The following is a 72,089-nucleotide window of genomic DNA, read 5'->3' as shown; positions in this document are numbered from 1 at the left end:
TAATACAAATACTCTACTCCTAAAATTTCCCCTCCGAGTATACATCTTCTTCCTTCCAATCCAAATCCCCCATCCAAGCACAAATTCCCCCCTCGATCCCCCCCAGCACAAAGCTTCTTTCCCTCATTTCTCCTCCTAACACAAACCCCTCTAAATCCCCACTCTCAGCACACTCCCCCTCCCCAAGTCCCCCCCCCCCCCTTTAGAACAATACTTACACCCTTGCCAGCCCCTAAATTCCCCCTTCCTACACAAATTCCTTCCTCTTCAATCCTCTTGTAGCTCCACCTTACATGATACTACAGTGCCCAGGGCAGCCGCCCCTCCTGCCCACCCCTTGTCCCGGCCCTGGCACCGTCTACATTTACAATAAGCCCGCCTATAGACTCAGTAGGAGAGATTTGTGAAAACTCGTACACATAGAGTTTAGTTCAGCTGTGCATAGTTACCAAACAGCTTCTAGGTTTTAGCCCTGGTTTACACTGATGCTACTTTGAAATCATGCTACTTCACTTGTAGCAGGTCAGTGCGATTTCAGGTGCTACTTGGCTGACATCTGTGCCACTTCATGCACAGATGTATATTGAAGTCACACATTGAAATCATCAAAAGTAGTACAGGAACCACTTTTGCAAATCGGTGAGGCTCCACAATGTCGCCGTCACACCAATTGGAATGGTGCCATTGCCTGAAACATGCTGCAACTTGTCATTCAATGTCTAATCGCATGACAAATTACTCCTATGTGAACGAGGGCTTAGAAGCTGATTGGTTACTATGCAGAGCTGCACCAGGTTTTATGTTCACACTGTAAAAAATATTGCGCTGGGTCTACTCAAAAAAAAGTTTAGGCAACTATTTGCATGAGATTTTTAAGTACTGTCAACTAGATTTATTTTTGTCTGACTTTTCATGTTTTCCACTTTGTTGTTTTAAGTAAAGACAACTCAATTTATTTTAGTTTATAGACCATAGTGTTTTAAGTTAGGAGTACATACCTTAACTTGTCTGGAACTATAGTTTTAAGTAAAACCAACTAAATTTTTCCAGTTTATAGACCATAGGTTTAAGTAAAGCCAACACATTTTTTCCTAGTTTTTAGACCATAGGTTTAAGAAAAGCCAACTCAATTTTTCCAGCTTATAGACAATAGGTTTAAGTAAAGCCAACAGAATTTTTCCAGTTTCTAGAAAATTTAAAGTTAGGAACACCTACATTAACGTATTTATTTCAAGTACTTATACAGAAATGTCAATTTACATATACAGTGGTGTGAAAAAGTGTTTGCCCCCTTCCTCATTTCCTGTTCCTTTGCATGTTTGTCACACTTAAGTGTTTCGGAACATCAAACCAATTTAAACAATAGTCAAGGACAACACAAGTAAACACAAAATGCAATTTGTAAATGAAGGTGTTTATTATTAAAGGTGAAAAAAAATCCAAACCATCATGGCCCTGTGTGAAAAAGTGATTGCCCCCCTTGTTAAAACATACTATAACTGTGGTTGTCCACACCTAAGTTCAATTTCTCTAGCCACACCCAGGCCTGATTATTGCCACACCTGTTCACAATCAAGGCATCACTTAAATAGGAGCTGCTTGACACAGTAAGGTCCACCAGAAGATCCTTAAAAGCTACACATCATGCCGAGACCCAAAGAAATTCAGGAACAATTGAGAAAGAAAGTAATTGAGATCTATCAGTCTGGAAAGGGTTATAAAGCCATTTCCAAAGCTTTGGGAATCCAGCGAACCACAGTGAGAGCCATTATCCACAAATGGCGAAGACATGGAACAGCGGTGAATCTTCCCAGGAGTGGCCGGCCGCCCAAAATTACCCCAAGAGCGCAGCGACAACTCATTCAAGAGGTCACAAAAGACCCCACAACAACGTCCAAGGAACTGCAGGCCTCACTTGCCTCAGTTAAGGTCAGCGTTCATGCCTCCACCATCAGGAAAAGACTGGGCAAAAATGGCCTGCATGGCAGAGTTCCAAGGAGAAAACCACTGCTGAGCAAAAAGAACATCAAAGTACGTCTCAATCCACAACACATCTTGATGATCCCCAAGACTTTTGGGACAACATTCTGTGGACCGATGAGACAAAAGTGGAACTCTTTGGAAGGTGTGTGTCCAAGTATATCTGGCGTAGAAGGAACACTGCATTTCATAAAAAGAACATTATACCAACAGTAAAATATGGTGGTGGTAGTGTGATGGTCTGGGGCTGTGTCAGGAAGATCCTCCTCACGGACGTCCGATCGGCGAAAGTCGCAGAAGATCTCTTGCCCAGTTCCAGGAGCGTTACCGCGATCGGCGGTGCGCGGGTGCGCGTGCACGTGCGCGTGCGGCCGTTTGACACAAATTGGCGCCAATAGCGCTATTTAAACTGGATCCATGCCTCACTGCCTTGCTGCCTGATCAACAGCGTTCCTGTGCGTCCTGGTGATCCGTATCTGAATCTGAACCTGAACCTGTACCTGTATCTGTACCTGTATCCTGATCCGTATCGAACCCGGCTTGTTCCCGACTCTGCTGTTTGCTGCCTGCCCCCCCGACTTTGGCTTGTACCCGACTACTCTTCTGGATTCCGTTTCTGTACCTGATCTGCCCGCCTGTGCCTGACCTGGACTGTTACACCATCCGTCAACTGTAAGTTGCTTGCTGTTGTACTACAGGACACCTCCCAGTCCTCCGCTATATCTGGCTGTACTCCTTCTGCGTTTGTAGCCTTCTACCTCTGGCCGCAGACTACTGGACTCTTCCGCTTCCGCTTATCCATTACACCTGCATCCGTTGTTGGACTACAATACCCCTCCGTTGTTTGTCACTTCCTGCAATCACTTGTATGCCGTTGCTGGACTACAGGAACCCTTCTGCTGTCTGCTGGAACTTATCTCACCTTTGCCTGCATTCAGACACCGGACTACAACACACCTCCTCCTTCAACGGTCTTCTGCCTCTACCACCTGCTATCCAGTCAGGCACTTGTGCCCCTCTGTGCTCCTGAGCCCCTGTCACCACTACCAGGGTCTCTCGAGTCAGAGGTCTACGAGAGGCCACTCCCTGCACTCCGGGCTCTGCTTAAAGGTACGTGACAGTATCAGGCAGCCATGTCTGAGCCCACGCAGGGAGATTCGGCCATGGATGATTTATGCCGTCATCTTGCTGGACTTACCCAGGCTGTTAAATCTCTACAAGAAGGCTATTCTCGATTGGAAGAGGGTGTCCAGGTCTTATCTACCACAGGCCCTACCCTGTCGGGAACTTCTTCTGCGCCATCAGTGGTTATGTTACCCCCTGAACCCAAGGTCCCAACTCCGGAGAGGTTTTCGGGAAATCGCAGCAAGTATAGAGCTTTTCGCAATGCCTGTGAATTGTTTTTTGCACTTCAACCCAGAACTTTCTCTCTAGAATCCACTAAGGTGGGTTTTGTTATCTCCCTTCTACTGGGTGAGCCCCAGGCTTGGGCCCACCGCCTTTTGGAGCAAAAGGAAGCCTGCCTTAATAACCTGAATACATTTTTTCAAGCCATGGGTTTGCTCTATGAGGATCCTCAACAGGCGGCCACAGCGGAAGCAGCTTTATATCCTCTTCAGCAAGGCCGCAGAGCGGCAGAGGACTATGCGTCTGAATTTCGGCGCTGGAGTTCCGATACTACCTGGAACGATGCTGCTCTGCGATACCAGTTTCGCATGGGACTCTCTGAACCTCTAAAGGATGAATTGGCCCGGGTGGGTGTTCCAGCAACTCTTGAAGCCCTTATCAACCTCTCCATCCAGATAGACAGACGCTTGAGAGAACGGAGAACAGAACGCACTGCTGGGCCGTCCCGACCAGTCTGGATGTTACCCCGTGTACCTAATCCCCCTGCACATCCTGCTGCTGACACGCCTGAACCCATGCAACTGGGCTTACTTAGACCAACGCTCACCACCGAGGAACGACAACGCCGGCAGCTCAACAATCTGTGTCTTTACTGTGGAGAACCCGGACATTACGTGAGATCCTGTCCTGCCAAATTCCGTAAGCATTCTTCTGTATCTTCTCCTGTTTTACCTGCTGTGCCTAGTAATGCTTCTCACCTGGCTGTTCCCGTCTCTCTTCAGCTACCCAGAGGGAACATTCAAGTCCCCGCAATAGTTGATTCTGGAGCGTGCAGTGGATTTATGGACTTATCGTTTGCCCAAAAGTTCCAAGTGCCCTTACGGCCCAGGGCGAAAGGGTTGTCTGTACACCTTGCCGATGGGTCAGCTATCAAATCAGGACCAGTGACACAAGAGACATGTCCTTTGACTGCTACTATTTCCGGTAACCATCAGGAACAACTCTGCCTGGACATTATTGAATCTCCCCTTTTCCCTATCATACTGGGTATGCCCTGGCTTCGGGCACACAACCCGCAAATAGACTGGTCCACCGGAAACATTTTCTTTTTCTCCCCCTATTGTCGTCAACACTGCTTTCAAGAATCAACTAAGGTTTCACCCCATTTAATGTGTATGGAGACCTATGTTGAGACTCGCCAGCACGTTCCTGAGACCTACCATGACTTCCTGGACGTGTTCAGCAAGAAAGGGGCAGAAACACTTCCCCCTCATAGACCCTACGATTGCCCAATTGAGATCCTTCCCGGAGCCGAAATCCCTTTCGGGAGAATATTTCCCTTAACAGAAGTGGAATTGGAGACTCTCAGGACTTACATTGATGACAATCTGAAAAAGGGGTTCATACGTCCTTCTACATCCCCAGCTGGGGCAGGAATCTTTTTTGTAGAAAAGAAGGACCATTCTCTCCGCCCTTGTGTTGACTACCGGGACTTAAATAAAGTTACAGTCAAGAACCGGTACCCACTGCCTTTGGTACCCGAATTATTCCAGCGCCTTGGATCAGCTAGTATCTTCACAAAATTGGATCTTCGCGGAGCCTATAATTTGGTCCGTATCCGAAGCGGGGACGAATGGAAGACTGCCTTCCGCACCCGCTTCGGACATTTTGAATATCTCGTAATGCCTTTTGGGCTATGCAACGCTCCTGCGACTTTCCAGCATTTTGTGAATGATATCTTTAGAGATTTTCTCGACCTGTTTGTTTTAGTATATCTGGACGACATCTTAATTTTCTCCCCCTCTCTGCCAGCTCACAGGGAACACGTTAAGAAGGTTCTCACTCGGCTTCGCCAACACGGCTTGTACGCAAAACCTGAGAAGTGCGAGTTTGAACGTCGCAGCATTCAGTTTTTGGGGCTGATTATTTCGGTGGATGGAATCAAGATGGATCCGCAAAAAGTTTCGGCCATCCTGGACTGGCCAGCCCCTACTGATAAAAGAGGAATTCAACGCTTTGTGGGGTTTGCGAATTTTTATCGAAAATTCATCAAGGGATTTTCTACAATCATCGCTCCAATCACCAGATTAACGAGACAAGGTATCAAGTTCCGGTGGACTCCGGAAGCACAGGCCGCATTTTCTTCCCTTAAAGAACAGTTTGTGTCAGCATCTGTCCTGAAGCATCCTAATTCTGCGTTACCCTACATCCTTGAGGTGGATGCATCCGAAGTTGCAGTGGGAGCAGTCCTTTCTCAGAGACAGGGCCCAAAGGCTTTATTACACCCAGTGGCGTTTTTCTCACGTAAATTGTCTGAAGCGGAAAATAATTATGATGTCGGGGACAGGGAGTTACTCGCTATCAAAGCCGCACTTGAGGAATGGCGCTATCTCCTGGAGGGAGCAGCCCATCCCATTCTGATATACACTGACCACAAGAACTTAGAGTATTTAAAGACTGCTAAGAGGCTGAAGCCGCGTCAGGCCAGATGGGCACTGTTCTTTACAAGATTTTCCTTCCACATAACCTATAGGCCCGGATCAAAGAACACCAAACCCGACGCGCTATCCCGGATGTTCAGCGAACCCGAAGTTCTTCAACCCACAGACACCATCCTTGCGCCCGGAAATTTCCTTATGCTCCAGGAAGATCTTCTATCCCAACTTAAGCAGGCTTCATCTTCAGCTCCACATCCCTCAAACACCACCTTACTCTCTAGCAATAACTTGTTATGGCATGAAAATAAGATCTACGTGCCCCAACAACTACGGGTTGCTGTTCTAAAGTCTTGCCACGACCACAAATTGGCCGGTCATTTTGGGGTACACAAGACCGCCGAACTTCTCCAACGCACCTTCTGGTGGCCTCAGCTGCTAAGAGACTGTAAACTTTATGTTGAATCTTGCATTACCTGTACCCAGAACAAGAGTAGCAAGACCAAAGCCTGGGGGTTGCTGAAACCACTCCCCATCCCGGAAAGGCCTTGGAAAATGATTTCCATAGACTTTATTGTAGAATTACCTCCGTCAGAAGGCTTCACTACTATCCTTGTGGTGGTCGACAGATTGTCCAAAATGGCTCACTTTCTGCCCATGAAGGGTACACCTTCTGCCCCTGAGACCGCAAGGATCTTCATTAAGGAGATTGTAAGACTCCACGGTATACCTGCGAACATTGTTTCCGACCGAGGGGTACAATTTACATCAAAATTTTGGAGAGCTTTATGTAAGTCCTTGAAAATTGATCTTTCATTCTCGTCTGCCTATCATCCCCAGACCAACGGCCAGACCGAACGAACTAACCAGACCCTTGAGCAATATTTGCGGTGTTATTCTTCTTTTTCGCAAGACGATTGGGTATCCCTTTTACCACTTGCCGAGTTTTCCTACAATAACTCTGTTCATTCTGCAACTAATCAATCTCCCTTCTTTGCGAACTATGGTTTTCACCCTCAGTTCCTATCAGCCAATATCCCAGAATGCACGGTTCCAGCAGTTCAAGAAACTTTGGACTTTTTCTGCACCAATAACAAGTTGCTTCAAGAAACGATGGCAAGAACTCAAGAACGCAACAAAGCAGTTTTTGACAGAAAGAGGAAAGGGGAGCTCGACCTAAAACCCAGAGATTTGGTTTGGTTATCTACTCTGAATCTAAAATTAACATGCCCATCTAGAAAACTGGGCCCAAAATTTGTGGGTCCTTTCCCAATTTCCAGGAAAATTAACAATGTGGCTTATGAGCTGAAATTACCAGAATCGCTGCGTATTCACCCAGTGTTTCATATGTCCCTCTTAAGACCTTCAATCCAGGATCCCTTCACCGATCGGAACGTGGGCCCTCCTGAACCTGTGCTTATTAATGGTGAAGAGGAGTTTGAAGTAGAAGCAATTTTGGATTGCAGAAAGAGACGCAACCAGGTACAGTATCTGGTGAAGTGGAAGGGGTATGGTCCAGAAGAGAACTCCTGGGAACCAGAGACTGGCATCCACGCCAAGAGGTTGGTTCTGGCATTTAAAAGATCTCACCCAGGTAAGATGTCCCAGTTGGGCATCCGGAGGCTGCCCATTGGGGGGGGCAATGTCAGGAAGATCCTCCTCACGGACGTCCGAGCGGCGAAAGTCGCAGAAGATCTCTTGCCCAGTTCCAGGAGCGTTACCGCGATCGGCGGTGCGCGCACGGCCGTTTGACGCAAATTGGCGCCAATAGCGCTATTTAAACTGGATCCATGCCTCACTGCCTTGCTGCCTGATCAACAGCGTTCCTGTGCGTCCTGGTGATCCGTATCTGAATCTGAACCTGAACCTGTACCTGTATCTGTACCTGTATCCTGATCCGTATCGAACCCGGCTTGTTCCCGACTCTGCTGTTTGCTGCCTGCCCCCCCCGACTTTGGCTTGTACCCGACTACTCTTCTGGATACCGTTTCTGTACCTGATCTGCCCGCCTGTGCCTGACCTGGACTGTTACACCATCCGTCAACTGTAAGTTGCTTGCTGTTGTACTACAGGACACCTCCCAGTCCTCCGCTATATCTGGCTGTACTCCTTCTGCGTTTGTAGCCTTCTACCTCTGGCCGCAGACTACTGGACTCTTCCGCTTCCGCTTATCCATTACACCTGCATCCGTTGTTGGACTACAATACCCCTCCGTTGTTTGTCACTTCCTGCAATCACTTGTATGCCGTTGCTGGACTACAGGAACCCTTCTGCTGTCTGCTGGAACTTATCTCACCTTTGCCTGCATTCAGACACCGGACTACAATACACCTTCTCCTTCAACGGTCTTCTGCCTCTACCACCTGCTATCCAGTCAGGCACTTGTGCCCCTCTGTGCTCCTGAGCCCCTGTCACCACTACCAGGGTCTCTCGAGTCAGAGGTCTACGAGAGGCCACTCCCTGCACTCCGGGCTCTGCTTAAAGGTACGTGACAGGCTGTTTTGCTGCTTCAGGACCTGGAAGACTTGCCGTGATAAAAGGAACTATGAATTCTGCTGTCTACCAAGAGATCCTGAAGGAGAATGTCCGACCATCTGTTCGTGTACTCAAGCTGAAACGAACTTGGGTTCTGCGGCAGGACAATGATCCTAAACACACCAGCAAGTCCACCACCGAATGGCTGAAGAAAAACAAAATGAAGACTTTGGAGTGGCCTAGCAAAAGTCCTGACCTGAATCCTATTGAGATGTTGTGGTATGACCTTAAAAAGGCCGTTCATGCTCGAAAACCCTCTAATGTAACTGAATTAGGACAATTCTGCAAAGATGAGTGGGCCAAAATTCCTCCAGGACGCTGTAAAAGCCTCATTGCACGTTATCGCAAACACTTGGTTGCAGTTGTTGCTGCTAAGGGTGGCCCAACCAGTTATTAGGTTTAGGGGGCAATCACTTTTTCACACAGGGCCATGATGGTTTGGAATTTTTTTCACCTTTAATAATAAACACCTTCATTTACAAATTGCATTTTGTGTTTACTTGTGTTGTCCTTGACTATTGTTTAAATTGGTTTGATGTTCCGAAACACTTAAGTGTGACAAACATGCAAAGGAACAGGAAATGAGGAAGGGGGCAAACACTTTTTCACACCACTGTACATTCAGATCAGTCCCTGTCCTCAATGAGCTTTCAACCTAGGATCCCAAACTCACATGCATGCATACACATACTAGGGCGAATTTACGCAGGAGCCAATTACCCTACCAGCATATCTTTGGAGGGTGGGGGGAAACCTACGTAGGTACAGATAACATGCAAACTCCAGGCAGGTAGTGTTACCAATACACCACTGTGCTGCCCTATTACTCAGTTACTTAGTTTTAAGTGATATACATTTTTAACTTACTCAATTTTTTTAAGTTGGTAAAACTTATTTTCCAAATGTATTTGATATATGTTTGAAGGTTTTTATGTAAAAATAATACAATAATATGGTTTTAAAAAAAGAATAGCCTCATGAAACAAGCTTTCAAAACAAATTAGCATTTATTATTTATAAAGTGTTAAAAATTTAATATTATTAAAGCAGCATCAAATCTAAATATAAACAAACAAAAAAGGGAAAAAATGCTTCTTTCTCAGCTAACAAATCAAACTAAAACACACAAATGTATATACAGTATATCTGTAAAAAAACATAAAATACAGAATGCATTAACTTTTTTTAAAGCATTTTAGGAAAGTAATTTGTACTTCAATTTGCACTATATATATATATATATATATATATATATATATATATATATATATATATATATATATATATATATATATATATATATATAGTGCAGTATCACAAATATAACATGATTTCAAAAAATATTGTAACAATTTATACATGACATAGTGAAATACTTAAATTCATCAATAAAAGTTCATAAAAGTTCAAAAATAAAAATTAAGTAATCAAGAGTATGAAAATAGATTCTAGATTCCCAGAAGAGCAATTTCCATGGGAAAAACAAACAGATAACTGCATGCTTAGGAGAGCCAGCTTCCCCAGATCCTCCCTGTGCAACACCAACAATGTAAAAGTTAGCAGCTTACCAGAATGTTTTGGCTTCCAAATTAATGGAAAAGCCAAATGAGCTGTAGGTAAAAAAACTTTCCCAAATCTATCCATATAGGTACTGGTAATCTTGACTTGCTCCTAGTCAGGGTCTCGTTCCCAATATATGCATATTTAGAACATAAAAAATCATAGCGTGATTCTGTATAAAAAGGTACACTCACATCCATAGTATAAACCGAACATGTAATCGAAAATGCTGCAGCGAAGGCCATAAACAAAGTACAGAGTGGCAAAGGAGAGCGGTTACGTGACATCTGGTCCCACCCACTACATATTCTATGTCTGTCCCTTATCACATTATCATCAATTCTAAACAACAGAAGCGGCCTATAGTGCCCTATGTATAATTCAGCACCAAAGAAACAGCTATAAATGTAAGTCTGGTCATACACAAGTCATTTTATTGAATTGAACCCCATGGTTGACCAAAATAAAATGATTTGACTTCAACACAATCCATGGGGGTGGGGGAATCCCTCCTGCCAAGCCTTTGAATTTTGGGGAGATTTCCCCACCATCAGAATACATTCATCAGCCATTTAAACAATATATATTTTCCTGCATGTGCACATAACAAGTATAGCAGGGGTTCTCAAATCTGACTGCAAAAATTAAAAATACATTTTAGGGGTAGAAAAAACATTGATCTTAAACCCAAACGTAAACCCAAACTTATTCTAGTGTTCTGGCTAGAGGGGCAGTCGTTACATCCTTTTTAAATTATTTTTTATTTCTATCTGCATCCCTGTTGAACAGAGTTCCCTTCACTTAATGCCAGCACTGAAAGTTATGTACACAGACAATGCCAAATACAAACTAAGTAGCGTGGGGAAGGGTTTAAAGTGGTTGTAAACCCCTGGAAAAAAAAAAAATGAACAAAGCATATCTTTCTAAGGCCGCGTACACACGCGCGGACTGTTCGCCCAACTTTGTCCGCTGAACAGTGTTTGGGCGGACAGTCCGCTCGTGTGTGGGCTTTCAGCGGACAGTTTCAGCGGACAGTTTGACGAACAAGGTTTTTCGGAATTTCCGTAAAACTGTCCGCTGAAACCTTGTTTCAGCGAACAGTCCGCCCGTGTGTAGGCTTGTTCGTCAAACTAAGTTCCGCGCATGCTCAGAAAGGATTTACACGCCGAAAGTTATAATGCAGTGTATAGGACGTCGTATTTTTCGTCCCGTCGTACGTGCCGTTCACGTCATCGCGCACGGTTTCAGCAAACTGTTCGTTCGTCGTGTGTGGCCATGTCCGTCCATGCTAATTTTGAGCGGACTGTTTGCCGAAACTGTTGGACGGACAAAGTTGGGCGAACAGTCCGCCCGTGTGTACGCGGCCTAAGGTGTGCACTTGCCTCTATCCAAACCATTTAGTGTGATTTCTGTCTGCTCTCTCATTCCTCTATCATCTGCATGAGTCACTGACCGTCTATGTTTGCACCAAGCAATCTCTGGTGATTGCCCCACCCCCTCCAGCACAAAGTAGATGATTGACAGCCTCCGCTATATTTGTTTCCCTATGAGTGTAGAGGGGGTGTGTCCATTCACTCCCCTCAGGTCTCAGTTTACACTCAGCCCTCTGCTCTATGCTGAGGATGTTTATCAATGAACAAAATGGAAAGTAAATCAACAGAAGAGAAATCCAAATGGAATCAATATTTGTTGTGACCACGTCTTACCTTTCTTGTCCTCTTGTCACAGGGACAGGAAGTGAGAGGAATCTCCTTCCTGTTTCTGTGACACCACAGACAGGTCATCTGAAAAATGTTGAACTCCAGGCACAGAGATACGTCCTGCTCTTTAACCAATTGCCCGCTGGGCACTTAAACCCCCGTATTATCCAGACAAATTTTCAGCTTTCAGTGCTCTCACATTTTGAATGACAGTCATGCAACACTGTACCCATATGACATTTTTGTCCTTTTTTCACACAAATAGAGCTTTCTTTTGGTGGTATTTAATCATCACTGTTTTTAAAAATGTTTGCGCTATAAATTAAAAAAGACTGAAAATTTCGTAAAAAAAATTATTTTTTCTTTGTTTCTGTTATTAAATTTTGCAAAGTAATTTTTCTTCATACATTTTGGCCAAAATATATACTGCTACATATCTATGGTAAAAATAACCAAAATAAGTGCGTATTATTTGGTCTTTGTGAAAGTTATAGCGTCTACAAGCTATGGTGCCAATTATTGAAAATTGATCACACCTGATCACACCTAATGTTCTGACGGCCTATCTCATTTCCTGAGACCCTAACAAGCCAGGACAGTACAAATACCCTCCAAATTACCCCTTTTTTTAAAATAGACAGTCCAAGGTATTTAGTAAGAGGCATGGTGAGTTTTTTAAGTTGTAATTTCTTCCCACAATTCTTTGCAAAAAGACTTTTTTTTCTTTTTAATTTTTTTCATAAAATTGTCATATTAACAGGTTATTTCTCATACACAGCATATGCATACTTGCAACTACACCCGAAAACACATTCTGCTACTCCTCCTGAATATGGTGATACTACATGTGTGAGACTTTTACACAGCCTGGCCACATACAGAGGCCCAACATGCAATGAGCACCATCAGGTGTTCTAGGAGCATAAATTACAGATATCATTTCTAGACTACCTCTTACACTTTTGAAGGTCCTGGAGCACCAGGACAATGGAAAACCCCAAAAAATACCTCATTTTGGAAAGTAAACATCCCAATGTGTATTCTATGAGGCATAATGCATTTTTGTACATGTACATTTTTTCCTCATGTTTTTGGAAAATGTGTAAAGAAAATGAAAATGCATTTTTTTTACACAAAGTTGTCTGTTTTCAAAATATTTCTAACACATAGCATGTATAGCAAAAATTACATCCCAAAATATATTCTTCTCCTCCTTCTGAGTATAGCAATACCACATGTGTGAGACTTTTACACAGTCTGGTCACATACAGAGGCCCAAGTGCCCCATCAAGTGTTCTAGGGACATACATTTCAAATCTAATTTGAATACCTATTACACTTTTCTGAGGCACTGATGGGCACTGTAGTGGCTTGGATGTGGCACTGATGAGAACTGATGTGTCATGGGTGAGAACTGATGTGGCATGGATGTGGCACGGATGAGCACTTATGTGGTATGGATGAGAACTGACATTGCATGGATGTGGCACAGATGAGCATTGATGTGGTATGGATGTGGCACAGATGAGTACTGATGTGGCATTGATGTGGCATGCATGAGCACTGATGTGGCATCGATGAGCACTGATATGGCATGAATTTGACACGGATGATCACTCATGTGGCACGGTTGAGAACTAATTTGGCACAGATGAGCACTGATATGGCATGGATGTGGCACAGATGATCACTGATGTGGCATGGATGAGCACTGATGTGGCATGGATGAGCACTGATGTGGCATTGATGTGGCATAAATGATGTCAGGGAATACCAGCCAACCATTTGGATAATAGAAATGTGCATGTAAGAATACGTTTGGTTAATAGAAATGTGCATGTCAGAAGCTGTTTGGCTAATAGAAATGTGCATGTCAGAATGAATGTTCACAGAACGGCCAACAGAAATGTGCATGCGAATGGGCAGGCGCACAATGTTTCTTGGTGCCAGACGGGCTATTTAAAGATGCCTCTGCCTGTGCTCTATGCTTACCGGTCTTCAGCTTTCCCTGTGTCCTGTGCACCTCCAGTGTGTTCCTTCAGTTGCTGACCCCGGCTTACTCCTGACCTGATATCGGGTTCCGCTTTTGTCTTGTCATTTGTTTATGACCCGTCTTGTTTCTGACTTTGGCTCTACTCCTGATTTAGTACCTCATTGCCCTGTTGTTGACCCTGGCTATCCGATGACCATGTTTCTGTCTCTGATGCTGACTTACTGCCCTGCTCGAGTGTCTGCCCGGTTGTCTTCTGCTGCAGTTCTGCACTATGCTGAACGTTCCTGCTGCAAGTCTGCTGAGAGCTCTGACCAGCCACACACCCTGGCCCTGCAGCACAAGTGGAGTGCTTCCTTAACGTCCGCTAAACTGCTTTGCACGGCTACAGTTCCAGATCCAATGATTTTCCTACTGCCTTGGAATTGGATTGCTGCAAGTTCCCTGACCTACATCTGCAAGCACTCGTGTTCTTCCTGTCCTTTGGCGCCCTCTGTTTCACTTCCAGTGGGGCCTGGGATGGAGATGCAAGAGAGGCCAACCTCATCATTTCAGTCTCTGCTCAGGTACGTGACAGTTGATCACTGATGTGGCATGAATATGGCACGGATGATCACTGATATGGCATGGACATGGCACAGATGATCACTGATGTGGCATGGATGTGGCACAGATGATCACTGAATTGGCACAGATGATCACTGATGTGGCACGGATGAGACATTGATGAGCATGGATGAGCCATGGATGGGGATGGATGAGCATGGATGAGCCAGGATTGGAGCAGGGATGAGCATAAATGAGGAAGGATGAGCCAGGAATGGAGCATGGATGAGCTGAATGTGAATTGATGTGCCAGGGATGAGGCATGGATGAGCATGAATGTGGATGTTCCCCATTGACAACGTCATTTGTGACAAAACGCATCTGGGAAGGCACGCAGTGACGCCATCACGTTGTAGAAGGGGAGGACGGGCTCCCGAATGCCGGCCGGCTTTCTATGTTTTATTTTTCATGCTGTATCTGAATGGATGCCCATGTAAGTGCAATATTTATGTTTTAAAATAAATTTACCAAACGGTCCTATACTATATGGGTTTCCTCTTCGTTTTGGAGCCATTGATAGCATTTTTTGGGATCGCTGAACGAGATATATATTTATGTGAATGCTGCCTTTCACTGTGGTTAGCTGATCTATGAACACAAGTTGTAAGGAGGAGGATACTAAGGATTTGCATACAAGGCTTTGATTAAGCTTCCATCCGGTAAGTGTACTCACTTCTTGGTGACGGGCACTTGTGTGCAATTTTTTTGAGTGGAATCACTGTGGTGTTCTGATAAGGATCGCAACTGAGGATTTCTTATGGACTTTTGATGAACTTTGTTCGTTCCTTCCTCTTTAGTTGGGAAATCACAATATTCGTTATTCCTTTTCATTGAATGTATAGTGAATGTGATATTTATTTATAACTTTCACAATTTTTTATATTTCATTAGGGTAGCTAATATAAACTGTTTCTTTGTTAGCGCAGCTTTTGAAATGTTTCTATGAATGGGGATGGATGAACCCAGGATGGAGCATGAATAAATATGGATGATCCAGGAATGGAGCATGAATGAGGAGGAATGAGCCAGGGATGGAGCATGGATGAGCTAGGGATGGAGCATGAATGTGGATGGATGAGCCAGGGATGGAGCATGAATGAGTATGGATGATCCAGGGATGGAGCATGAATGAGGAGGAATGAGCCAGGGATGGAGCATGGATGAGCTAGGGATGGAGCATGAATGGGGACAGATGAGCCAGGGATGGAGCATGGATGTGAATGGATGAGCCAGGGATGGAGCATGGCTGAGCATGAATGTGGATGAATGAGCCAGGGATGGATGGATGAGCTAGGGATGGAGCATGGATGAGCATGAATGAGGATAGATGAGCCAGGGATGGAGCATGCATGAGAATGAATGAGGGTGGATGAGCCAGGGATGAAGCATGGCTGAGCATGAATGTGGATGTATGAGCCAGGGATGGATGGATGTTGGATGGATGAGCCAGGGGTGGGGGCAGATCAGCACCGCAGGCAGATATTCAGCCCACATCGCTTCTGCACTGTCTCCCTCCTCTCCTCACACAATGTACCGATCGGTGTGAGGAGAGGGGAGGAGCCAAACTGGACATGCTCTGGTTTATTTACAAGTGATCACTCGGTCCTTGGCTGGAATGATCACGTGTTAAAGGGCCACTGTCATTGGCCCCTTCCCCCGATCCGTGACACGGACATTCCCGGGTGTGTGCCTCAGGGGGCGCACAGGAGCGTGATACTGGAAGGTGATTGCAGTACGCCCTCTCAAAATTATCAGACTGTGCTGTAGCTGTTATTCGCCCATGGCCCGGTCAGCAAGAGGTTAATAAATGATTGATTGCATTATAGTACTAAATCAATATTTTCCTTACTGTTGGGTAGCTCCCACAGTACTTCTGGCCCACTCCGGATATGAGAGCTGTCAGTCTCATACACTGCTGCTCTAGAGTAATTTTTATTCCCCCTCTCCCTTTGGCCTCTTATAGAATGCTCTGTGTTCTACAGACTTAGTTACCTGTGCCTTTGTGGGTTTCTTCCGGGACCCCAGTTTTCTCCAAGACATGCTGGTTAGTTAAATGGCTCCTGTTTGGATTGCCCCTACTATATGTATGTTTTAAGGTGAATAAGGGACCTTAGATTGTAAACTCATTGAGAGCAGCAATACAGAACCAAAGAAATCCCCAGCTCAACTTACCAACCAGTCTGCATCCAACCATATTATGCTCTCTAAGATTATGTATTAAAAACAGGGGTTTAGTTTGAACACAATGCAAATACATGCGTAAGCTAAAGAGCCCCATCAACACACCCCAATATTTTCTGTAGTCCTAACTCTAAATTTTGAGCGCCTCCACAGTGGAAGCACATGCATTTGTTTGTACTCCTTGAGGGCAGGTACTAATGAATCTACAACATAAATGTAAAGCATTGTGTAAATTATTGGTGCTACATACTGTAAGTACCTGTAATTAATAAATAAATAAATAATAAAAAAGAAGTTTAAAAAATCTTTATACATGGAGTTAATTCTTCTCCGCTCTATCCAAAATCTCTGTAGCGAGGGGAAGGGTGAGGAGGACAAAGGGGTCACACATCTGGCATCAGTTTATTTGCATGGTAACAGTTGTGATCAGGCCAGATGTTCTAACCTGACCAATTCATCATATTCCCAAAAGACTGGTCACCCAGGGCTATCTAATGGTAAAACATTACAATCACTTTGGATGCTTTGTTTGACTGTAAGGTGAAAACCCAAATTATTTGGACAAGGTGCTGATTGGACTGTTTATTTGTATTTTAAACCTGGCAAACTGAAAGTTTTATTTTTGACCAAAAAAATATTTTTGAAGAGGTATTTAAGCTTACAATAGAGAAAGTACTGAAAAGGCTGAAGTGTATGATTGCAGGCGATTGATTTTTTTTAGTATACACAGACAACATTGCAAATCTCAGGGAACAAAAGTACATTCAGAAAGCATCGGCCTCTGCCAAATTATGCCAATCAATTTGGAATTATAAATTCAATGTTCTACAGCAACTCAACAACAAATACCACTTGACAGAAGTCAATGCCTTGACCTAATTGCAAAGTTCAACACTCCAATTGTACATAAAGAAAAGCAAATAGTCAAAATTGCCTTTAATGCAAGAGGTATGGGAAAATTATCCAGCTGAAAAAAAAAGTATCTCTATCCTCAAATGATTTTGCTCACATTATTATTTCTACTTTCCATTTTTGTTAACTGAGATGTATGAAGATCAATCTGTTAGACACACACAATTATAGTGGTTGTCTGCATGTCAGGCATTCTTTTCGGAAACCCCTGCAGAACATCTAGAAAACAATAAAACCAATACCAAAAGCAAAACTTTTTTGTTAGTTTTGTATTGAATGAAGAAGGATTACGGCACCTCTCAGTCTTTTTCTTTTTTATAATTGTATATTGTTGGACATTGTGAGTTAACAAAACAAAATAAAAACAGTAGAAAAATAAACGGGGGTGGGGGGGGGGGGGCTGTACATCATGGCTTTCAAAATTGCATGTAAATATTAATGGGAATAACATTAGGCCATTTGAATGGGGAAGAACTGGCTATTTGTATGGTCAATGATCAGAGGCATGGGAAGTTGCCTCTAGATTGAATTGAAAGTTATCCCTGGGATCCCATAATTTTGAGAATTGAGGTAGCATATGATATGCTGTCATATGTTCCAATCTACGTATCTGTGCTATGGTCAGTATCAATTGAGGGTGTTACTCTCTTGGCAGCCAATAGGATATAGGACATCAATTTCCTAGCGTGTTTAGGTATGCCAGGAACTAGGAGGCCCAGTAAATAATGGTTTTAATGGGAAATCCATCCCTATCACTGTCTGGAGTAGAGACTGGACCGAGATCCAAAAAGGTAGGATTAATGGTCATTCCCAGAAGATATGATAATGTGTTCCTACATCTTGTAGGCATCTCCGACAATTCTGGGATACAGAGGGGTCATATTTATGAAAAGCTTCTGGGGTTCTATACCAGAACCTGAGGACCTTGTAAGCTGTCTCTCTCTGCTCCACGCATCTTGAGGCTTTTGATATGGAGTCTCAGACCTTTTTGCCATTGAGGGAGAGAAATAGGAGTCTGAATTATTTTGGCCCATTTCCGCATATAGACATGAGAGTTTATCTTAGGCAGATTTTGATTCATGGAGGATTTTGTATATAGAAGATATGAGGCGGCCAGGTTGGTAAGGGCCTTGGGCACACAGTATTTCTAAGGCATTTGGCTTTTATAAGGATAAAGAAGGTGATATAGAGTGAAAATAATATTTAAACTGAAGGTAAGAAAAAAATAGCTTTTTGGGGATTTCCAATTTGTTTTGGAGCTCCTGAAACGAGAGCAGTTTACAAGGATGTCACAGGATGTCTGAGGTGATAAAGCTGGAAAATGCCCGCCTGTGACCATGGATACATGTTGCTGTAGGATAGGCTATCCGGAATATCCGGGTTGAAAAGTATGTTTAGGAGAGATGGGTATAGAGAAGAGAGAGAGAGAACCTTTTGTAGCATTTTTTCCAAACGGAGTAAATAACATCGGCCCCAAACATATATTTCTCAACTGTGACAAATAGGTAATTAGATCGGACCAGAGCACAGATGCACAGGGCTGGTTATTCTCAACTCCAATTCTGACCATCCGTTTGTTGCAAATCGTGTTGACCAGGAGATGGTTACTGTAAGATGGGTAGCATAGTAGTGTTTACTAATGTCAGGGGCTCCCAGCCCTCCATGAGAGTGAGGGGCAAATACCACAGTGCTAACAATCCGATGTGCTTTATTTCCCCAAATAAATTTAGTAAAGACCCTTTGAATAATTTGAAGTTGCGACATAGGAACTGCAATTGGCAAGGTTTCAAAAAGGTATAAAAATTTGGGGAGTATAGACATCTTGAGGACATTTATCCTACCTAGAAGAGACAAAGGATACTCCTCCCATTGACTTAACAGCCGATGCGTTTCCAAAATTAAAGGGGGGTAGTTAGTGTGGTATAGAGTGGAGTAAGATGTAGTTAAATATATTACCAGATATTTAAAGGAGGAGGGACACCAATGGTAAGGAAAGTTGTTTTGTAATGTAGTGAGGAATGTAGGGGGAATATGTATAGGTAGAGCTTTTGTCTTGGCCATGTTAACTTTAGAATCGGAGAGTTTGCCAAAGATATTTAATAATGTATGGAGATTGGGAAGAGAAATATAGGGTTTTGTTAAAGTTAAAAGTATGTTGTCTGCAAAGAGAGACAATTTGTATTGCCTTTGCCGTAAGGAGACTCCACTTATGTCAGGGTGTTTGCATTTGGCTTCAGCTAGGGGTTGAAGGCACAGAATGAACAGTAAGGGGGATATGGGGCACCCTTGTCTAGTACCATTACTATGGGAAAAGGGTGGAGACAAAATTGTATTTGGGAGGTAGGGCGGGAGTATAAGGCCTAGAGGGCTGACATGAATGGACCTGTAAATCCGAAACATGTGAGAGTGGCAAACATATATGGCCAGCTAAGCCTGTCAAATGCCTTCTGAGCGTCTAAACTCAGAATAAGGTCTGGGCGGGAAGTCTTATTGAGTAGGTCTATCAGGTCAATAGTGCATCTGGTATTATATCCAGCATCTCTACCTGAGACAAAACCTACCTGGTCATTATAGATAATAGGGATGAGCTTCGAGTTTGAGTCGAACTCATGTTCGACTCGAACATTGCCTGTTCGCCGAACAGTGAACAATTTGGGGTGTTTGCGGCAAATTCGGAAAGCCGCGGAACACCCTGTACGAGTCTATGGGAGAAATCTAAAGTGCTAATTTTAAAGGCCAATATTAAAGTTACTGTCCTAAAAAGTGTTTGGGGATCTGGGTCCTGCCCCAGGGGACATGTATCTATGCAAAAAAGTTTTAAAAATGGCCGTTTTTTCGGGAGCAGTGATTTTAATAATTATTACAGTGAAACAATAAAAGTGTAATAGTTCTTTAAATTTCATACCTGGGGGGTGTGAAGGGGCGCATGTTTCCCGTGCTTAGAACTGTCCCTGCACAAAGTGTAATTTCTGCAGGAAAAAAAGTTATTTAAAATCACTCGCGGCTATAATGAATTGTCGGCTCTCGTAATACAGAGAACACTCATTGAAAGTCATTGATAAAACATTTTTTTTTAAAGCGTGGGGTTCCCCCAAATTAAATTACCAGGCCCTTTAGGTCTGGTATGGATATTAAGGGGAACCCCGCATCAAATAAAAAAAATTGACGTGGGGTTCCCCCTAAAAATCCATACCAGACCCTTTATCCGAGCACGCAACCTGGCAGGCCGCAGGAAAAGAGGGGGGGGGGCGAGAAAGCGCCCCCTCCCTCCTGAACCGTACCAGGCCACATGCCCTCAACATTGGGAGGATGCTTTGGGGTCCCCCCAAAGCACCAAGTCCCCATGTTGATGGGGACAAGGGCCTCGTCCCCACAATCCTAGCCTGTGGTTGTGGGGGTCTGCAGGCAGGGGGCTTATCAGAATCTGGAAGCCCCCTTTAACAAGGGGAACCCCAGATCCCGCCCCCCTGTTTGAAATGGTAAGGGGTACAAAAGTACCCCTACCATTTTTACAAAGAAAGTGTAAAAAATTGTTAAATAAGACAAAGACACTTTTGAAAAAGTACTTTATTAAAAAAATAAAAAAAGATTCCAGCGGTGGTAATCCACTCTTGCTATCCAGCGACGGATGATCTCTGCGGGGGCCAGTGATGGCTGATCTGATCCAGCGAAGGGTGATCTCTCCCTCCAGCGCAGCGCAGTCCATGTATGGATATTTAGGGGGAACCCCACGTCATTTTTTTTTAATTTGACACGGGGTTCCCCTTAATATCCATACCAGACCTGAAGGGCCTGGTAATTGAATGTGGGGAAACCCCACGCTTTTTTTTTTTTTTTATCAATGACTTTCAATGAGTGTTCTCTGTATTACGGGAGCCTACAATTCATTATAGCCGCGAGTAATTTTAAATGACTTGTTTTACTGCAGAAATGACACTTTGTGCAGGGACAGTTCTAAGCATGGGAAACATGTGCCCCTTCACAGGCATACTATAGACACCCCCCAGGTATGAAATTTAAAGGAATATTACACTTTTATGTTTCACTTTAATCATCATTAAAATCACTGCTGCTGAAAAAACGTCAGCTTTTGAAACTTTTTATTTTGCATTGATACATGACCCCTGGGGCAGGACCCAGGTCCCCAAACACTTTTTAGGACAGTAACTTGCATAATAGCCTTTAAAAATAGCACTTTAGGTTTTGAATGTTCGAGTCTCATAGACTTTAATATGGTTCTAAAGTTCACACAAAGTTTAGGTCTGCTCGCAGGTTCTGGTGCAAACCGAACCGGGGGATGTTCGGCTCATCCTTAATAGATACGTTTAGGGATTTTAGAGGTGAGCCTATTGGCTAGAGTTTTTGTAAAGATTTTGTAATCTGAGTTGAGTAGGGTTATGGGTCTATAGTTGTCTGGTAGCGACGGGGGCTTCCCGGGTTTTGGAAGAACTGTAACAAGGGCATGCAGGAATTGAGGATGAGGGATGGTACTTTTCTGTGAGGAGGCAAAAAGGTCTATCAAATAGGGAATCAGAGTTGGGAGGAAGGTCTTATAATAAACATAATGTAAACCATCTGGACCTGGTGATTTGTGTAGTGGTAGGTCTTTAACTACTCCATCTAATTCTTCTGACATAATAGCAGGATTAAGCGTGGATATTTGTGAGGAAGACAAATTGGGTAATTTTAAAGGGTCAAAGAAGGAATTGAATTTGTCTTGGGAAAAGAGGTGTTTAGGGTCTGTGTTTAAGCAATCATATAACTTTTTATAGAATTCCCCAAATACGTTAGACATTGTTTGCGGACAATGAGTTGGGGTTCCATCATCTTATGTAAGAAACTCCCAATTTGTCTTGGGAAAAGAGGTGTTTAGGGTCTGTGTTCAAGCAATCATATAACTTTTTATAGAATTCCCCAATTACGTTAGACATTGTTTGTGGACGATGAGTTGGGGTTGCATCATCTTATGTAAGAAACTCAGGGTATGAATGGAATGGATGGGGTTTAGGCTTTGTTTATTAGCATTCTATGAGGTTTATTAGCATACTCATAGAATTTCTGTTTGGCAAGAAAGAAGGGATTTTGAGCATCTGTTCATATCAATGGATTTCGAAAGTTCGTGTAGGGAGGTGACCGTATGCAGACGTGTCACCGTAGGGGAGGTAATTAGCAATCTTTCTGCTTTGCTTAGCTGAGAAAGGATATCAAGTCTCTGTGCAGCAGAATCTCTTAGGCGGGAACCTGCTGAAATACACTGGCCTCTGAAGTAGGCCTTATGTGCTTCCTATAGGTTAGAAACATCCGCCACAGTGTGTTCATTTAATTGGAAGAAACATCTGCCACAGTGTGTTAATTTAAATGGAAGAATTCTTGAGACAGTTAAGTTTTAATAATAGGATTGTGGAGAAGGGAGTCGTTAAGTCGCCAGTGACAGGTTTTAGTAGATGAAGTGAGTGTGAGATCAGGCTGAACAGAGGAGTGGTCTGACCAGGTTATGGGGTTTAATTCTGAAGCAACTGTGGATGTCAATAGCGGGGACGTTACAAAGAGATAGATCTAATCTAGAATACATCGTGTGGGGAGGGGAGTAAAATGTAAATTGTTTATGTGTGGGGTGTTTTATCAGCCACATATCCAATAAGTTGCGGGATCTGATAAGTCTACGGAAAAAGAGGTGGATTGGTGTTCCACTTTAGCCAAAGGATTTGATGAAAATAATGTGTGTCTGTCTAGGGGAGATAATCATATTGAAATCCCCCCCCCCCCCCCAAGAATAATAAAGGGTTGAGTGTATTTTCCCAGGCGCACCCATTGATTGGTTACAAAGCCACCAGCAGCACTGAAGGTGCGTTCCAAAAGAATGTTGGACGCAGGACAGGCCAGTAGCTCAATTGCATACTGTTCAAGCTCTGGCCAGTGATCCATCCTCAAGACCCAGTAAGCCAGAGGATTTTTGGTGGGAAAGGTGTCCAAGTCTGACCTTGCCCTCTAGGTATTCCTGCACCATGTAAATCAGACACTGGCCATGGTTGCTGGAACCGATCATACCTTGGGGCTGCGGACTAAAAAATTGTCTGAACGCATCGGTCAGACGGCTACCTTCTCCACCGCTCCTTCTGGGACTGACCGAAGCCTCAGCAACACGTTATCCAGGACCAGGAGTTTGTAACCTCCCAGTCTCTGGGAACACATTGCACAGACCTTTCTGCAAGGCCTCCCGGAGATGTCTCATCCTCTGCTCCCTCTGAGACGGCAAGATAAGGTCCGCAACCTTACCCTTGTACCGTGAATCAAGGAGAGTGGCCAGCCAGTAATGGTCCCTCTCCTTGATCCGAAGAATATGAGGATCCTTCCGCAGGCTTTGCAGGATCAGGGAGGCCATGCAGCATAGGTTAGCTGAGGCATTCGGTCCGGAGTCCTCTGGGTCACTAAGGACAACATGATCCACAGCCACCTCCTTCCAGCCACATAGAAGTCCACGGGTTTCTTGGGACTGTAAATCATCCCTAAAAAACTGCTGCTGCTGATGATAGTGAGCGTTAGGCTCCATCTCCATGCTGACACAATCCTCCTCCTCCTCTTCCTGTGTGATGGGTGGGACAGCAGGAACACTGTCTGGATAAAGGGGGCCTTGAGAGGCAAGGAAGTCCTCCTCTTCCTGCCTCTGTTCTACCTCAAGTGCCCTGTCCATTATTCCATGCAGCGTATGCTCCAATAGGTGGACAAGAGGTACAGTGCCACTGTCACTACTCACCATCCTTATGGCCTCCTCAAACGGTGACAGGACAGTGCATGAATCCCTGATCATGCCCCACTGGCATGGTGAGAAAAAAAACGAGCTCCCCTGACCCTGTCCTGGTGCCGTAGTCGCACAGGTACTCATTGATGGCCCTCTGCTGTATGTGCAGCCGCTGCAGCATGGCCAACGTTGAGTTCCACCTGGTGGGCATGTCACATATAAGGCGGTTCTTGGGCAGGTTCAATTCCTTTTGGAGCATTAAATGAGCACTGGCATTAAATGATCGGCGGAAATGCACACAGACTTTCCTGGCCTGCCTCAGGACATCCTGTAAGCCTGGGTACCTGCCCAAGAACCGCTGCACCACCAGGTTAAGGATGTGAGCCACACAGGGCACATGGGTCAGTTGTCCCTGCCGGAGGGCGGAGAGAAGGTTGGTGCCATTGTCGCAAACCACCATTCCTGGCTTAAGCTGGCGTGACCTCAACCACCTCTCGACCTGCCCCTGCAGAGCTGACAAAATATCTGCCCCCAGTGTGGCTCCTGTCTCCCAAACAAACAGTGCAAGCATGGCATGGCATCTTTTTGCCTGCGTACTTGCGTAGCCCCTTGAATGCCTACGGAGCACCGATGGTTCCTAGAACAAATGCACTGGAAGAGGCCATGGAGGAAGAAGAGGAGGGGGTGGAGGAGAGAGGTGTGTCACAACCAGTAGTAGCATTTTGGAGGCGTGGTGGCGGAACAACCTCCAACACTACTGCACCTTGTCCTGCATCCTTCCCAGCTGCCAGAAGAGTGACCCAATGGGCATTGAAAGATAGGTAACATCCCTGTCCATGCCTGCTGGACCATGAGTCAGTGGTAATGTGCACCTTACCACTGACTGCCCTGTCCAGGCGAGGCAAGGACATTGCCTTCCACAGACCGGTAGAGAGCCGGAATCGCCTTCCGTGAGAAAAAGTGGCGTTTGGGGACCTGCCACTGAGAAACCGTACATTGCACAAACTCACGGAAGGGGGCCCAGTCTACCAACTGAAAAGGCAGCAGTTGAAGTGCTAGCAATTTAGCCAAGCTAGCATTTAACCGCTGGGCATGTGGATGGCTGGGAGTGAACTTCTTTTGACGGTCCAGCAGCTGGGGCAGGGAAATTTGCCTGCTACAATCGGACGTGGGTGTACTGCTAGCAGAGTGCCCGTAAGTACTTGGCTGTGACACACCTAATTCTACACCTTCATTCCTCTCAGTGCAGGTTTCAGAGAGGACTGAAGGTCTAGTGGGGTTGGAGATCCCAGCTGAAGAGGAGCAAGGAGAGGTCCGCTTTGTTCTTTGGTGTGGGTCTTTAAGGTATGCTTGCCAATGAGCTGCATGGCAGGTCAACATGTGTCTGGTCAAGCACGTGGTGCCCAAGCGGCTGATGTTTTGGTCACGCCAGATACGCTTGAGACATATGTTGCAAATAGCAGCAGTGTGATCTGATGCACTCGTCTCAAAAAAGGCCCACGTCAAAGAACTTTTGGAATAACGCGCAGAGGCAGCGCCCTGCACAGGCGGAGCTCTGCGGTGTGATTCAGTAAGTGTGCTGCCCCTAAGCTGGCCCCCGGAGGGCATCCTGCCTCATTGGAGATGTGCCTCCTCCTCCTGCTCCTCTCTCCTATCAGGCACCCACATGGAGTCAGTGACCTCATCATCCCGTCCCTCTTCATGGCTGGAGCAAACCTGGCAGTATGCTGCAGCTGGTGGAACAAGACTGCCAGATTGCTGTCCTTCTTGAGCATCCCCTCTCTCTGCGCTCACGCTAATGCCTTCCTCTAGCTGGGTATCATCATCAGAGCCTTCAAAACGCTGGCCATCCTCCTGGAGCATGTACCTAACACTGTGCTCAAACAGTTCGGGGACTCCTCAGGAGGACATGGTGGGTCTAGGGAAGGAGTGACTGATGATGACATTGAGACAAGAGAAGAGGACACATTGGCAGCTGCTTTGCTAGTACCCTGAGCCTGGGTGAGAGAGGATGAAGAGGATGAAGAGGGCTTGCTCATCCACTGTACCAAGTCTTTGGCATGATGCTGCTCAACACGTCCAGCTGCCGAAAATAAGGACAAGCGTGTCCCATGGCCATGTGCTGATGATGATGCACTGCGTCCACGACCAGCACTGTTGTCTCTAGACACAGAGCCTGCTTGCCCTCTTTTATTGGCTCGTGACTGTCTGCCTCTCCTTGTTGGCCTTCCAGACATAGTAATGGCCTGCAGGGAGATGATAACAGCAATTGGGTAGTGTATATTGTGCTGGAGACACACAACACCCACTAATTCCTGCAGATGCCTGTATGATAGAACACCAGCAATAAAGGGTAGATACAGGTGTATACTGTGCTGTGCTGCAGGCACACAACACCCACTAACTACTGCAGATGCCTGTATGAGAGAACACCAGCAATAAAGGGTAGATACAGGTGTATACCGTGCTGGAGGCACACAACACCCACTAACTACTGCAGATGCCTGTATGAGAGAACACCAGCAATAAAGGGTAGATACAGATGTATATTGTGCTGTGTTGTAGGCACACAATACCCACTAACTACTGCAGATGCCTGTATGAGAGAACACCAGCAATAAAGGGTACATACAGGTGTATACTGTGCTGTGCTTGAGGCACACAACACCCACTAACTACTGCAGATGCCTGTATGAGAGAACACCAGCAATAAAGGGTAGATACAGGTGTATACTGTGCTGTAGGCACACAACACCCACTAACTACTGCAGATGCCTGTATGAGAGAACACCAGCAATAAAGGGTAGATACAGGTGTATACTGTGCTGTAGGCACACAACACCCACTAACTACTGCAGATGCCTGTATGAGAGAACACCAGCAATAAAGGGTAGATACAGGTGTATACTGCGCTGGAGGCACACAACACCCACTAACTCCTGCAGATGCCTGACAAAAGAACACACTGTCTATGTCTATCTAGCTCTTTCCCTGCACGCCGGAACACACTACACAAGGCCGCCGCGCTGGCGGCCTTATATAGTGTGGGGCGTGTACTAAACCCCCCTGAGCTATAATTGTCCACAGGCATCTTGCCTGTGGCCAATTATTGCTCTCTTTGCTGCCAGCACTGTGATTGGCCAAGCATGCGGGGTCACAGTGCATGCTTGGCCAATCATGAGCCAGCAATGCACTGCAATGGCGCAGTGCATTGTGGGCCGTGAGCGCAACACGAATTTGCAGATAACATTCGGTATTTGCCGAACGTGTGAACAGCCGATATTCGAATCGAACATACGTTTGACTCGGACACCAAGCTCATCCCTACTGAGGTCACATGGGAGCCACTCCAGTGGAACTGAAGTACTCTGATAACAGTTTAGGAGGGGCTCCCCACAGTAGTAGCCTTCAGGTGAAGCTGCATGCTATTGTGTTATTCACAGGGTTACCAGATAAGGATAAAGGGAAAAAGCCTGAAAAAGAAAACAAATGCAGCCACTACATTTAAGAATTGGTAATATGCATTTTTTTTTTAATTAGCAGTAGTAGAGTATTGTACTGTGCTAGCCATTAATGAATGCAGAACGTGTGACTTGTAGGCGATACCCTCTACTGACTTTATAACCTTTAGATAATAAAAGGTATCACTTAAATGGCAAACATTCAGATTTTTTAAATTTAGCTACTCTTCCAGGAGGCATGTGTCAAAACTACACAGCACAAGTCTCATTTTAGAGCCCATATGTACAAGTGCTTAACAAGAGTTTGACACATTTCAAGCAGAGCTCTTGAAGTTCTTAAAGTATTCTTGATGTTCTCTTCTATATATTATGATAATATTTTAGTTGTGGAATGCTGTATAAAAAGGTTGCTAATACCTTGACTAAAGCCACAACCATACTGCCTTATCAGTGGCCCTGCTTGTGCCTAATTTCAACATAGAGCTTTAGGCTTTGAATGTACACAGGCAATCAGCACGTCCTCGCCGTGAATCATTGGCCTTGACTTGCAGACAGGCTCCTGCTATGGCCAATCACAGTGGGGGTGCACATGCACGTGCCCTAAACCTGGAAATAGGCAGCGACGTACCAGTATGTCCCTTTGCCTAGAGCGGCCGCCTGTCTCCAGTGCAATGCAGGTGGGTGGTCGTTAAGTGCTTAACCGGTTCCCAACTGGCGCATGTGGATGTACGCTGGCAGAATGGCGCGGCTGGGCATACCTGTGCGTCCCTTTAAATTTGCCATTGCGTGAGTCGGGTCGTGGGTCTCGCGGACTCGATCGTCGCGGGAATACCCTTTTAATGTAAACAAGCATTTTCCCGTTCTGCCTAGTGACAGTGTCACTGATCTCTGCTCCCTGTGATCAGGAGCAGAGATCAGTGACGTGTCACATGTAGCCACTCCCTCCCACAGTTAGAATCAATCCCCAGGACATATTTAACCCTTACACTGCCCCCTAGTGGTTAACCCCTTCACTGCCAGTGTCATTTACACAGGAATCAGTGCATTTGTATAGCACTGATTGCTGTATAAATGACAATGGTCCCAAAAATGTGTCAAAAATGTCCGATGTGTCCTCTCATAATGTTGCAGCTAAATAAAAATCGCTGATCGCCGCCATTACTAATAAAAAAAAATATTAATAAAAATGCCATAAAACTATCCCGTATTTTGTTAATGCTATAACTTTCACACAAACCAATCAATACACGCTTATTGCGATTTTTTTTTTTTAACAAAAATATGTAGAAGAATACGTATCAGCCTAAACTGAGGAAAAAAATGTTTTTTTTTATATATTTTTGGGGGATATTTATTATAGCAAAATGTAAAAAATAATGAATTTTTTCAAAATTTACTCTCTTTTTTTTGTTATAGCACAACAATAAAAATCGCAGGGGTGATCAAATACCACCAAAAGAAAGCTCTATTTGTGGGGAAAAAAGATGTAAATTTTGTTAGGGAGCCAATTCGCACGACCGCACAATTGTCAGTTAAAGCGGCGCAGTGCCGTATCGCAAAAAGTGCTCTGGTCTTTGGCCAGCAAAATAGTCAGCGGCTTAAGTGGTTAAAAGTGTTTTTTTCCAAAACTTTGCCCTCTGTTCATTTTTCAATGTGCACTTGAAAATGCAGAAGGCTCCTAATTGCCACGTTTATATGCCTTTAGGCATGTTCATGCGCTTTTATGAGTGTTAAATGTTTGTTTATTTTGCTCAAAAGCTCCTCTCAAAAAGGCAATTCTGAAGAGTTTTTTTTTTCTGCCTCTAAGCGCTCCTGTAAATTCCCTAGTGTGCATGGACATATACAGTATCTCACAAAAGTGATTACACCCCTCACATTTTTGTAAATATTTTATTATACCTTTTCATGTGACAACACTGAAGAAATTACAATTTGCTACAATGTAAAGTAGTGAGTGTACAGCTTGTATAACAGTGTAAATTTGCTGTCCCCTCAAAATAACTCAACACACAGCCATTAATGACTAAACAACTGGCAACAGAATTGAGTACACCCCCTAAGTGAAAATGTCCAAATTGAGCCCAACTAACCATTTTCATCCCTGGTTTCATGTGACTCGTTAGTGTTACAAGGTCTCAGGTGTGAATGGGGAGTAGGTGTATTAAATTTGGTGTTATCGCTCTCACTCTCTCATACTGGTCACTGGAAGTTCAACATGGCACCTCATGGCAAAGAACGCTCTGAGGATATGAAAAAAAGAATTGTAAAGATGAATAATGATGGCCTAGGCTTTAAAAAGATTGGCAAAACCTTAAAAACTGAGCTGCAGCACGCTGGCCGAGACCATACAGCAATTTAACAGGACAGGTTACACTCAGAACAGACCTCGCCATGATCGACCAAAGAAGTTGAGTGCACGTGCTCAGAGTCATATCCAGAGGTTGTCTTTGGGAAATAGACATATGAGTGCTGCCAGCATTGTTGCAGAGGTTGAAGTGGTGGGGGGTCAGCCTGTCAGTGCTCAGACCATATGCCGCACACTGCATCAAATTGGTTTGCATAGCTGTTGTCCCAGAAGGAAGCCTCTTCTAAAGATGATGCACAAGCAAACAGTTTGCTGAAGACAAGCAGACTAAAGACATGGATTTCTGAAACCATGTCCTGTGGTCTGATGAGACCAAGTTAAACTTATTTGGTTCAGATGGTGTCAAGCGTGTGTGACGACAGCCAGGTGAAGAGTACAAAGACAAGTGTGTCTTGCCTACAGTCAAGCATGGTGGTCGGAGTGTCATGGTCTGGGCTGCATGAGTGCTGCCGGTACTGGGAAGCTACAGTTTACTGAGGAACCCACGAATGTCAACATGTACTGTAACATACTTAAGCAGAGCATGATCTCTTCCCTTTGGAGACTAGGCCACTGGGCAGTATTTCAACATGATAACGACCCCAAACAAACCTCCAAGACAACCACTGCCTTGCTAAAGAAGCTGAGGGTAAAGGTGATGGACTGGCCAAGCATGTCTTCAGACCTAAACCCTATTGAGCATTTGTGGGGCATCTGCAAATGGAAGGTGGAGAAGCACAAGGTCTCTAACATCCACCAGCTCCGTGATGTCATCACAGAGGAGTGAAAGAGGACTCCAGTGGCATCCTGTAAAGCTTTGGTGAACTCCATGTCCAAGAGGGTTAAGCCAGTGCTGGAAAATAATGGTGGCCACACAAAATATTGACACTTTGGACCCAATTTGGACATTTTCAATTAGGGGGTGTACTCACTTTTGTTGGCAGCAGTTTAGACAATTAATAGCTGTGTTGAGTTATTTTGAGGAGCCAGCAGATTTACACTGTTATACAAGCTGTACACTCACTACTTTACATTGTAGCAAAGTGTCATTTCTTCAGTGTTGTCACATGAAAAGATTTACAAAAATGTGAGGGGTGTACTCACTTTTGTGAGATACCATAGGCTAACATAGAATTTCTTCTACAAGCTTTAGAAAAAAAACACAAAATGCCTATATAAGAAGCATTTTTATGCCTAGTGTGCATGGACCCGTAATTGGCATGATGGTTGTGGCTTTAGCCAAGGTATTAGCAAGCTTTTTATACAGCATTCCGCAACTAAAATATTATCATAATATATAGAAGAGAACATCACCGTCTTTGCTTTTAGGTGTAATGTATTTCTTTGCATGCTACAACTTCAAAGTTGAGAAGCAAAGTGGTAATGGATGTACATACAGAGATCTCTGTGACACTCTGCACATATATTTGTAAAATGTTGTCTATGAATACCCCTGCTGACTTTATTTAGGTGAAAGCACACTCTAAAATGCATTTTTGAAATTCATAAAACTTGACATTTTCAAACCAATTTAAAAACTTCTGGTGTTCAAAGTTATATTTAAAAACGAAAAAAGTATAATTTTCAGAAGTTATAATTTGTTATATCTGTAAAAAAAATAAAAAAATAAAAAAACAAGTCCAGTAGCTGCACAGAAGTTCAATAAATGTATTTTATTTTAAAGAAAACCTGTCCTGAAATAACTAAGTAGGCTGTAATTGCTGATAACTTCTGAAAATTCTAGCTGTCTAATAAGCTTATAATACTTTCTTTCATTTTTTTACATGGCATAATTGTTCCCTCTTTCTGTGTAGGTTAAAAAAAAATAATTGTTAAAGTGTTTATAAACCCTTTTTTTTTTTTATAACAAACGTCACACGGTGTGCAACGGTTTTGCCAGAGCAGCCCAGATCCTCCTCTTCTGAGGTCTCCCGCTGGTGCTGCTGGCTCCTCCCCTTCTGCCAAGGGCCCACCATAGCTTGCGGCTTGTTACGGGGGCACTCATGAGGCCTCGCTCCCAGGCTGCACTCTGTGTTCCATTGACACACAGTGTAGCTCGACCCCTCTGCTCTCTCCTTGCTCACTGGCTGTGATTGACCAATGGCTCCTGATACTGTCTCTGAGTCTTTGTGGAGTTAAATAGCAAAGAGAGCCACTGCTCTTGGGCACAGCACTTGATCAAGTCTGCAATCAGTTTCATATGGGGGAGGGGGGGTTACCTGCAGAGAACGAATTAAGGTAAAAAAAACGTCAGCCTTTAGAAAAACTTTAAGCACTACCCACCCTCTTGAGCATTGCCCTCTGTGTCATCCATCATTCAACCCACTTTCTGTGAGCCCAGGCTGTTCTGGGGTGCCTTGGAGTGGCTCTGCAGCGTATGCATGTATTTGCAAATGTGTGCAAACCAAACCTCTGTTTTTAATGCAAACTGTTAGGATACTTTGGTTGGTAGAGGATTGGTTGATGAGTTGAGCTGGGGATCAGGGATGGGCCGAACGACCCCCTGTTTAGTTCGCACCACACCTTACGAACATCGCAAAAGTTTGGAGCCGAATAATGGACCCCATTGAAGTCTATGAAACCCGAACTGTAAAAATCAAAAGTGCCCATTTTGAAGGCTTATATGCAAGCAATTGGGCATACAATAGTTATGGGGGTCTGGGTATTGCCCTGGGGGACATGTATTAATGAAAACAAAGTTTGTAAAAAAAACTATTTTTAAATGAGCAGTGATTTATTGATGCTTGAAGTGAAAGCATAAAAATGAAAAATTCCTTTCAATATAGTGCATAGGGGGCCCCCTTAGTCTACCTGTAAAGTGGCACATCTGTAACTGTGTATAGAAGCTGCTGCAGAAACAATTGCATTTATAAAGCCCAAAAAAATCAATTTTCCCTGCAAGTTTTCTTTATTTTGTAAGCAACAGCTTGGGGAGCCAGTCTGTATAATGAGACCACAATGTAGTGCACTGGGAACAAGATTAGAGATTTTTTGGATAAATACTGGTGTCCACTGACTTTTATTAAAAGTAATAGGTGCAGAAAATTTGGTCTTTGGGTATCAGTGGCACCTTCACACCATAATCCTACAACAGCTACTCTTGATGAAAGCAAGAATTGGCCTTGCTGTCAAAAATTGCAATGATATGCACCTGTCAAGCAGGTGTGGAAAAATTGGTCTTTGGGTGTCAGTGGTGTCTTCAGACCATAACCCTATAGAGGTACTCTTCATGAAAGCAAGAATTGGCCTTGCTGTCAAAAATTGCAATGATAGGCACCTGTCAAACAGGTGCGGAAAAATTGGTCTTTTGGTGTTAATTGTGCCCATGAAGCCTACACCAAAAACATTCTTCCAGATAAAATCAACACCCACAATGCTAGGCAGCCTAGAAGTCCTGCATACATTTCTTATCCCAAAACACTTAATCAGCGACATTGGCATCAGGGGCTTCATAGATGGTGGTAATCCAGGACTGATTCATTTTGATATATGTCAGACGGTCCATGGAGTCTGTGGACAGACGCTATCTATTATCAGTAGGGATGAGCCAAACACTCTCCTATTCAGTTCAGGGTGTGGAGTATAAGGGCCAGCCGGTATTCTGCCAGGGACCCCTCACGAGGGTTTGGGCTTAGCTGTGTGCTGAAACCAAGGCATCAGAGTCAGACTCTTTGGCGTTAATGAGGATTAAAGTATCTGGAACTGCCTCCTCCCAGCCACGTACTACTCCCAAGGGTTCTGGGGATGGAAAACCATCTCTTACTGTTTGATGTATGCCTTCCTCTGCTTCAATGCCTCCAAAACTTCCAGAATCCTCCTCCTCCTCCCTCTCCTCTTGTGGGTTCTGTGGCATAGGAACAATGTTGTCTGCATAAAGGGGGCCTTGAGAGGAAAGGAAGTCCTCCTCTTCCTCCCGCTGCTCTGCCTTGAGTGCCCTGTCCATAATGCCACACAGAGTCTGCTCCAGCAGGAACAAAACAGGGATTGTGTCACTGATGCATGTATTGTCCAAGCTCACCATCCTTGTGGCCTCCTCAAATGGTGACAGTACAGTGCATGCATCCTTTATGAGCAGTCATTGGCGTGGGGAAAAAAGCAGAGCCTGCCTGAGCCTGTAATTTTGCCATACTCACAAAGGTACTCATTGACGGCCCTCTGCTGCATGTACAGCAGCTACAGCATTGCCAAAGTCAAGTTCCACCTAGTGGGCATGTCACAAATCAGGCGGTTTATGGGCAGGTGGAGTTCCCTCTGAATTTCAGCCAACCGAGCACTGGCTGTGTATGATTACCTGAAATGGCTACAGACTCTTCTGGCCTGCTTTATCAGATTTTCCAACCCTAGGTACCTATTTGGGAAATGCTGCACCACCAAATTGAGGACATGTGCCAGGCATGGCACATGTATCAACTCTTCCTGTCTAAGGGCGGACAGGAGGTTTGTGCCATTATTGCACACCACCATTCTGTGCTCCAGCTGGCGTAGCGTGAACCACCTCTGGGCCTGCCCCTACAGAGCTGCATGAATCTCTGCTCCAGTGTGGTTCCTGTCCTCTACAAACACCAGCTGAAGCACTGCATGGCACCTTTTAGTATGACTCATTGAATAGCTCCTTGAAAGCTTATGGGGTACTTGTGGTTCATATGACAATTCAGCAGAGGAGGACATTGAGTTGGAGGAGGAGGAGGAGGGGGTAGAGCTGACAAATATCACATCTTCACCGCTAGCTGTATGGAGACCAGGAGGCACAACAAGTTGCAGCACTGAGCCCTGTCCTGCATCCTTAGTGTTGCAGGACTCAGTGTGCTGTGAATGAAATATATCATCCCTGACCATGCTTGCTGGACCACGTGTCACCAGTAATGTGGACTTTGCAGCTAACTGTCTTGATGATTCCTCAACATTGCCTTCCACATGATGGTACAGAGCTGTAGAGCTGTAATGGCCTTATGTGAAAAGAAATAGTGACTGGGAACCTGCCATTGCGATACAGCACATTCTGAAATTTCACAGAAGGGGGCAGAATCCACTAGATGGAAAGGCAGAAGTTTTAGAGCCAGCAGCTTTGGCAAGCTTGTATTTAGATGCTGGGAATATGGCAGTGACTGTATTTTTTTTTTTTGCGGAGCAGATGGGGCAGAGAAATTTGCCGGCTTTAGTCTACAGCTGGTGGTGTGCTGCCAAGGACCTTTACCATAATCCCTGTCAGTGGAGGCTGCTGAGAGGTCATGCGGTATAGCAGGTGCAGACTGAGGCAAGTAAGGAGGAGGGACGGATCTGAGCCCCTTTTTGTGGCTTTCAGGTGCTCTTGCCAATGAGCTGAATGGTGGGAGGTTAAATGCCTTGTCAAGCATTTGGTATCGAAATGGCTGGTGTTTTTACCCCACTTGATGTTCTTGAGACAACATTTGCAAATTGCACCAGTGCGATCAGCTGCACATGTGCTAAAAAAGGCCCAGAAAGCTGAACTGTGGGAAGTGGGCCAGGAGATAACCGCTCCACAATGTAATAGGGTGGATGCTCTCTACTCTTCCATGATGGCTGCCTCGTTGGGGTTGTGCCTCACCCTCACTTTCTTCCTCTGTTCTATCAGAGCAGTCAGTGACCACATCATCATCATCTCCTCTATCCTCATTATCACTGGAGACAACTTGTCAATACACTGCGGCTGGGGGAACATGACTGCCAATAAGTGTACCAGTGTTTTCCCCTCTCTGTAGGCTCATGTTCCTGCTTTCCTCGACCTCAGAACCAACATCTGAATAAAGTAATGGCACTGAACTATACTGCGTTAAACGGAATGTAACACACTGAAATATACAGGGTTAAACTTACATAGTTACATTGTTACATAGTAAGAAGAGGGGAGCACGAGAGTTGGGACTTTATATGAAGCACAGGATAGCGATTGAATAATTGAGGTTGAACGAGGGAATTTTTATTCACATCGATGGCTTGTAAATATACATATAGTGTTCATATCAGAATAAATGGTAAATACAGTGACACTGTATTTACCATTTATTCTGATATGAACACTATATGTATATTTACAAGCCATCGATGTGAATAAAAATTCCCTCGTTCAACCTCAATTATTCAATCGCTATCCTGTGCTTCATATAAAGTCCCAACTCTCGTGCTCCCCTCTTCTCGATATAAGGGATGGAAATGCATGACCTTACCGGGTCATGATTTCATTCAAAGTCCCATAGGGATGGACATACGTGACCTTACCAGGTCTAGGTCTCCTAAAAGTCCCTAAATGTCTCCTTTGTTCTTTTTCAATATAACTAGGGATGGAAGCACATGTTCTAGCTTTATTATTATATTTTGACTACCACTCTTGCATTATTCGACCTAATGTTGAGCCTTCCCTGTTTTGTTATTTGTTTTATTGTTTACCCATTCTAATGATCCATTTATACCTGTATATCAATCCAACTTATACTATGTGTTTGGAGCGTTGGCTTCTGATGTGTGGGATTGGCTGCCGTGGTGTTGTGTCTCTCTCCTCATCCGGGGGCCGTGATGCGCACTGCGGACCTCTGCCGATCCCCCGCCCTGTGCGTGTGTGGGGGGCGGGGGTGCCGCACTGCGCGTCGACGTCACGCATCCCACGCTGCACGTGCGGCGTTCGCCGCGCTGTCACGTGTTTGCGGTTGGGCTTTCCAAACTCGTTGGCAATGGAGGTGCTCAGGTGTTGGTTGGTGGGATATTGTTATCCTGACCGGCATCACCCCTCCCCCATACCTGCCATACGGCGTGACGTTGGTGGGCGGTCCTGCGGGGGCGTTTATATGGCGGCATGTCTCCGGGGCGGTCTTGACACTCGAGGCTCTCATCACACCAAAATACACAACTCGGAATTCCTCCTCCTTTTGGTCTTTTTGTTACTATAGGTACACCTACACTTTTGCATTATTTTTAACTGGTACTTTAGCTTCTGTTTTATCTAATTGACCCACCTATTCTTCTGTTACTGTTTGTTTGGCAGCCTCTCTGGCTGCCTACTTTGTTTCCTAGCATCACAATTTTCATTCTTTCTTTCAACAACGGTGCTCTTTTCCCCTCCCATTTTTTCTTACTTCCCAGTCACCTTTGACTACTAGTCTAGTCTAATTTCCTTCACTTTCACACAGTTTTGCCTCATAGTTTCATGCCCGCCCGGATCTGTGCCTGCGTGTGCGCCTCTGGTGGGCTGTCTGCCAGGGCTCCCGGATGGGGGTGGTATTTGATGCCTCGGCACCCCGTTATCACACCATTAACTGACGGATCTCCATTAGTAAGTATATATTTTGGGGCTGTTCTGGTTTTTACCCCACTCCCCTGAACCATTTTAAATTTTGACTATGTCCTCATTATCATTTTTACTTTAGACTACCACGTGCATGCTCCTGATGAGTGGCATGTCAGCCACGAAACGCGTAGAGCTATTTAATGCCGTGTTTCCATCTACATACATCCAGATTTTAAAGTTATGACACTATTATTACCCCTAACAGGCTCAGTGAGGCCTTAGGTCCTGCAAATTGTATCTTGTAATTATTAATTTATCTAACCCTGCCTTGGTGGAACTACGGAATTTTATTAGAGTTTTACTCATGACAATTGCTTATGACTGTATTTACTGCTTTGTTACCTTGTATAATTTTTGACTATTTGACTCCAGTCGTCATATTCTGAGACAATTGTACTATCATGGATAATTTTGTCACTGTATTTACCATTTATTCTGATATGAACACTATATGTATATTTACAAGCCATCGATGTGAATAAAAATTCCCTCGTTCAACCTCAATTATTCAATCGCTATCCTGTGCTTCATATAAAGTCCCAACTCTCGTGCTCCCCTCTTCTCGATATAAGGGATGGAAATGCATGACCTTACCGGGTCATGATTTCATTCAAAGTCCAATAGGGATGGACATACGTGACCTTACCAGGTCTAGGTCTCCTAAAAGTCCCTAAATGTCTCCTTTGTTCTTTTTCATTGTTACATAGTAGATGAGGTTGGAAAAAGACACAAGTCCATCAAGTCCAACCTATGTGTGTGATTATATGTCAGTATGTTAAGGTCGTTCAAGTGATCTAAGTTTTTTTAAACTATCGATGCCCCCCCCCCCCCCCGCTGAGATCACCGCCTGTGGAAGAGAATTCCACATCCTTGTCACTCTTACAGTAAAAAACCCTGTACGTAGTTTAAGATCAAACCTCTTTTCTTCTCAATTTAATGAGTGGCCACATGTCTTGTTAAACTCCCTTCCGCGAAAATGTTTTATCCCTATTGTGGGGTTACCAGTATGGTATTTGTAAATTTAAATCATATCCCCTCTCAAGCATCTCTTCTCCAGAGAGAATAAGTTCAGTGCCCGCAACCTTTCTTCATAACTAATGTCTTCCAGACCCTTTATTAGCTTTATTGAACTTCTTTGTACTTGCTCCATTTCCAGTACATCCTTCCTGAGGACTGGTGCCCAGAACTGGACAGCATACTCAAGGTGCAGCTGGACAAGTGTCTTGTAGAGTGGGAGAATTAGCGCTTTATCCCTAGAGTTAATCCCTTTTTTAATGCATGCCAATATTCTGTTTGCTTTGCTACAAGAAGCTTGCTGAGCCTATCATCTACTAGATTCCTCAGGTCCTTTTCCATCCTAGATTCCCCCAGAGGTACTTCCCCCAGTGTATAGATTGCATTCATATTTTTGACACCCAAATGCATTATTTTTAATTTTTGCCATGAAGTTGCCCACCCCATTAGTTTGTTCAGATCTTCTTGCAAGGTTGCCATTTCCTGCAGAGAAGTTATTGCCCTGCTTAACTTAGTGTCATCTGCAAATTCAGAGATTGAACTGTTTAGCCCATCCTCCAGGTAATTTATGAACAAATTTAAATAGGATTTATCCCAGCACAGAACCCTGTGGGACCCACTACCCACCCCTGACCATTCCTAGTATTCCCCATGTATCACCACCCTCTGAACTTGCCCTTGTAGCCAGTTTTCAATCCATGTACTCACCCTATGGTCCATGCCAATGGACCTTATTTTGTACAGTAAACGTTTAATGGGAACGTTGTCAAATGTTTTTGCAGTTACTTGCAGTAACCCACAGAAATATATTACTCCCACTGACTGAACTATCCCTAGATTCACACTAATGTAAAGATGAATGGTGGTCACACTACATTCACACTGACTGTACTATCCCTAGATTTACACTAAACTGATATTCTACACTGGCAATAGAATCACAATGGCACACGATAGCACACTAACTGTCTAGCAGCACTGAACAGTGCCTTGTTCTATCTCTCTCCATGCCGATATCACACAAAAAATGACCGCAATTGAAAGAATACTTTTATAGTGTGGGGCGGGTCTAAGAACAATGAACCATAATTGGATAGAGTCATAATGATAGCATCCAATCATGGCTCTAAAAGTGCAAAACTTTCATTGTTTCAGCCAATCAGGGCTTTAAATGCACTATGTGGCAGAGCAGTGCATTATGGTCATTTAGCGGGCCGAACAAACAGTTGAACACCCTGATAATATGAGTGTTCGTCAAACGCGCAAACAGACAATGTTCGGCCCAAATTCATGCTGGGGCTGAACCGTTCTCCTATCCCTACTGGAGATATTCTTTGGTTTTGTTTTGCATGTGTCGCCCTTCAATGTGCTTTTTGCTGTAAAGGCTACTTATTGGGGGGAGGGGGGGGGGGGGTGGCAGTGGACATTTGTTTTTTAATGATGTAATATTGTTGAGGGGAAGCACTGTATAACTTTGCTGCCATTGTGCTATGTGATAGGTGACCAGTGTGTCCCTATGCCTTTAAGAAAGGGTGGGCTACCTCCAGGCTCACCTGTCCTCTATCTTTCCATTAGAATGCATGTGCTTCTACTTTGAAAGGACTGCAGAAATATCGGGGTGCCCTGGAATCGCTCTGCAGCTTACGCATGTATTTGCAAATGTGTGCTAATGAAACCCCTGTTTTTATGTTTTTACGCATACTGTTAGACAGGATAATTCAGCTGGTAGCATGCTGGTTGGTGAGTTAAGCTGGGAATATTATTTGTTTTTGTTTTTCATGCGCCCCCCTTCCATGTACTCCTTGTTATGAAGGGCAGTTATAGGTGGGGCAGTGGGCAGTTGTTTGTCCCGAACACATCCAGACGCAAACCTCCAAACTTTTCGAGATAGGAACAAGGGACACCTATTAGCAAAGGTATGTAAGCCTAGAACACTCCCCCTACCACACCCCCCTTAAAGAAAAATTAGACAAAAAATAATGATTAGTTAAACCAACAAGTGCTTTTTTTACCACTACTATTCCTTTATATTGGCTTTTGACATTCACAAATGCAATAACTTAGAAATTGGATGGAAATATGTTTTGAAAGATAAATAGTAGGGCTGCGGAAATTAACGATTAATTGTTCGATTAATCGTTAATTTCTTTGATCGATCAAAATTATTTTGATCGAGGACGATCCGCGGAGTGAGCTCCGCGGTCACGCCCATAGGAAAGGCCGCGGCTTCGGCCTAGCTCCGGAGCCGCGGCCATCTTGGTCCACCCGACGGCGGCTTAGTAGTGGCGCGCTGACGTCATCATCGCCCGCCTGTTTGTTCCGTCTACTCTGAAGATGGATGGGTCTGCCTGCTGTCTATTCCGGACAGAGCAGACAATCGTTAATATTAAGGTATTGGGGAGATGTGGGCAGTAAATTATGGGGTAGATGTGGACATTACAATATGGCAGAAATGTGGGCAGTACAGTATGGCAGAGATTTGGGCAGTACAGTATGGCGGAGATGTGGGCAGTACAGTATGGCAGAGATGTGGACATTACAATATGGCAGAGATGTGGGCAGTACAGTATGGCAGAGATGTGGGCAGTACAGTATGGCGGAGATGTGGGCAGTACAGTATGGCAGAGATGTGGGCAGTACAGTATGGCAGAGATGTGGGCAGTACAGTATGGCGGAGATGTGGACATTACAGTATGGGGGGAGATGTGGACAGTACAGTATGGCGGGAGATGTGGATATTACAGTATGGCGGGAGATGTGGATATTACAGTATGGCGGGAGATGTGGATATTACAGTATGGGGGGAGATGTGGACAGTACAGTATGGCGGGAGATGTGGATATTACAGTATGGCGGGAGATGTGGATATTACAGTATGGCGGGAGATGTGGATATTACAGTATGGCGGGAGATGTGGGTATTGCAGTATGGGGGGAGATGTGGATATTACAGTATGGCGGGAGATGTGGGTATTGCAGTATGGGGGGAGATGTGGATATTACAGTGGGGACTATATATGGTGGTGTTCCGAAAAATTATCCAATCCGTGACTCTGATCTGAGGAATGATCCAAACTGTGAGTTTTTTGATCTGTTGCACCCTTAATGTCCGTGACATCACCGGACAGCCTGGACAGTGTATATTTTTTGTGGAAATTGAAATTCCTTAGTGTTCAGCTTGCATACGGGGGGGGGGGGGTTTATTAATTTTTGCACTGATTGCATATTTCTTTCTGCTTTTATAGCCTGGACAGTGAGACTTACCCTGCTGAATGCGTGCAAACTGCACCCACTGGATTGCGATACCTATCTGTGGAGCAGGAGGATGCATCAGGCTCCATCAAGGGAAGGGGGCAAAAAGGGAAACGTTCTGTGAGAACTTGAAAACCTCCACTGTTAACAATGTGACGGAAAGAGATCCTTGGCGTTCTATATAAAATTTTAATTTACATAGATGTTTAGACAGTAAACAACAATGGCGAGCAATGAAAGCAACGTTGCAGTTAAGCATATAAGCGGAAAGTTGAGCAAGCATTTCATTTTTAGACTAACTGCTGATGGCAAAGTAGACGATGGCAACAAAGTTTACTGCATTCACTGCAATAAACAGTTTGCTTTTCGTGGTTCAAATACATCGCTGACGTACCACCTACAGCACAAACATCCACTTAAGTATCAACACGTTGTCAACAGTGACCGGCAGAAGAGTTCTTCAGTACAATCAATATCTAATTTCTTGTCGTCTCAGTCAAACAAGCCTATAAGTGACAAAGTTTCTGCGGACTTGAAAATTGCTATTGCTCAGTGGATTGCCAGTTCAGGACGTCCAACAGCAATTGTGGAAGATGATGGACTACAAACAGTACTACGTATAGCTCTTCAAAACCAGACTTATAAGTTACCCACTCGCCGTACCATCGACGCTGTAATTGGTCAGATGTACAACGAGAAACTAACACAGCATAAGAAAGCTATAGAAAGTATTCACAGTATTGCTCTCGCTACTGACTTTTGGACCTCAAACAACAATGAATCATACTGTGGTATAACAGGACACTGGATTGATTCCGACTGGAAACTGAGATCAGTAGCTTTAGGTTGCTTACTTGTGGATGAACGCACTGCTGAAAACGTTGCCAGTTTCTATAAAGAGTTTGCTGCAACATGGAACATCACCGATAAAATATGCTGTATCATAACGGACAATGCACGAAACATGGTTGCTGCTATCGGACAAACGGATTACAGTCACATACCATGTATCGCACATTGTCTTCAACTTAGCATATTAGCAGGTTTGAAGGCAGCTGACTCATCACCTCTTGTGGCAAAATGTCGACACTTAGTTGGACATTTCAAGCACAGCTCGGCCAACACATCTGAACTGAAGAGCAGCCATTCCAGTGTCTCTTCGCCGAAAGATGTCATGTTCCACAAATTGCAACAGGATGTGGCAACTCGTTGGAACAGTACCTACATGATGTTAGCCAGATTGCTGGAAGTCAAAGATGCCATAATGCAGTATCACATTGATCATCCAAAAAACTACAGTGGACCAAAACTGACAGAGTCAGATTGGGACAAAATGGCCAAATATACATCAGTCTTAGGTTCACTTGCAGATGCTACGGAATATGTTGGGGGGGAACAATATGCGACATGTTCTGCCGTTCTTCCATTACAGGCCTTTTTGCGTAGACTGTTAATAGTTAATGATGACGATCCAGGTTATATTGGACGATTCAAAACTGCAACATTGAACGACTTCACAAACAGAATTGAAGGCATTGATGCTTTGACAATATTGCAAATGGCTGTGGCTTTAGATCCACGTTACAAGAAACTCACCTGTTTAAGAAGAGAGAAACGCGAAGCAGTGTGGACAGCATTGTCGAATGCATGCAGGGCCTTCCACGATAGAACACAGCCAGCAGGACGTCCAACAGACTTAGAAGGAAAAAGCAATGATGAGACAAAAGTACCTGTGCCGAAGAAACAAAAACTTACTCTGTTGCTGAGCGACTCTGAATCACAATCCTCAGCTGACGAATCAGATGCAGTACACAGTGTACAGGCCGAGCTGACGCGGTACCAAGTAGAAGCTCCCATTCCAGAAACGGAGGATCCGCTCATGTGGTGGAAACTTAATAACCATCGTTTTCCTGTCCTAAGCAGTTTTGTGCAGACAATTCTTTGTGTACCGGCAACATCTGTTCCGTGTGAAAGACTGTTCAGTTCTTCAGGGTATATCGTAAATAAAATGCGATCCTGTCTGCTTCCAGAAAATGTAAACACCCTGGTATGTCTTCGTGACTGGCTAAAGTGATGCCTAGATATACTAGATACGTTTTATAAGTTAAACTAACTTTCTACATTGTTCTTTAAGTTTAATAAAAAAAAAATTGAAAAAACTGTATGTGCGTTTATAATTAATCGAAATTAATCGATTAATCGATTAAAAAAAAAATAGATTAATCGAACACAAAAATTTTAATCAGTAACAGCCCTAATAAATAGTGCATTTTATAAACAACTATATAGATCAGACCAAAATGAAGGACACGTGAGGAGGAAAGAGGGACAGAGGGACTTAATTCCAAATCAAGGACAGTCCCTCCAAATCAGGGACAGTTGGGAGCTATGCACACGGGTTCGGTATTGCAGAAGTTTACATTAAATGGTGCTACCATTAGTATGGTTGTATCCAACACTGAGGACCACCAACTGCCAGTGAAGAAGATGTACCCTGCTCATTATATAACTGGAAGAAATCCAGATTTTAAGTGTACGTAAATTAAAAACATAGACCCGGGACTTTATTGCATTGTTCCTGATTGTAATCATTCTTTTCAAAAGCACTGCAAATACTTGGTTATCTTGCCAATCCTATTGATTAACCACTTTCAGACCGGACCATTTTGCTGGTAAATGACCAGAGGTCTTTTTACACTTTGGCACTGCGCTGCTTTAACTGGTAATTGCGCGGTCATGCAATGTTGTACCCAAACAAAATTTGCGTCCTTTTCTTCCCACAAATAGAGCTTTCTTTTGATGGTATTTGATTGCCTCTGCGATTTTTATTTTTTGCGATATAAACGTAAAAAGACCGCAAATTTTGAAAAAAAATGATATTTTCTACTTTTTGTTATTAGAAAAATCCAATAAACTCAATTTTAGTCATACATTTAGGCCAAAATGTATTCAGCCACATGTCTTTGGTAAAAAAAAAGTCAATAATTGTATATTTATTGGTTTGCGCAAAAGTTGTCACATCTACAAACTAAGGTACGTTTTCTGGAATTTACGCAGCTTTTAGTTTACGACTGCCTATCTCATTTCTTGAGGTGCTAAAATGGCAGGGCAGTACAAAACCCCCCCAAATGACCCCATTTTGGAAAGTAGACCCCCTAAGGAAATTGATAAGAGGCATGTTGAGCCCATTGAATATTTTATTTTTTTGCCTCAAGCGATTGAATAATGACAAAAAAAAAATTTTTTTTTTTTTTTTACACAAAGTTGTCACTAAATGATATATTGCTCACACATGCTATGGGCGTATGTGAAATGACACCCCAAAATAAATTCTGCTGCTTCTCCTGAGTACGGGGATACCACATATGTGGGACTTTTTGGGAGCCTAGCCGCGTACGGGGCCCCGAAAACCAAGCACCGCCTTCAGGCTTTCTAAGGGCGTAAATTTTTGAGTTCACTTCTCACTACCTATTACAGTTTTGAAGGCCATAAAATGCCAAGATGGCACAAAACCCCCACAAATGACCCCATTTTAGAAAGTAGACACCCCAAGCTATTTGCTGAGAGGCATGTTGAGTTCATGGAATATTTTATATTTTGCCACAAGTTGCGGGAAAATTACAAACTTTTTTTTTTTTTTTTTTTTTTTCACAAAGTTGTCACTAAATGATATATTGCTCACACATGCCATGGGCATATGTGAAATGACACCCCAAAATAAATTCTGCTGCTTCTCCTGAGTACGGGGATACCACATATGTGGGACTTTTTGGGAGCCTAGCCGCGTACGGGGCCCCGAAAACCAAGCACCGCCTTCAGGCTTTCTAAGGGCGTAAATATTTGACTTCACTCCTCACTACCTATTACAGTTTTGAAGGCCATAAAATGCCAAGATGGCACAAAACCCCCACAAATGACCCCATTTTAGAAAGTAGACACCCCAAGCTATTTGCTGAGAGGCATGTTGAGTCCATGGAATATTTTATATTTTGCCACAAGTTGCGGGAAAATTACAAACTTTTTTTTTTTTTTTTTTTTTTCACAAAGTTGTCACTAAATGATATATTGCTCACGCATGCCATGGGCATATGTGAAATGACACCCCAAAATAAATTCTGCTGCTTCTCCTGAGTACGGGGATACCACATATGTGGGACTTTTTGGGAGCCTAGCCGCGTACGGGGCCCCGAAAACCAAGCACCGCCTTCAGGCTTTCTAAGGGCGTTACAGTTTTGAAGGCCATAAAATGCCAAGATGGCACAAACCCCCCCCAAATGACCCCATTTTGGAAAGTAGACACCCCTAAATTTAGGGGTACACTAGTGAGACTAGGTAATAAATGGCGGGTGCCCTGAAACTATAAAAAAATAACTAACCAACCAGCGTCACCTGTAACAGTTATATGGTGATCACTGGTGAAAGGGTTAACTAGGGGGCAATCAGGGGGCTTTATGCGGTAGTATATGGGGGTCCCTGGCGCTATAAAAAGCTGCGGCGAACCTAAATACCTACTTGCCTAACTAGCGTCACCTGTGACACTAATACAGCGATCAGAAAAACGATCGCTTATTAGGCTGGGTTCACACTGGAGCGATGCGGGAACGCCACGAATGCGCGGCGGGTTCCCGCATCGCATGCCTCCCGGCGGCAGTTCACACTGCCCTATGCGAACTGCTGGGAGTGTCAGTGAAATGTTACTGACACCCCCAGATCAGTTCGCATATCGCAGTGCGATCTGCAAACTCGGATCGCATGGTGTGAACACCCATGCGATCCGATTCTGCTGCGGGCCAAAAAAAGGGTCCCGTGCGAATTTGCGGCGGGTGCGGCGGGTGTGGCGGGTGCGGCGAATGGCTGAACTCGAATCGCACAGAGATCGGATGTGATTTGCACTGCAGTGCGAATCACATCCGTTCTCAAACCGCTGCAATCTGAACCCAGCCTTAGTGACACTGGCGACGGGGGGTGATCACGGGGTTAAACCTTTATTGGGGGGGTTAGGGGGGTACCTTAGAACTAAAGGGGGCTAACCCTAACTGCCCTAACAGTTATTAGTCACAAATGACACCCGCCGGGTGATCAGGGGGTTAAACCTTTATTAGGTAATAAATGGCGGGTGCCCTGAAACTATAAAAAAATAACTAACCAACCAGCGTCACCTGTAACAGTTATATGGTGATCACTGGTGAAAGGGTTAACTAGGGGGCAATCAGGGGGCTTTATGCGGTAGTATATGGGGGTCCCTGGCGCTATAAAAAGCTGCGGCGAACCTAAATACCTACCTGCCTAACTAGCGTCACCTGGGACACTAATACGGCGATCAGAAAAATGATCGCTTATTAGGCTGGGTTCACACTGGAGCGATGCGGAAACGCCGCGAATCCGCGGCGGGTTCCCGCATCGCATGCCTCCCGGCGGCAGTTCACACTGCCCTATGCGAACTGCTGGGAGTGTCAGTGAAATGTTACTGACACCCCCAGATCAGTTCGCATATCGCAGTGCGATCTGCAAACTCGGATCGCATGGTGTGAACACCCATGCGATCCGATTCTGCTGCGGGCCAAAAAAAGGGTCCCGTGCGAATTTGCGGCGGGTGCGGCGGGTGTGGCGGGTGCGGCGGGTGCGGCGAATGGCTGAACTCGAATCGCACAGAGATCGGATGTGATTTGCACTGCAGTGCGGTGCGAATCACATTCGTTCTCATAAACCGCTGCAATGTGAACCCAGCCTTAGTGACACTGGCGACGGGGGGTGATCACGGGGTTAAACCTTTATTGGGGGGGTTAGGGGGGTACATTAGAACTAAAGGGGGCTAACTCTAACTGCCCTAACAGTTATTACAGTCACAAATGACACCAATGCAAAAAAAAAAAAAAAAAAAAAAAAAATGACATTGGTGTCACTGTGACTGGGGGGCAGGGGTAATTGGGGGGGTGATCGGGGGGTAAAGGGGGGGTGTGAGTGTGCCTGGCATGTTCTACTGTGTGTGGGATGTGTTGGTGCAACTCACTGATCCGCTCTCCTCCGTGTCGGAACGAAAAATACCGACACGGAGGAGAGAATACATCACTTCCTCTCCTGTGTTTACATTACAGGAGAGGAAGTGATGTCACCGGGGATTTCTATTCGTCGGGAGCGATCGCGAGGGGGTGGCCATGAATGAATGGCCGTCCCCTCGTCCGGGATCGCTCCCGAACGAAAACCGACCGCCGCAGGCACCGGGCGGGGGCCCGATCGGGCCCCCGACCCGCGGGAGGCAAATCACGTACATGTACGTGCTTATGCCTGCCCGTGCCATTCTGCCGACGTACATCGGCGTTAGGCGGTCGGCAAGTGGTTAAAGGGCTTCCTGTTTAAAACTGACCACCCAAAGCACAGAAGCAGATTCATGCCAGCATGGTCAGATTGCAACCTTTGTTCTTCTATTAAGACTAGGGTTTGGAGTGAACGGTTCTGCCCAAGCATGAGTTCAGGCTAAACTTTGGCCGTTCGCCCATTTGCCCAACAACCAAATTATTGTGTCGTTCACCTGTTTGTTCAGCCTGCCGAACAACCACAATGCACTGCGCTAACGCACAGTACATTGAAAGCCTGATTGGATGAAGCAATGAAAGCTTCGTCCATTCAGGGCACAGATCCCTGTCAGAGCCATGACTGGACACTGTTATGATGACTGTATCCAATCATGGCTCATTGCTCTTAATCCCACCCCACACTATAAAAGTATTCTTTCAATAGTGGCCATTTGTAGTGTGGTAGCGGCGTGTAGAGGGATAGAACAGGGCTCTGTTCAGTGCTATTAGACAGTTAGTGTGCTATAGTGTGCTATTCTGATTCTATTGTCAGTGCAGAATATCAGTTTAGTGTGTATCTAGGGATAATTTAGTGTGAGTGTAGTGTGACCATTTATCTTTACATTAGTGTGAATGTAGGGATATTTCAGTCAGTGTGAGTGTAGTGCAACCACCATTTATCTTTACAATAGTGTGAATGTAGGGATAGTTCAGTCAGTGTGTGACCGTTTAACACAGTATATTTAATTACGTTACTGCAAGTTTCACACCTTATATTTCAGTGCGTTACATGCCATTTAACACAGTACATTTCTGTGTGTTAGTGCACGCTTAACACAGTATATTTCAGTTGTGTTACTGCAAGTTAAAGGCTGTGTATTTCAGTGCGTTATGTGCCATTTAATGCAGCACATTTCTGGGCATTACTGCACTCGTAACGCAGTGTATTTCAGTTGCATTACTGCAAGTTTAACATTGTACATTTCAGTGCATTGCTGCAAGTTTAACGCTGTATATTTCATTGCGTTACTGCAAGTTTAACACCATATATTTAATTGCGTTACTGCAAGTTTAATGCTGTATATTTCATTGCGTTACTGCAAGTTTAACACCATATAATTAATTGCGTTACTGCAAGTTTAATTCCGTATATTTCAAAGCGTTAAGGCAAGTTTAACGCCATATAGTTCTGTGCGCTACTGCAAGTTTAACGCTATATACTTCATTGCATTACTGCAAGTTTAACGCCATAAATTTAATTGCGTTAATGGAAGTTTAACACCATATATTTCATTGCATTACTGCAAGTTTAACCCTTTCCAGCCGAGCGTACGCAGATGTGCGTACTCGGCTTCCGGGGGTTATACCGGGATGATGCCCGCACCTGCAGGCATCATCCCGGTACCGTTTTTTGCAGCAGGCGATTGGCTATCCAGGCATAACAACCGATGCGGCTAAAAGCCGCTCGGCTGTTATGCCGGAGGAGCGGGAGGGGACGTCCCCCCCTCCCGCCGCCTCTCGCCGCTGTTACCGGTGCTTCCGCTCGATCGGGAGCACCGATTCGCAATCCGACGCCTCCGGCTGCTGCGGAGGAACTGGAACGAAGCCGCAATCGGCTTCGTTCCAGTCTCCTCATCGTAAACACGGAAGCGACGTCATGACGTCACTTCCCGTTTACTCGGCTGCCAATGGCGCCGGTTTTAAAAAAATATCCGGTATTCAGAATCGTCGTTTTCGGCGATCTGAATACATTGAAGTGTAAAGGAGGGGTCTTTTAGACCCCCGATCCCTCCATAAAGAGGACCTGTCACCACCTATTACTGTCACAAGGGATGTTTACATTCCTTGTGACAGCAATAAAAGTGATCAATTTTTTATTTATTTTTTTAAAAACAATTTAGTCATTTTAAAATAAATAAAATAAATAAAAAAAGAAAAAAATTTTTTTTAAAGCGCCCGCCGTCCCCGCGAGCTCGCAAAGCAAAGAAAACGCATACGGAAGTCGCGCCCGCGTATGTAAACGGTGTTCAAATCACACATGTGAGGTATCGCCGTGATCGTCAGAGCGAGAGCAATAATTCTAGAACTAGACCTCCTCTGTAACGCTAACCTGGTAACCGTAAAAAAAAATTAAAGCGTCGCCTATTGAGATTTTTAGGTACCGTACTTTGTCGTCGATCTACAAGTGCGCGCAATTATAAAGTGTGACATGTTTGGTATCTATTTACTCGGCGTAACATTATCTTTCACATTACGCAAAAAAAATTGGGCTAATTTTACTGTTTTTTTTTTGTTTTTTTATCATGAAAGTGTCCCTTTTCCCAAAAAGTTGCGTTTAAAACACCACTGCGCAAATATCGTGTGACATAAAATATTTTAACAATCGCCGTTTTATTCTCTAGAGTCTCTGCTAAAAATATATATATAATGTTTGGGGGTTCCAAGTAATTTTCTAGCAAAAAATATGGATTTTAACTTGTAAACACCAAATTCCAAAAATAGGCTTAGTCATGAAAGGGTTAATACCATATAGTTCTGTGCGTTACTGTAAGTTTAACACCATATTGTTCTGTGCATTACTGCAAGTTTAACGCCGTATATTTCACTGCGTTACTGCAAGTTTAACACCATATATTTCACTGCGTTACTGCAAGTTTAACACCATATATTTCATTGCGTTACTGCAAGTTTAATGCCCTATAGTTCTGTGCGTTACTGCAAATTTAATGCCATATATTTCATTGCGTTACTGCAAGTTTAACGCTGTATATTTCATTGCGTTATTGCAAGTTTAACACCATATAATTACTTGCGTTACTGCAAGTTTAACGCCGTATATTTCATTGTGTTATTGCAAGTTTAACGCCATATAGTTCTGTGCACTACTGTAAGTTTAACGCTGTATATTTCATTGTGTTACTGCAAGTTTAACACCATATATTTAATTGTGTTACTGCAAGTTTAATGCCATATAGTTCTGTGTGTTACTGCAAGCTTAATGCTGTATACTTCATTGCATTACTGCAAGTTTAACACCATATATTTAATTGCGTTACTGCAAGTTTAACACCATATATTTAATTGCGTTATTGCAAGTTTAACGCCATAAATTTCATTGTGTTACTGCAAGTTTAACGCTGTATATTTCATTGCGTTATTGCAAGTTTAACACCATATATTTAATTGCGTTACTGCAAGTTTAACACCATATAGTTCTGTTCGTTACTGCACATTTGACACAGTATATTGCAGTGTTAATTATAGTGTATCTGTGGATTGTGTCTGTGTAGTGAATACTCAAATTAAAGTACACCAAACACCACTTTCCATTGATTAAAGTGCATCCATTCCTGCCATAGCCCCAACATCTGCCATGAAGGAGTCAGCTGAGTTATTTGACCACAGCATCAGCCACTTGTTCCTTGATGATGCCCAGCCATTACTGGATTCAGATTTTGGTTCTGAGGTTGAGGATGACAGGAACATGAGCCTAGAGAGAGAGAGGAACACTGGTAGACAAATTGGCATTCATGTTCCTCAAGCTGCAGCGTATTGCCAAGTTGTCTCCAATAATAAAGAAGATGGAGTAGATAGAGATGATGAGGATGATGATGATGATGATGGTGATGGTGATGAGGTCAGTGATGCGTCTGCCAGATAGAGCAGAGGAGGAAACTGAAGGTGAGGCAGCACAACCCCAAGGAGGCTGACATCAAGAAAGAATAAAAAGTAGCCACCCTATTCCATCACATTCTGCAGCTGCACTCCCCAAAGCTCAGCTGTCTGGGCCTTTTTCAGCACATCTGCAGCAGATTGCACTGTTGCTATCTGCAAAACGTGGCAAAAATACCAACCATATGCATATCATTGCAATTTTTTTGCCTTCATCAAGAGCATCTCTATAGGGTTATGGTGGGAAGGCACCCCTGACACCCAAAGTAATTTTACTGCACCTGTTTGACAGGTGCATATCTTTGCAATTTTTTACAGCAAGGCCAATTCTTGCTTTAATCAAGAGTACCTCTATAGGATTACGGTGGGAAGGCACCACGAGACCAATTTTTACGCACCTGTTACTTCTATACATCAAAATTACACCAGAATGTATCCAAAAAATCTCTAATCTTGTTCCCAGTGCACTACATTGTGCCCTCATCATACACACTGGCTCCCCAGCTGTTGCTGAGCAAAATAAAGGCAGCTTGCAGGAAAAATTACATTTTTTTGGCTTTATAAATGCAATTATCGCTGCAGCAGATTCTAAACATGGTACAAATCTGTCACTTTACAGGTAGACTAAGGGGGACCCCCCAGGCCCTATATTGGAATGAATTTTTCACTTTTAGGCTTTCACATTAAAAATCAAAAAATCAATGCTCATTTAAAAATGACATTTCATAAACTTTTTCTAAATGATACATGTCCCCTAGGGCAGGACCCGGAACCCTATAACAATTGTATGCCCAATTACTTGCATATAAGCCTTCAAAATGGGCACTTTTGATTTTTGACATTTGGGTCCCATTGACATTAATGGGGTTTATTATTTGGGTCCAAACATTCGCGGTGTTCAGAAGTTCTGCTGCAAACCGAATAGGGGTCTATTCAGCCCATCCCTAGTCAACACCAACAACACTACACACCACTGCCATGTAAATAGCCTTATATAGTGTATGGCGTGGACTTAGTTCCGCTGAGCCATGATTGGCCAAAGGCACCCTGCCTTTGGCCAATTATGGCTCTCTTAGTAGAGCGTGCTGTGATTGGCCAAAGCATGCAGGTCAGGTGCATCATACAGCAATGCACTGCAATCTCGGAACCTGTTACTTCTATCCAAAGTCTGTGGTAGAGACACCAGAATTTATCCCAAAAATATTTAATCTTGTTCCCAGTGCACTACACTGTAGACATGTGCAGAGTGAAATATTTTGTTTCGGAATTTCGTTTTCGTCTGAAAAATTAATTTATTTAGTTACTCCCGAAATTTGTTTTTATTTATTTAGTTTTTTGTTGAAAAATTGCATTAGTCCGAAAATCCACATGAATTACGGTTGAATCTGTCTTTGAAGGCTTATGGTGTCTGTCGATTGTATAAAGAAGATTGGACGGAGCTGCTAAACTCTATATAGCCTAAAGGTGGAGCATTTGACTCCGGAACAATTGCAGAATGTACATTCCGCAATGTACGATTGCAGTGTCGTACAGTTTCGATGTTCCGTCGAATATTATTATAAACGTGTGTGTTTTTCGTTGCTTTGTCGAATCTCCGTCATTCATGTTGAAGTCTCACAGTGTCAGGTGTCATCTTTTCTCTCTGTCGAATCTTTTCTCTCTATGTTGAATATTTTCTCTCTGTCAAATCTTTTCTCTATATGATCTTGGACTAATAGAGGTAAGGTTAGGCACATTCGACCACAGGTTCAATAGACACAGATTGTTATTGTCAGAGTCACGTAGAATCTCCTTTTCTATATCGAACTGTTTTAACAACAAAAACAAAAATAAAGCATTTATTTATGTCAGATCTTTCGTTTTTCGAAATCTGCGCTTTTGTTATCGTTTCTCACAACAAAAATGAAAATACCTGAAATTCGGACGAAAATGCATTCGGACGAAAATGAATGCACATGTCTACTACACCGTGGCCTCTTCCCTCATCATACAGACTGGCTCCCCAAGCCATTTCTTACAAAATAAAGAAAGCTTGCAGAGAAAATATAATTTTTTGGGCTTTATAAATGAAATTATTGCTGCAGCAGATTCTATTCACAGTACACATGTGCCACTTTACAGGTGGACTAGGGGGGCCCCCCAGGCACTATATTGAAATAATTTTTTATTTTTATGCTTTCACTTTACGCATCAATAAATAACTGCTCATTTAAAAATAACGTCTTTTACAAACTCTTTTTTGATTGATACATGTCCCCCAGGGAAGTACCCGGACCCCCCAAAACCATTGTATGCCCAATTACATGCATATAATCCTTCAAAATGGGCACTTTTGATTTTTCACGTTCAGTCCTGTAGACTTAAATGGGGTTCACTTCACGATGTTCGAAAGTTCTGCTATGAACCGAACAGAGGATCATGCGGCCTATTCATAATTAGGAAATAGACGGCCCTATGCCAACAGATGGCAACACATGCCTGTATTACTGTAGTCAACCAGTGACATTAACACCTTCCCTTTATTGTTTGTTTTTTTTGTTCTGGTTGGACGTCATATGACATCCTTCAGAACGGGCCGCTTGGGTGCACCCCTGGGGGAACACAGCACGGCATCACCGATCTCAGTAAAGAGCCTATGACCTAGGCTCTTTACCTTGTGATCAGCTGTGTCCAATCACAGTTGATCACAGGGTAAATAGGAAACGCCGGTTATCAGCTTTCCTCTCCTCACACTGACAGCACATGAGGAGAAGAGAGCTGATAAGCGGCTTTCATCACAGGAGACATCTTCCCCATCGTTAATGCCCATCAGTGTCCACCAGTGCTACCCATCTGTGTCTCCCAGTGATGCTCACCAGTGCTCACCAGTGATGTCAATCAGTGCCTATCAGTGTTGCCTGTCAGTGCCCATCAGTGCCTCTCAATCAGTGCTGCCTATCAGTGCCGCCTATCTGTGCCTATCAGTACCACCTATTAGTGCCCATTAGTGCCGCCTATCAGTGCTGCCTGTCAGTGCCGCCTCATCAGTGCCTGTCAGTGCAGCCTCATCAGCGCACATCAGTGAAGGAGAAAAATTGCTTATTTATAACATTTTATAACAGAAACTAAAAAAAAAACATTTTTTTTTTCTTTTTTCTAAATTTTCTGTCTTTTTTCATTTGTTAAGCAAAAAAAAAAAAGGAAGGAGTACAGAGCAGACACTTCACTAGCCAGGGACAGTGAAGTAAATGGGAAAGCTTCAGTAGAGACTCATCCAAGAGTCCAGTGGGTAGCTGTGAGCAAAGCTTGAAGGAGTACGGCGGGTAGCTGTAAGTAAAGATTGCAGATAAGTACAATGGGTAGCTGTGAGTTAAGCCTGAGGGATCCAGAGGGTAGCTGTGAGTCCAGCTGGGTGAAGCTGGGTGAAGCTTAAGGTTGCCACCTTTTCTTTAAGTCAAACCCAAACACTTTAGCAGCGCACAATAATTTTTTTTATAGTATAAACTATACATATATATTTTGCGATTAAATAACATTTGTAATCATATGAGGTTAATTACAAGAGTCCACAGAGTTCCCCTTTTTGTCTGAATCCTCAGAGTTTCCTCTTACATCTGAACCCTTACACTGTAAGGAGGAACTCTGCAGACTCTGATGTAATGGAGACATAAGGAATGCTCTGTGAACCCTGATTTAATGAGTAATGCCGAGAACTCTGTACAGAGAGGACTCTAATGTAAGGGGGAAAACTGCGCCCTCTGATGTAAAGGAAAACTATTATGTAAAGGTGTCTGTGGTAACCAGAGCCCCACTTACATCAGTTTTTTTCTGTATTCCCCTTTATTCAGTGTTCCTAGAGCCCCCTTTATATCGGAATTCCCACTTACACTTTAAGGGGGAGCTCTATGGACTTTAATGTAAAGGGGAAGTCTGATGTAAGGGGTGCTCCTAGAACCCTTATTTACCTTAGTGTATACAATCAGAGGCAGGAGAGAGAAGGGTGGAGACTTCAGTCACAGACAGGGATGGATGGTGAGCTCACTCACCTCTTGGTAGTCAGCACCTCTCATCCAGATGTACCTAGACTTCAAATTTTCCATCCCACTTCCCTTTCCTGAGGCCCAGTGCTAGGGATTGCAGTGTGGGCGGACAAAATAGGATAGGGGCGGGAAGAAGAGGAGCAGGTCAAGCCTTCCCTCCTCTCCTGTCTGGAGGGGCGGAATGTTAGTGCTGGCTTTGGGCAGTGTGAAAGAGAGTCTAACAGACACTCCTGGTTTAGACAACTGCAGCCAGCAACCCTGATGGGAAGCCATAGTCCGGTCTGAATAATGTGTCCAGGTTTCAAGCTTGAAGAGTACAGCAGGTAGCTGTGAGTTAAGTTTGAGGGATCCAGCGGGTAGCTGAGAGTCCAAGAAGTCCGGTGGGATTCTGTGAGCTGAGCTGGGGGGGTACCCCCCAAAGCACCTTGTCCCCATGTTGATGAGGTCAAGGGCCTCATCCTCACAACCCTGGCCAGTGGTTGTGGGGGTCTGCGGGCGGGGGGCTTATCGGAATCTGGAAGCCTCTTTAACAAGGGGACCCCCAGATCCCGGACTCCTCCCTGTGTGAAATGGTAAGGGGTACCCCTACCATTTCACCAAAAAAGTGACAAAAGTGTTAAAAATTACAAGAGACAGTTTTAGACAATTCCTTTATTAAAGTCTTCTTCTTTCCATCTTCTTCAGGTTTTCTTACTTCATCCTTTAGTTTCTTCCTCCATCTTCTTCTTCCTCCATCCTCTTATTCCTCCGATCCTCTGCTTCTTGCTCCGGTGTTCTCATCCGGCATTCTCCTCCACGGCGTCTCTTCTTCCTCGCTTCGTTCTCGGGCCGCTCCGTGCAATGGGAGGCTCCCGCTGTGTGATGCTTCTCTTCTTGTTCAGGATGCTTGTTAAGTCCAAGGGTAAAGGAATAAGATATTAACAGTGATTGCAAAACCCATATGAAGTATCGCCTCAGACATCTAATTCAGCGCAATAATTCTAGCACCATAGCTCACATTTAACGCTAAACTGATAGCCTGTAAAGGCTTTTGAGCATCATCAGTAGATAATTGTAGGTACTGTCATTTATTGCCATTTCAAAAGCATTGCATATACACTATATTACCAAAAGTATTGGGACACTTGCCCTTACACACACATGAACTTTAATGGCATCCAAGTTTTAGTCCGTAGGGTTCAATATTGAGTTGGCCCACCCTTTGCAGCTATAACAGCTTCAACTCTTCTGGGAAGGCTGTCCACAAGGTTTAGGAGTGTGTCTATGGGAATGTATGACCATTCTTCCAGAAGCGCATTTGTGAGATCAGGCACTGATGTTGGACAAGAAGGCCTGGCTTCCAGTCCCTGCTCAAATTCATCCCAAAGGTGTTCTATCGGGTTGATGTCAGGATTCTGTGCAGGCCAGTCAAGTTCCTTCACCTCAAACTCACTCATCCATGTCTTTATAGTCCAAAACATTTGGTGGGGGGGGGGGTATTTCGGTGTGGGGTTGTTTTTCAGGGGTTGGGCTTGGTCCCTTAGTTCCCGGAAAGGGAACTCTTAAGGTGTCAGCATACCAGGGCATTTTGGACAATTTCATGCTCCCAACTTTGTGGGAACAGTTTGGGGATGGTCCCTTCCTGTTCCAACATGACACTGTAGACAAAGCAAGGTCCATCAATGAACAATCTGAAGTTTAAAGCTGATTAGTTACTATGCACAGCTGCACCACATTCTGAATGCTCCAGTTTTAGCAAATCCCCCCCCCCCCCCATAGAACTTTAACAAATTAAATGTCGTCCAGTTAGGGCTTAGATTTCTTAAACTCCTTTCACACAGAGGCACCTTTCAGGCATTTTAGCACCAAAAATAGTGGTGGTAAAGAGCCTGAAAAGCATCTGTCATGCCTCCCCAGTGTGAAAGCCTGAGTGCTTCCACACTGGAGCGGTGCGCTTACAGGACGGGAAAAAAAAGTCCTGCAAGCAGCATCTTTGGAGCGGTGTGGGAGCGGTGTATACACCACTTCCAAAATGCCTGGTCATTGAAATGAATAGGGAGCACTGCTGAAGCGTCTGCAAATCAATTTGGCAGATCCGCAACAGGGGCGCTGCAACTAGCGGCCCATTACCGCTAATGAACCCCCGCCCCAGTGTGAAACCAGACTGAATGTTGCACTTGTCCCTGTTGTTTTTTGCAAGTGTTTAATGCTTCAGTTGACTCAAAAAACCCAGCAATTACAGCATTCTTTAATATGGGCATTTGTTGCAGTGACAGTGCAGTGATTTCCCATATTTTGCTTCCTGTTGTTTCTATAGTACAGGAAGTGAGTGAAAAATCTCTATAATAGATTACAGATGGCAATGTTTTTTACCATTTTCTACTCAATCCAAAACAAACAAAAAAACATTTTTGCTTTAGATATATGACACTGCTCATTTGTATCACATGGAATGAATGGACAACCGTAATTAGAAATTTACAGTCAAAATTGAATAACATTTCTAATGCATGAAGCCATTATTGGACCATCATAAAGCTAATGTACGCACACCGCCGCCGTTCACATAAATTTGTACTAACTCCAAAATCAGACTTGCCGGGAGATTGATGATTAAAGAAATCAAAATGAGAAAGTGAAGGCTAAAAGGAATGAAAAGGTGTTAATAAAGGATTGTCTAGAACAGAAGCCAGCAGTGTTCGAAGCTGCGGCTTCCAGTGTTAAAATTACCATGTGCTGCCGTAACTTATCAACCACTAGTTAAAAATAACTCCACATTTCAATTTACACTTAAATGATTAAAACCCAGAGCCAGCACACTTCAACTTTCACTTCAACCTGTGGCTAAACCACTCCAGACTCATGGCTTCCTTAATGTAAGTCATATGTTATCAGAGCTCCCCTCTATACACTCTAATACATTTTGTACTACTAACCACTCAGCTTGAAGGTGCATGAAGATTACTTATACTGTGAGAAGTGGAATAGGCTTCACAGTCAAGCAAGGAAAAGAATGACTTATATAAAGGAGGCATTTATAAGTTTATATGGAAATCAAATAAGTAGTAATAATGGTCACATTAAGTTTTTATTGTACTCTTTATTAAACATTAACTATATTAATCAAAGCATTTTCTTTTCTCTTGCCCCATTCAATTGCTACTTTTTAATTTTTTGTAGTGGTGGATACCGGGCTGTCTGTTACTCTATTTTAGGGCACCTCCCAACCCATAGATTGGATCTAGAATAGTAAACTATAAAGGTGAGTAGTAAACAATAAAAGTTGAGGATACCTGAGAACTTAAAGTGGATGTCATAATGTAGAGTATAAGATTTCCTATCATTTGAGCCCAGTCTTGCCACGAAGAGTTAATCCATCTCTGAGCAATCCTCTTTTATTTTTCAGTGAGATTAATCTTTACAAACAGAGAAAAACTTTGTCAAATCCTCCCCCTTGCTGCGAGTGACAGGTGATTTACATATCTCGTGCACTAGCCTAAGAGACATGCATTATTTTTTAATTCCCTCCCCCTCCTTTCTTCTGCTGCTCTGCAAGGATTGGATGTTCCACACCTCAGCATTATTTGGCATGCTGAAGTCATGTGGGGTCTTTCCTGTCTTTTCACTGGATGTTAGAGATCATAGCAGAAGTTGAGTGTAAGAAATACACAGGAGAAAATGCATGTTAATAAGGGGAGTGTAGAGGTGGGCGGGGAGTCTACAGACATCACAACTCCACCCACTGAGCCCTGGAAAACAAACCCACCCACAAAATCTGCAGTTTTTCAGGTCTCAAAGCAGACAGAGGGGAGACATTTGACAGAAAAGTATACATGCAGGAGGCATGTATATCCATCTAGATCAGGGGTAATGAACCTTGGCTCTCCAGCTGTTTTAAAAAACTACAAGTCCCATGAGACATTGCAAGACCCTAACAATCACAGGCATGACTGCTATTTGTAGTTTCAAAACAGCTGGAGAGTCGAGGTTCCTTACCCCTGATCTAGATAAACTATATCGCAGTAGTGTAGAAAGGATTACAGTGGGTTTGCATCCACTTTAAAGAGAAAAAATAACCATACCAGATAGGGGGTACAGTCCAAAGTACCACATTTATGAGCCTCGGGGGTGTAGTAATCAAATAAACGCAAAGCACAACTAAGTATAAAAATGCTAAAATTTCATCATCATAAAATATACCAAAATGTTACAAAGATTCTGCCAAACCTCCATCTAAGTTGACCATATTAAACTTATACTCTCTAGGAGACTTTCTCAGTTGACTGTGGTCCCACTGCCATTACATTTGTAAGATTTAAATCTGCCTAACTGTGGATTCATTATACAGTATCTTTAATTCACATATAACATGGTCTGTGTTTGATGTATGAAACTGTCAGATTGCGCGAGTATTGTCTAGATGCTATTCTGGTTCATACAATGCTGTTTATTTTAGATGGTGGAAGGTGGAGGTTTGAAGAATTTTTGTAACATTTTGGTATATTTTGTGATGATTACATTTTTTAATTTTTATACTTTAGTTATGCTTTAGATTTATTTGATTACTACATCCCTGAGGCTCATAAATGTGGTAATTTGGACTGTACCCCCTATCTGGTATGGTTATTTTTTCTCTATATGCTGGTTATTGCCACAGAGCCCTCCCCCCCCTTACATTAGGTCAGCAAGTGGATAAGTAACAGGTGGTACTTTTTAGTAACCACTCTATTTATGTTCCCTATGCTTAAAATCTTTTCGATATCCCAGAGAACTTAAGTCGGCCATAGCCAAAGCAATTTTCCTGCTCGATTCCATCAACAAAATCTGGGGATTTCCCTCCCATGGAGCAATTATGTTCAGAGTGAATACTGCTAGCGGCTATATCAGCCGCTAGCAATAGTTGCATGTAAAATCTGGCAGGCTGGTAATTCCCAAGCTGATCAATCAACTAGGGTACATTCAGCCTGCCCATACATGGTTTGAATCTCGGCTGGTTCCTGCTAAACTGGGCAAGATTCAAACTGTCTATGGCTGACTTTTTTAAAGTAAATATTTTAGTCAAAATAGGGCTTTTGGTCCTAAAGAGGTGGAAACATAAGTAAAGCAAGGGTCCATTTATTTATTGCCTTCACTTGGGGCATTACTGATGGAATATTTGGGCAGATATTACTTACTACCTTGTTGTCTTGACATGATATGGTCTACTACTAGGGTGTGCCTATTTTGACTTTGGTGAGCTTATGCCTTATTTACAGACTACCCTACTTAATCACTAGTGTTTTGTAGTTTGTGGACAACAAGATCCACATCTTCCTCATTTGATGCTGATGTTTTCTGGCCCCTGTGTCCGCCTGGGGAGTGGCTTTGCCCTTTTTATTGACTACCATATACACATGGACAATTTAGCAATGTGATACTATTCTGTCCTGAGAAAGTGAAGATAGTCAGTGAAACGTGACTATCTCTGCCATTTGCTACATTTCATTGTATATGTTTGGAAAAAAGCTTTGAGAATGTACAAGGTTGTTAATGGTGTCAAGTGTCTTCTTGCTTTGGAAAGGATATTTCAATCCCATATAAAATATATATCATTGTGTGGTGTTTTAGGATCTTTTGATTGATTAACTTTTAGGCCTCATGCACACCGCAGCTCAAAAATGCCTGTTTTACAGGCATTTAACGTTTTTTTTTCTCTTTAAAGAGGTTGTAAAGGTTTGTTTTTTATTTTCTAAATAGATTCCTTTAACCAGTTCCCACCCGGCACGCGCCGATGTACGTCAGCAGAATGGCACGGGCAGGCATATTAGCGTACAGGTACATCCATTTTTATATGCCGCCCTGCCATCGCATGCGTGCTGCCGGCAGCGCACTCGCGTGTCAGTCGGGACCCCCGTGAGTCCGGTCGTGGGTCCCACAGACTCGATCGATGCGGGGATATCTGCGATCGTCTCACAGGGCGGCTGTCTAGCAACAAGTGACGCTGATCTCTGCTCCATGTGATTGGAGCAGAGATCAGTGTTCACTAAAACAAAGCCCAGCCCCCAACAGTTAGTAACATGCCCCTAGAAACACTTAACCCCTACACTGCCACACCTGGTTAACCCCTTCACTGCCAGTGTCATTTACACAGGAATCACTGCATTTGTATAGCAGTGATTGCTGTATAAATGACAATGGTCCCAAAAATGTGTCAAAAATGTCCGATGTGTCCGCCATAATGTCGCAGTCACAATAAAAATTGCTGATCGCCGCCCTTACTAGTAAAAAAAAAAAAATGTCATAAAATAATATCCCCTATTTTGTAAACGCTATAACTTTTGCGCAAACCAATCAATAATCGCTTATTGCTATTTTTTTACCAAAAATATGTAGAAGAATACGTATCGGTCTAAACTGAGGGGAAAAAAATTGTTTTTATATATTTTTGGGGTATAGTTATTATAAAAAAAAATTGTTTTTTTCAAAATTGTCGCTCTATTTTTGTTTATAGCGCAAAAAATAAAAAATGCAGGGGTGATCAAATACCGCCAAAAGAAATCTCTATTTGTGGGAAAAAAAGGACGTCAATTTTGTTTGGGAGCCATGTCGCACGACCACGCAATTGTTAGTTAAAGCGACGTAGTGCCCGAATCGCAAAAAGTGGTCTGGTCTTAAGCCAGCAAAATGGTCCGGTCTGAAAGTGGTTAACCTAGTGCATTGTTGGTTCACTTACCTTTTCCTTCGATTTCCCTTCTAAATGTTTTTTTTCTTTGTTTTCTTTGTCTGAAATTCTTACTTCCTGTTCCTCCTCCGTAAGCTGTTCAGTAAGCTGTTCTGGCTGACTAAACACCACTCAGATGATGGTGTGAAGTTTACAGAGGAGAAACAGGAAGTGAGAAATTCAGACAAAGAAAAAAAACATTTAGAAGGGATATTGAAGGAAAAGGTAAGTGAACTAACAATGCAGTAGCTTAAAGGAACCTATTTAGAAAATAAAAAATAAAGCTTTAGAACCCCTTTAAATGCCCATTAATGTTAATCCATGTGTCCATGCACAGATAGGCGTTTAAAGGAATTAAAGCAGGAGCGTTTAGAGACAGAAAACACACAGGATAACAATGCTCATGCACCTTACTATATTAAGACAACAGAAACAAGACAAGGCAAGTACACCCTGCCTGCGATTATATGCGAGAACCCCAGAGGAAGTTCTTGCAATTAGCTGCGAGAGGCAGACACATTGAAAGCAACAGAAGGCTGCCGGCTACTGCAGGTTACCACACCCAGTTGCATGTAATCTCTCATGCAATGAACACATGCAAATGATCAGCCCTGGATGCAGGCAATCTGGGACCATTGTTGTTTCCCCAGCATAGTCCCTAGATGTGTTTGCTATTAAGAAGTATGAGAAGTATAGGGCGGGCAGTCAAATGTGTCACTGATACTGACTAGTAGGGATTTATAGGTCAGGGACGGTGTGCCTTGGGTCAGTAGGTCCCTACAACATACATGTTCAAAGAGGGTTAACAGTTACAGGTGAGTCTATTTGCTTTAATTCAGCACGTAGTTGTGGATTTGGAGGTAGCGGAATAATTCAGTTTAAGGGGATGCTATGCGACATTCGCAGAATATTATAGCTAATCATGTCTTTCAATGTTAACATATACACTTGATAAAATCTTAATGTCACCCACCACTGAAATCTCCTGGGTTCCTCATGGCCAGGGCCAAAAGAAAAGTTAGGAATTAGGATGGCCAAAGGCATGTGTGGTGATATTAGTTTACCAGAGTATTTTGCAGAGTCCCACATTTTTGAATTTTTTCTTTTTTTTTTAGCACTTTCAGTGTTAGGCCGCGTACACACACGAGAGGATTGTCCGTCCAACTTAGTCCGCTGAAACGTGTTTCAGCGGACAATCCGCTCGTGTGTGGGCTTCAGCTGACTTTTTCAGCGGACAGTCTGGCGGACTAAGTCTTTCGGAATTTCCGTAATACAGTCCGTCCAAACTTGGTTTCAGCGGACAGTCCGCTCATGAGTAGGCAAGTTGGACGGACTAAGTATGGCGCATGCTCAGAAAGGATTTACACGGCCGAAGGTTGCATTGCAGTGTATTGGACGTCGTATTTCTAGTCCCGTCGTACGTGCTGTACACGTCATCGCGCAAGCTTTCAGCGGACTGTCTGTTCATCGTGTGTGGTCAAGTCCGTTCATTCAAAAGTAGGACGGACTGTCTGTCGGATTGTCTGACGAACTTAGTTGGCCAGACAATCCGCCCGTGTGTACGCGGCCTTACATTTAACAGAGTAAAAATTTTTTTTTCTACAAACAAAAATAATTCCTTCCGTCAGGACCTAGATCTGAACCTGCAACCTCTGCTGTGTCTAATGCCGCATACACATGGCATTGTGTACATGGCAGAAAAGGTCTGACAGTCTTTCCGACGGACTTTCGACGTAGTTACGACGGAGTTCCGAACGAATGGACTTGCCCACACACGAACGGTCTAAAGTCCTTTTGAAAATCTGTTTGTTTTGAACATGATGACGTACGACGGGAATAAAGGAAGTTCAATAGCCAGTAGCCAATAGCTGCTCTTGCGTCGTATTTGGTCCATCAGACCAGCATACAGACAAATGGTTTTCCCGATAGGAATTGAGTCCGTTGGACAGATTTGAAACATGTTCTATTTCTAGGTCCGTCTGAATTTTTTAAAGAAAAATGATCGGACTATCCCACACACGATCGGACTAGCTGACGGAATGATTCAGATGGATCTATTCTGCCGGAAAGTCCGGTCGTGTGTAGGGATGAGCTTCGTGTTCGAGTCGAACATACATTCGACTCGAACATCGGCTGCTCGCCCGTTTGGCGAATTCCGAACGTTATGGGCCGTTCGCGCCAAATTTGTGTGGCGCTCACGGCCCACAATGCACTGCGTCATCGCAGTGCATTGCTGGCTCATGATTGGCCAAGCATGCACTGTGACCCCGCATGCTTGGCCAATCACAGCGCCAGCAGCGAGGAGAGCCATGATTGGCCACAGGCAGGATGCCTGTGGCCAATCATAGCTCAGGCTGTGTAGTACACGCCCCACACTATATAAGGCCGCCAGCGTGGCGGCCTTGTGTAGTGTGTTGGCGTCTGAAGCAGTTAGTGGGTGTTCTGTGTACCTTCAACACAGTACACACCGATCGTTATCGGCCGATTTTCGATCTTGCTCTTCTGTAGTGGTTGTTGTCTGCTTGCCCTGACCGCAGTATACACCGCTATATTCACCTCACCTATATAGCTAGTGATCTATCTTTTATAATAGAGCTTGCAGTCAGTAGTGTTAGGAGCTTGTGCGTGCTGTCTGCGTGCTCTGTACCCAGTACACACCGCTATATCCACCTACATAGCTCTTCTCTATTGGAGCCCACTTGCCATCTGCAGGAGTTATTGGAAGTTGTGTGTGCCTCCAGCACAGCACAGTATACATCTGTATATACCCCTTTATCTCTGGTGTTCTATAATAAATGCATCTGCAGGAGTTAGTGGGTTTTTTGTGCCTCCAGCACAATATACACCTGTATCTACCCTTTATTGCTGTTCTCTAATAGATCCATCTGCAGGGCTTATTGGGTGTTATGTGACTCAATTACAGTATACCCCTTTATCTCTGGTGTTCTATACTAAAGGCATCTGCAGGAGTTAGTGGGTGTTGTGTGCCTCCAGCACAATATACACTACCCAACTGCTGTTTTACCCAACTCCCTTCAGGCCATTACCATGTCTGGAAGGCCAGCAAGGAGAGGCAGGCAGGCGCGAGCCGATAAAAGAGGGCAAGCAGGTTCTGTGTCTAGAGACAACAGTGCTGGTCGTGGACGCGGTGCATTGTCATCAGCACGTGGCCATGGGACACGCTTGTCCTTCATTTCGGCAGCTGGACATGTTGAACCGCAACATGCCAACGACTTGGTAGAGTGGATGACCAAGCCCTCTTCATCCTCCTCATCCTCTCTCACCCAGTCTCAGGGTACTAGCAAAGCAGCTGCCAACGCATCGTCTTCCCTCGTCTCAATGTCATCATCAGTGACTCCTTCACTAGACCCACCACGTCCTCCTGAGGAGTCTCCTGAACTCTTTGAGCACAGTGAGCACATGCTCCAGGAGGATGCCCAGTGTTTTGTAGGCTCTGATGATGACACTCAGCTAGAGGAAGGCAGTAGCGTGAATGCAGAGAGAGGGGATGCTCAAGAAGGACATCAATCTGGCAGTCATGTTCCACAAGCTGCAGCATATTGCCAGGTTTGCTACAGCGATGAAGAGGGAGGGGATGATGAGGGCACTCCACGTGGGTGCCTGGTAGGAGAGAGGAGGAGGAGGAGGAGGAGGCACATGTCCAACGAAGCAGGATGCCCTCCGGGGGCCAGCTTAGGGGCAGCACACCGACTGAATCACACCGCAGAGCTCCGCTTGTGCAGGGCGCTGCCTCTGCGCGTTATTCTAAAGCCCCGTACACACGAGAGGACTTATGTCCGGCAGACTTCCGAAGGAGTTCCGTCGGAGTTCTGCCGGAGTTCCGACGGAGTTCTGACGGACTTTTCGGCTGAGCGGACTTGGCCACACACAATCACACTAAACTCCGACGGATTCGAACGTGATGACGTACGACTGGATTCGAATAAGGAAGTTCATAGCCAGTAGCCAATAGCTGCCCTAGCGTCGGTTTTAGTCAGTCGGAATAGCATACACACGAGCACATTTTTCAAAGGGACCGGGTCCGGCGGAGTTCCTTCGGAAAAATTTGAAGCATGTTACATATTCTAAATTCCTTTGGACTTTGGCGAGTCAAAAGTCCATTGCAGCCCACACACGATCGAATAGTCTGACGGAATCAGTCCGTCGGACTTTGGATGTTGAAAAGTCCGCTCGTGTGTACAGGGCTTAAAAGTTCTTTGGTGTGGGCTTTTTTGAGACGAGTGCATCAGATCGCACCGCTGCTATTTGCAACATATGTCTCAAGCGTATCTCGCGTGGCCAAAACATCAGCCGCTTGGGCACCACATGCTTGACCAGACATATGTTGACCTGCCATGCAGCTCGTTGGCAAGCGTACCTCAAAGACCCACACCAAAGAACAAAGCGGACCTCTCCTTGCTCCTCATCAGCTGGCATCTCCAACCCCACTAGACCTTCAGTCCTCTCTGAAACCTGCTCTGAGAGGAATGAAGGTGTAGAATTAGGTGTGTCACAGCCAAGTGCTTCCGGGCACTCTGCTAGCAGTACACCCACGTCCGATTATAGCAGGCAAATGTCCCTGCCCCAGCTGCTGGACCGACGATAGAAGTTCACTCCCAGCCATCCACATGCCCAGCAGTTGAATGCTAGCTTGGCTAAATTGCTAGCACTTCAACTGCTGCCTTTTCAGTTGGTAGACTCGGCCCCCTTCCGTGAGTTTGTACAATGTGCGGTTCCTCTGTGGCAGGTCCCCAAACGCCACTTTTTCTCACGGAAGGCGATTCCAGCTCTCTACTGGCATGTGGAAGGCAATGTCCTTGCCTCGTTGGACAGGGCGGTCAGCGGTAAGGTGCATATTACCGCTGACTCATGGTCCAGCAGGCATGAACAGGGACGTTACCTGTCTTTCACGGCCCATTGGGTCACTCTTCTGGCAGCTGGGAAGGATGCAGGACAAGGTGCAGTAGTGTTGGAGGTTGTTCCGCCACCACGCCTCCAAAATGCTACTATTGGTTGTGACACACCTCTCTCCTCCACCCCCTCCTCTTCTTCTTCCTCCATGGCCTCTTCCAGTGCTCTGTCCTCAGAACCAGCGGTGCTCCGTAGGCGATCCAGGGGCTACGCAAGTACGCAGGTAAAACGATGCCCACTGGGGCGGATGTTTTGTCAGCTCTGCAGGGGCAGGCCGAGAGGTGGTTGACGCCACGCCAGCTTAAGCCAGGAATGGTGGTTTGCGACAATGGCACCAACCTCCTCTCCGCCCTCCGACAGGGACAACTGACCCATGTGCCCTGTGTAGCTCACATCCTTAACCTGGTGGTGCAGCGGTTCTTGGGCAGGTACCCCGGCTTACAGGATGTCCTGAAGCAGGCCAGGAAAGTCTGTGTGCATTTCCGCCGATCATTTAATGCCTGTGCTCGGCTGGCTGAGCTCCAAAAGGAGTTGAACCTGCCCAAGAACCGCCTTATATGTGACATGCCCACCAGGTGGAACTCAACGTTGGCCATGCTGTAGCGGCTGCACACTCAGCAGAGGGCCATCAATGAGTACCCGTGCGACTACGGCACCAGGACAGGGTCAGGGGAGATAGTTTTTTTCTCACCACGCCAGTGGGGCATGATCAGGGATGCATGCACTGTCCTGTCACCATTTGAGGAGGCCACAAGGATGGTGAGCAGTGACAGTGCATGCATCAGTGACACTGTACCTCTTGTCCACCTCTTGGAGCATACGCTGCGTGGAATAATGGACAGGGCACTTGAGGCAGAACAGAGGCAGGAAGAGGAGGACTTCCTTGCCTCTCAAGGCCCCCTTTATCCAGACAGTGTTCCTGCTGTGTCACCCATCACACAGGAAGAGGATGAGGAGGAGGAAGAGGAGGAGGAGGATGATTGTGTCAGCATGGAGGTGGAGGCTGGCACTCAGCATCAGCAGCAGCAGTCTTGTAGGGATGATTTACAGTCCCAAGAAACACGTGGACTTGTACGTGGCTGGGAGGAGGTAGCTGCGGATCATGTTGCCCTTAGTGACCCAGAGGACTCCGGACCGAATGCCTCAGCTAACCTACGCTGCATGCCCTCCCTGATCCTGCAAAGCCTGCGGAAGGATCCTCGTATTCTTCGGATCAAGGAGAGGGACCATTACTGGCTGGCCACTCTCCTTAATCCACGGTACAAGGGTAAGGTTGCCGACCTTATCTTGCCATCGCAGAGGGAGCAGAGGATGAGACATCTCCGGGAGGCCTTGCAGAAAGGTCTGTACAATGCGTTCCCAGAGACTGGGAGGTTACAAACTCCTGGTCCTGGACAACGTGTTGCTGAGGCATCGGTCAGAAGGAGCGGTGGAGAAGGTGGCCGTCTGACTGATGCTTTCAGACAATTTTTTAGTCCGCAGCCCCAAGGTATGATCGGTTCCAGCAACCATCGCCAGCGTCTGATTTACATGGTGCAGGAATACCTAGGGGCAAGGTCAGACTTGGACACCTTTCCCACCGAAAATCCTCTGGCTTACTGGGACTTGAGGATGGATCACTGGCCAGAGCTTGCACAGTATGCAATTGAGCTACTGGCCTGTCCTGCATCCAGCGTTCTTTCGGAACGCACCTTCAATGCTGCTGGTGGCTTTGTTACCGATCACAGGGTGCGCCTGTCCTCCGAATCGGTTGATCGACTGACCTTCATCAAGATGAATCAGTCTTGGATCACCCACAGCTACCAAGCACCTGAAGCTGATGTAACCGAATAATTTTTTTTGAAATATCACATCCCTTCAAGACTGCCTATGCTGATGCTGAGTGACTGTCCTGTTATGTTGATTGTCTATCCTCTTCCTCCTCCGCTGATATGTTGGAAGAACATTTCTGGTCCTGGGTGATGCCATCAGCCCAATTTTTCTGCCCCTGTTTAACATGGGCGTTTAATTACAATTTTTGATGCAATGCTTTGCAGCAGGGCTAATTCCTGCAATAAAACTAGAGTATATGGGAGAGGTTGCAGTGTTGTGGCACCAGCACCAGTGCCTAAGGCCCAATTTTTCTGCCCCTGTTTAACAGGGACATGTAATTACAATTCTTGATATAATATTTCACAGGAGGGCCCGTTCCTGTGCCCACCCAGAGTAAATGTGAGGACTTATAGTGTTGTGGCACCAGCACCACAACCACCAAAGGTCAATTTTTCTACCACTGTTCAACAATGGCATGTAATTACAATTCTTGATATAATCGTTCACAGCAAGGCGCTCCAGCGCCCACCAAGAGTCACTTTGAGGGCTTACAATGTTGTGGCAAAACCAACACCTTGTTCCGCCATTTCTGCAGAGCATATAGGGCAGGCCCCTACTTTCAAACATCCAACTTACAAACATCTCCTACTTGCAAACGCAAGGAGACAGCAGCAAGTGAGATGAAAAAAGATGGACGACAAAACAAATTATACAGGGGTGATAACCCTTCCCTATGTTTTCCAAAAAGCTTAAAAATAGTTTTTTTGACTGGAGCTGCACTTTAAAAATGTACCAGTTGAAAATTACAAACAGATTCAACTTAACACAACAAACCTACACAGTCCCTGTCTTGTTTGCACCGCCTGTATACTGCTGTTCTGAGTATATAGGGCCTGGGGGCCACACGCATTTCCTTTTTTTAATATGGGTACAGGGTTCCCCTTAATATGCGTACAAGACCCAAAGGGGCTGGTAATGGGCAGGGAGGGCTACCCATGCCATTTTTCTCAATGATTTTCAACCATATTGCAGGAACCAGATATAACATTAAAACCGCAAGCAGTTTTCAATGATGTTATTTCTGTTTAATGTCATTTTGTGCAGGGACTGTTCTAAACGCGGGAAACATGTGGCACTTCACAGGCATACTACAGACACCCCCCAGGCACCATATTTAAAGGAATATTTCACTTTTTTTTTCACTTTAATCGTCATTAAAATCAGTGTTCCCGCCAAAACTGCCATTTTTAAAAACATTTTAGGCATTGACCCATGTCCCCTGGGGCAGGAGCCAGGTCCCCAAACCCTTTTTAGGACAGTATCTTGCATATTAGCCGTTAAAATTAGCACTTTTAATTTCCAATGTTCGAGTCCCATAGACTTCAATGGGGTTCTAAAGTTCGTACGAATTTGGGGTCCGTTCGAAAGTTCTGGTGCGAACCGAACCGGGGGGTGTTCGGCTCATCCCTACCCAAATCACCTCTACCCTGGCAGATGGTAGTGATCGAGTGATAGACTGTCCCTCAATGTCCTCATGTCTAATGTTGGGCAATGGGCTCTGCATTAATCTTGATGACATTGGGACCTTAGGACTGCTGCAGCATGGGGAAGAAGATGCTGCAGGGACCATTCTAGAGAACAATTCTAATGCTGCGGACACACGACTAGACTTTCCAGCAGACTGGGTCCGACGGTCTTCCCAACGGACTTTCAGCAGAGTTCCGATGTACTTTCCGAACGAACGAACTTGCCCACACATGAACGGACTAAGTCTGTTCGTAAGTCCGTTAGTTTTGAACATGATGACGTAAATGGGACTAAACAACGAAGTTCAATAGCCAGTAGCCAATAGCTTCCCTTGCATCTTATTTGGTCCATCAGACCAGCACACAGAGGAACAGTTTTCCCGATTTTAGTCTGTCGGAATTGAGTCTGTCGGATAGATTTGAAACATGTTCTATTTCTAGGTCCGTCTGATTTTTTTTACCCAAAAAATTATCCGATTAGCGCACACACGATCGGATTGTCTGACGGACTAATCCCTTCAGACCTAGTGTGTCGGAAAGTCCGGTTGTGTGTACACTGCATAATACTCCAGCAGTGGCGGCCCATCCATTTGGGGGTGCCCGGGCACCACACCCTCTCTCCTCTCCACCCCCCTATATGCAATGGATAGATTCATGCACAGCATTAATCTATCCATTGCTGCCATGGCCGCCCCCCCCCTATTCATGTATTCGGCCCTGTTCAGATCACCGGCCACATGAATTAGAGCGGCCATGGTTTTTTTTGTTGAAGCACCTGATTAAAGCCACAGGTTTTAATAGGCTTCAAAATAGAGTGGGATCGGGTCGCAGAGAGTGCGCTCCGATCCCATCCAGGTGTGTTACAATAGCAAATGAATATTCGCTGTTGCAATACTGATCCTCCTCCCGGCCAAATCGGGTAGCGGGTTTGATAGGCTTAAAAGACAGGTTCTACAATTGGACGCCTAGGAGGAGGGGAGGTGACGTCGGAAGTGATGAGAAGAGCCCACGCATGGATGCCCAGTCCCTGCCACTGCTCCTCGGATGCCAGATTCCCACTGCTGCACCTCGGATGCCTGACCCCCCCATGCTCCTCTGACGTCTAGGGGTAAGTGCCAGTGGACCAACTGGCAGACAGTGGGGGCTTTGAGTTGCTGCAGAAGGGAGGGGTTCGGTTGTTTTTCACCCCCCCAACAAAAACCCACCACCTGCCACGGCACTCCAGACTGTCGTGCATCTAATGACGTCTCAACCCGTAATGCTCCATCCAATGCTGCCCTCCTCAGACGGGGAATATGCACAAAACCTTTAAAAACACACAAGAGAGCGAAACGTCTAGTGCATTACCACCAACAATGTTTTTTACATTCAAAGGCTAAAAACATACTCATAAGCATGAGACAGAACAAGTGCCTCAAAAATAACTCCAGCCATAGGCAATGTTATCTAACCATGTGTGCTGCGGTTGGACTTCTGACATGTTTCGGGGCATACACCCCCTTCCTCAGAGCTAAACCAACCTGGTACAATTCTGCAATATAAATGTTCACATATCACAAGGCCCCTCCCTTTCATCAATCACAACACCAGAGCAAATGTAGCCATAAGAGTAAATAACTCAGACTGAGCTCTCATCTTCCTCATCCCACCATTCAATGGGACTCCCAAAAATGTGTGTAATAACAGTGGAAGCGAGCCGCTGGCGGCACGCATGTGAGCCCCTTACCCAGAAGTGTTGGATCATGTATATATACGTGATGCGGTGCCCATAGGGTTGCCACCTCACCCCTTTAAACCCGAACACATATGTATTACACGGGTT

The 72,089-nt window shown here is 44.5% G+C and overlaps 1 protein-coding gene across 1 annotated transcript; it reads left to right on the top strand.

The window, feature by feature from the left end:
- The first annotated feature begins 41,578 nt into the window (after window positions 1-41,578).
- Window positions 41,579-43,429, top strand: LOC143998102 (E3 SUMO-protein ligase ZBED1-like). The gene has a single exon (XM_077493848.1). The coding sequence runs from the start codon at window positions 41,579-41,581 to the stop codon at window positions 43,427-43,429; it is 1,851 nt and encodes a 616-aa protein (XP_077349974.1).
- The last annotated feature ends 28,660 nt before the right edge of the window (window positions 43,430-72,089 follow it).

The sequence above is a fragment of the Lithobates pipiens genome, unplaced genomic scaffold (genome assembly GCF_037356315.1).
Source record: "Lithobates pipiens isolate NorthernLeopardFrog02 unplaced genomic scaffold, aLitPip1_a1.2 Scaffold_19, whole genome shotgun sequence".
Lineage (NCBI taxonomy): Eukaryota > Metazoa > Chordata > Amphibia > Anura > Ranidae > Lithobates > Lithobates pipiens.
This window is presented reverse-complemented; position numbering and strand designations above follow the sequence as displayed.

Bases quoted from the DNA above. Each gene is read 5' to 3' on its own strand.
- LOC143998102 (XM_077493848.1), top strand. From the start codon at position 41,579: ATGGCGAGCAATGAAAGCAACGTTGCAGTTAAGCATATAAGCGGAAAG.